The sequence below is a fragment of the Gossypium hirsutum genome, chromosome D06, assembly GCF_007990345.1.
Source record: "Gossypium hirsutum isolate 1008001.06 chromosome D06, Gossypium_hirsutum_v2.1, whole genome shotgun sequence".
NCBI classification, from domain to species: domain Eukaryota; kingdom Viridiplantae; phylum Streptophyta; class Magnoliopsida; order Malvales; family Malvaceae; genus Gossypium; species Gossypium hirsutum.
Genome location: NC_053442.1, coordinates 19,984,551 through 20,056,639, shown reverse-complemented (window position 1 = coordinate 20,056,639; position 72,089 = coordinate 19,984,551). Strand labels below are relative to the sequence as shown.

The following is a 72,089-nucleotide window of genomic DNA, read 5'->3' as shown; positions in this document are numbered from 1 at the left end:
TTGCTCAACGTACGATTTGTTTCGTGTGCAAATGCAAGTGATTCTCGAAGCCCTGGGACTTGAAGTCAGCATCTAGACTACTATTTTCGACCCAACAAAGTTTGTATATTATGGTTCGTTTTGGTCATTTCGCATGTACCTAGGGGTATTTTGGTTTAATGTCTCAAATGATTAGATTGTCAAGTTGTGATCCTATGTAAATGTTTAAAAATCATGTTGAATGTGTTTTCTAAAGTTGTAATCCTATGTAAATGTTTAATGTCTCAAATGGTTATGAAATGTTATGTGTTTTGGTTGGTTTTTGGAAATATGAATGGTATAAGCTAAATTAATTAGTTGATATTAGAAGTTGGTAATTTGATAGTACCTGAAAGTGCCAATTTTGCACAATTTGTCTTATATGATTTGGTAGGTGATTGATATGATAGTATGGAAGGTGTTTAAACATGATTTTAGGTTATCCAAACTTGAACCAAGTTGGTTCTTATGAAAATAGTGAGTTATGTCGCAACAACGAACATCTGACGTCACGATAAGAAACAAAGCAAAGTCCATGTGGTGACATCGTTGCTCAAGGTCACGAAGAGCCCTAAACAGAGAGTTGTGTCACAATGAGGAACCCTCGGCATCATGATGTCAATCCAAAAATTTAGAATCTTTACAATTTGGTCCTATTTTGACCTCAAGTTAGCAAAAGAGCTTTCGTAAGCTCGTAGAAGACCCGAAAATGATTATGTATCATTTTATACACTTGTTTTAGTTATATTTGAATGTTTAATGGTTTGTAAATAAATGTGATTTGACATAGTTGCTTCAAAAACGATTGTGAAACATTGTAACTCGAACTCAACGATTAGGTCAGGTAATGGAATGTTACAGCAACTCTAACGATAGCTTTTAACTTCCTTTTAGTATATCCCCAAAATTCCTTGGTATTTTTTTTCATTTTTATGCTATGGGAATTATGGATGCTCCGAAACTCTATTGTTTTCGGTAATAACAAACAGGTCGAAAGAGTTATTAAAAGAGCAACTAAAGGAGCAGTGGAATTTTTTTGCGTTGACTTTTCCTGTTGTTCGAAGAAGTGTTCAAAATTTTTTCCCTATTAGTTGGAAACCTCCTAATAAAGGAAATGTTAAACTTAACACTGATGGTTCCTCGCTTGGAAATCTTGGAGTTGCAGGTGCAGGTGCAGGTTCTTTGATATGAGATCATGATGGAACATGGTTGACAAGTTCATTTAAACATATACTCAAAGCTACTAGTGTCGAGGCTCAGCTCTCGGCACTTAGAGATGGTCTTATTTTAGCATTAGATCTTAGTATATATCTAATCTTTTGTTGTCTCTATCAATTGATGAATGCAAGATGCTCCTTACTACTTTGACTTCTAAAAGTCTAAAACATGTATTTTGATAAGAGAACAGATGCTCTTGCCCACTTGGGGAGTAACTTTCATTCCTCCACCCCCTCGGATGTTTTATTTGTTGATGATGTATTTTGTATTTGTAATTCACCTCCAAGTACCACCCTTCCTCTTTGGTTTGCTGATGCTAGGGGTGAAACATTGTACCAAACTATTGCTTGACTTTTGTTTACGATATTATGTTCCTTTATTGACCAAAAAAAAAATTAAATATATAAACACAACTTCAACCTATTTATAAAACTTAAAAAACTCTACAGGTAATGTATAATGATTTAAGACATGACTTCATACTTGATGTTATATTTTGTGCTCCCGTAACAACCGCACAATAACGTTTATCATCCAAGGACAGGACTCAACTTTGCTTTAGCGAGCAAGTAATTAATGAGGTCAATTGCCACCATCTTCCCTTTCCCATATTTTCCGCTACACGTGAAAACTGTATAAACTTGACTTGGAAATGAGGGCACCCATTTGTACTAAACACATTGATGACATTATTTTCTAGATTGGAATATTGAATAGTTGTGATACTGATGGCTTTCATATTCTTTTCTCCTCTTCTTACATCCATTTTCCACTCATAGCACTTAAATTTCTTATATTCTTCTCTTACTGTAGAAAATAATTTCCAAGTGGCCTAACACCTAGAAATTGGGTGAAGGACTTGTATTAGCAATAGATACACTACTTCAACAAATTGTTTCCCTTTTAAAAAAATTAATTATGAATAAAATAATTTCACAACTAAAATTATAATAATATTATGAGTCTTTACTTCTTTTTTATTATTTTTTCAACATAATTAAAGCCACATGTGACAATGTTATAATTTTGCTTATAATCGTTAATGCGTCTTTTAAAAAGAATGATAAATTCTTATATATGTTAGATTATTTGATATATTGATAAAAGAATTTTTTTATTTTTAATTTCACATAGAATAAAAAAATCATGAGTCATCAATTAATATCTAATATTTAAATTAACATATTTAAAAATTTTACGTATCAAACAAATACCTATATATTATATCAAATTGGTTATCGTTATGAGCAATGCATGTGCACAACTTACTGAAAATCTCAATATAATTACTAAAAAAGTTAATATGTGATTTCTCTTGAATTTATCTAAAAATATTTAATTGGTATTTAAATTTATATTTTATCATTCAAGTTTGTACTTTCGTACTAACATCATTAGTTTATGCTAATATGGCACTGATGGTCAATCCGATAGTGACACATGGTGCCCTCTCAATATGCCACGCGGCAAACATAAATTTAAAAATTAAAAAAATATTTAAAATCATATAAATTAATAAAAAATGTATAATTTTTTATATAAAAAATGAACTTGGACAAATGCTTGTTAGATAAATCTGAATCTGATCACTCATTTACATTTGTTTAGATTCATTCTAGATGTACTAGTAAGTTTATATTTTTTTTATTTTTTGTAAAATATCAAATTTTAGGTTATTATTTTAAAAATATATAAAAAGAATAAAATATTTTGAAATATATATATAAATTTGCAACATATAATATATAAATTAATATATATATACATAAAAGAAACTAAAAAGTACATTTACAATAATTGTCTAGATGCATTTGAATTTGGACAACTATGTATTTAGGTTATTTTTATATAAAAATCTTTTTAATTTTTAAATTTTTATATTTAAAATTTTGTTTTTTTAATTTAGAAATAATATAAATAACCTAATATTTTATAAAATAAAAACATATAAACTTTCTAAAATATATATCTAAAATGAATCTGAATAAATTAGTAACTATTTGTCTAAATTCATTCTTAATATAAAAAATATTTTGTTTATTAATTTATATATTTTTAAAGATTTTTAAAAAATTAATTTATGTTTATCAATTATAGTTAGTACAAAAGAGGCGAATCTAGGGAGTCTGGCAAGGGCCTAGCCCCCTAAAATAGAAAATTACTATTTAAGCCCTTAAAATTTTTTTAAAAATTTTAAGTTAGTAAAGATAAATTTGTATTTTAACCCCCTCTAAAATTATAAAAATTCAATTTAATCCTTTAAATTTTATAAATATATAGAAAAAATTAAAATTTCATTCGACCCCTAAAAAAATGTTCTGATTTCACCCCTAAATACAAACTAATTATATTAGTACGAAAGTACCAATCTAAATAATCGAATACAATTTCAATTTCTCAAAAAATAAACTACAAAAATCAAGTCTATTGGCAGCAAACAGATAGTATATGAATTTAAATAACATGATTATCATCATGCATACAATTACATAATTTATAAAATACAAATTCTTTGTTTAATTCAATGATGTTACTTAACATCAAATTCAGGCGGACATTAACAAAAAGAAAATTATTCAGGCCCACATTCTATTATAATTTAAATATAATTAAAATATATTATAAATTGTTGTATTTTTTATAAATTTAGAATTTAATTATTATATTTTTATTTCAAAGAATTTAATTTTTTTTAATTTTAAAATTTATGTCTAATTTTTTTATATTGAATTTATTAATGTGACATTTTAAATTTAAAAAAAATCTATAACTAAAAAAACATTTTAAGGAACTTGAATTTGACAAAATAATTTTAATTATGTTAATAAATTGTACTTAAATTTTGAAACCTAAAAAATAAAATGCTAAATTTTTCAATATAAAAGTATAAAATTAAATTTCAAATTTAGAAATAGTACAAAAATTTATTGCATATTTTGACCTATAGATAATATATATATATAAAAATTTAAATTACAACTAATGGTAGCCAATGGAAAATAAAAGAATGGGTTTTGGTAAAAGTAAGATTCAAACAAAGAAATTAACAAAATAGGAAGTTTCCCGCAAGTTGCCAAATTCTACTTTTATATATATATACACATCTTGTTGACCCAATACTTTTAACGCTTGACTCGCCCACTACTCCATAAAGCTTTTCAATGGCTGGGCCTATGCTTTCGCTTCACTCTTCTGTAGGTTTCACTTTAGTCAAGAAGCAGCGCACCAGTGCAGAGCATGATGGTTGACTGTTCCACCAACTATCTTTTTACCAAAATCCTCGTATATTTGCTACTAATTGCGAAACTGTCATTCAAACAGCGTGAAGACTCAAACATTACGCAAGAGGAGAGAAAGTAAAAACAAATCCACAGTAAATGGATTTATTTATCAAATAAAATATATATACGAAAAATCATTTGTTACACTTCCTGCAGAATTCACAAGCAAAAGCAAGGTCAAAAAGGTAAGTGTCAAAAGTAGAGTAAAAAAATTCAATTAATAAGAGTTCTTTTAGCTCCATTTGTGAGATTAAAACATTTCACAGAAGGTAAAAAAAAAACCTCGTATATTTAAGTAAGAATGGTTGTAGAGTAAAAGCAATGGCAATCGTAGATAAATTATTAAAATTAATGCGTGTAAAGACCAAACTCTTACCAGTTGCGACCAGAACTGATTCACAGTCTGAAATCTGAACCTGAAAGTCTATACTAAACAGAACCCAAAGCTTGCTTATAAGAGTGAGCCCAGGCAAGGCCATACTCACCCATGAAAGTTAAAAAAACCAGTCCTTTTCCAGAAAAAAGGAAAGCAAGTACCTGTCCAATATCCAGAAAATGTCTGTATTATGCTTATCCTTTCTCTTCCTCCTCTTCCTCTCCACGCCCTTCAAAGCCATTTCACAAGACATCAACGCTGAACGAACCCTTCTTCTCAAACTTAAACAACAGCTCGACAATCCACCCTCCATTGGATCCTGGAACTCATCATCCTCACCGTGTGATTGGCCGGAGATCAACTGCACCGCTGGTTCAGTTACTGAAGTTCATCTCCGCGACAAAAACATCACGGTAAGAGTTCCTCCAACAATATGTGGCCTTAAAAACCTCACTGTCCTTGACCTTTGGGACAATTTCATCCCTGGAGAGTTCCCAATCCTTTACAATTGTTCAAAGCTTCAAGTCTTAGACCTTTCTCAAAACTATTTTGTTGGTCCAATCCCTGATGATATTGACCGATTGTCATCTCTGGTTTACTTGGATATTAGTGGCAACAATTTTTCCGGTAATATTCCACCAAGTATTGGAAGATTACCGGAGTTGAAAGCCTTGTACATATACCGAAATCAGTTCAAGGGAACATTTCCTAAAGAAATTGGAAACTTGACCAATCTTGAGGTTTTGGATATGGCTTATAACGAGTTTGTCCCCATGAAAATACCACTAGAGTTCGGTCAGATGAGCAAGTTGAAGTACTTATGGATGAGAACAAACAATTTGATTGGTGAAATCCCTGAAAGTTTCAACAATCTTTCCAGTCTACAGCACTTGGACCTAGCTATAAACAATTTGGAGGGCCCCATTCCTAGTATGATGTTCTCCTTGAAGAATTTAACAATTCTTTATCTCTTCCACAATAAGCTGTCCGGTGGGATACCCGAAACCATCGATGCATTGAATCTGATTGAAATCGATCTTTCGGTGAATAACTTGACAGGCTCCATTCCAGAAGACTTCGGAAAGCTGCAGCATTTGGAGTTTCTAAACCTGTTTGCGAATCAGTTAACAGGAGGGATACCAACAGGCATTGGTCGACTTCCTGCCTTGGGTGATTTTCGTGTTTTCCAGAACAGATTGAGCGGAGTCTTGCCACCGGAATTCGGCCTTCACTCAAAGCTTTTAGGATTCGAGGTGTCAGAGAATCAATTCAGTGGCCAACTGCCTGAAAATTTATGTGCTGGTGGTGTCCTACAAGGAGTGGTTGCATTTACAAACAATCTCAGTGGGCAAATACCAGAGTCGCTTGGAAATTGTCCTACTTTGCGCACTGTTCAACTTCACAACAACAAGTTCTCCGGTGAGATTCCCCGACATCTGTGGATGACTTTCAATTTGTCGAGCTTGATGCTAACAAACAATTCCTTTTCGGGCAAACTACCAAGTAGAGTTACATGGAATTTGTCAAGGGTGGAAATCAGTGACAACAAGTTCTCTGGTGAAATCCCAACCGGAATTGCATCTTGGTCAAATTTGGTCGTCTTTAAAGCGAGCAACAACTTATTTTCGGACAAAATTCCAAAGGAGATAACAGCTCTTTCTCGCCTCGATACTCTGCTTCTCGACGGTAACAATTTTTCCGGTGAACTACCATCTGAAATAATCTCATGGAGATCGTTAACTACATTAGATGTCTCCAATAACAAGCTTTATGGTCAAATCCCTGTTGCGATCGGGTCTTTACCTGATCTGCTGAACTTGGATTTATCTGAAAACCAATTCTCTGGTCAAATTCCTCCTGAAATAGGCAACCTGAAGCTGACTTCACTCAACTTGTCATCCAATCAACTTGTTGGAAGGATTCCCAAGCAGTTAAATAACCTTGTATATGAAAGCAGTTTCGTGAAAAATGCTGATTTATGTGCAGATCATCCAATTCTAAAGCTTCCAGACTGCTATTCCAAACTCCATCAGCCCAAGAGACTGTCATCTAAATACCTTGCCATGATTGTAGCACTTGCCATCCTTGCTTCCACAGTTATCCTTCTATTGACCTTCTTCCTAGTTCAAGACTATAAGAGGAGAAAGCGTCAAGAGTATCTAGCAACATGGAAGTTGACCTCATTCCAGAGATTGGACTTCACAAAGAGAAACATACTGTCCAACTTGACTGATAACAATCTCATTGGAAGTGGTGGCTCTGGGAAAGTTTATCAAATTGTCATAAGCCATTCAGGCGAATCTGTTGCCGTGAAGAAAATTTGGAATAGTATAAGAGTGGGTCACAAGCTCGAGAAAGAGTTCTTAGCAGAAGTTGAAATATTGAGCAACATTCGCCATTCCAACATAGTGAAGTTATTATGTTGCATTTCCAGCGAAGATTCAAAGCTGCTGGTATACGAGTATATGGAAAACCAGAGTCTTGATAGATGGCTTCATGGGAATAAAAGAAGCTCAGTGTCAGGGACGAGTTCCGTCCACCATGCTATATTGGACTGGCCAAGAAGGTTGCAAATTGCGGTTGGAGCTGCTCAGGGGCTATGCTACATGCACCATGAGTGCCTTACACCAATCATCCATCGTGATGTGAAGTCTAGCAATATCTTGTTGGACTCTGAATTCAATGCAAAAATTGCAGATTTTGGACTTGCTAAGATGCTAACTAGGCATGCAAGTTCTCAAACAATGTCAGCAATTGCAGGGTCCTTCGGTTACCTCGCCCCAGGTAAAAGCACTTAAAATCATTACTGTTGTCCCCTTACGAATCTCAACTATCTTTTGAATCAGAAAGATTGCAGCATCCCTTTAACACAAAGTTGTTATTTGACATTGCAGAGTATGCATATACAACAAAAGTGAATGCAAAGGTTGATGTTTACAGCTTTGGAGTGGTACTGCTGGAATTGGTGACAGGAAGAAAAGCCAACAACATAGACGAGAATATGAGCTTGGTAGAATGGGCATGGCAGCACTTCTCAGAGGATAAGCCAATAGATCAAATACTTGATCCAGAGGTCAAAGAACCATCCTACATGGAGGAAATGATACTGGTATACAAAGTAGGAATCCTCTGTACACATGCATCACCTTCTACCAGGCCTTCCATGAATGAAGTTTCGAATATCCTTCGTAGCTGTTGTCTTCCTGATGGTCATGCAGCCAAAAAAGTGGGAAGTGAATTTGAAGTAGCTCCACGTCTAGGCAGAGACACTGATGCTTATTTTTCCAGTTACAAGCACAGTAAGAAGGGATCCGAGGAAGATGACAGCATGATTTATGTCGTCTGAATCTATAGATAGCAACGGTGACCCTAAAGTGGAAAACACCATTGCAATATGGACAACAATATCAACAAGATTCAGAAGAGTAAAAAAGCAAGCCTTGCTCGTTTATTTTAACACTTCTTAAGGATTAACATGGGAACGTCTGCTGAATATGCTAGGCAAGGAAAAAAAACTCCTCGGTAGTCTAGCTGCAAATAGCTTTCTGTATGTGAGAGAGATGAGTTTACCAACTAGAAAGAAAGCATCGAATTGTATTATTAGGTATCAACTGTGTACAAAGGATTAACCAAAGTTGCAAAAAATAAAATAAAATAAAAATAAATGATACAGAGCTCTGCCATTATGATATTATACAATTCCTCGATTAATAATACTTGATTCATAAATAGAGCGAAAACCGACTGCCACCACAGTACGAGTGTTTAAAATTGAGATAGCAGCCATTCAAAGCACCAGCATTCTTAGCTTCATGGCTCCTCCAATCTAAAACCACAGAGCAAAACAGGCAATCTATGCAAGCAATTAAAGGAACACTTACTGAGGCACCGGCCTTACTCCTTTGGTAACAACTCTCCACATGCATCATCTACAACACATTATGTCATTGACTTCAAACTCGACCTGCTAAAAATGATTTAAAAAAAAATAAGCGTAAAGAGATCATAATTTGCATAAACAAAACAGAATTTCCATAAGCACATGCCTGACCATTGGCTTCTGTGAAGTTACAGACCTAGCTCCATCTTGAGAACGTACAACCTTTCCAACTGGGATATTTTGCTATAAAATAAAATAAGATCAAAAGGCCAATTAGTTACCCAAAAATAGTCTATGGATATTTAAGAAATAAGAGGGAGGGTCAAGTATCTGAGCCTGTAGACAATAAACATAGTCAGGATCTTAAGCACAATCACTGGAAACATAGCCCGAATGATGGTGGTACAGGGCCTGCCACCACATATGTACCAGTTAGGAGATTTGCGGGGAAAAATTAACATTAATTAAAAGAAATTAGAGAAGACAACTAGACAATCACAATGATTACATGAAAATGCAGAAAGATTTCCTAAAAGAAGAACACAACAGAGTCATAAGATCCTCAAAGTCATCAAAAATAAAGATTTTATTCCCACACCATTAAACATCAAGTTATGACCAGTTCCTTAATTAAAAGAAATTAGGGAAGACAACTAGACAATCGCAATGATTACATGAAAATGCTCAAAGATTTCCTAAAAGAAGAACACAAGAGAGTCATAAGATCCTGAAAGTCATCTGAAATGAAGATTTTATTCCCACACCATTAAACATCAAGTTATGACCATTTCCTTACTCAAAACTTCATTTCTCAAGAACAATATACAAAAATACAGATTAAAAACACAATGACCCAACTATACAGAACAAGACAAGCAACAAAGAAGGTAACCGAAACAGAAAACAAAACAGTATGAGAAGCAGCTACTACAAAGTAGATGATTAAAAACATTAAGTAACTTAAGTCCAAAAGTAAGATTCAAAACCTTCAATTCTTCAGACAAACAATTTTGGAGAACACCACTTGCATTTGGATGTCCGTAACCAGAAGTGAATCTAAATCTGCAATGCAGACACCACCACCCTGCAAAGATCCCCGACTCTCACTATCTCCATAACTTCCAGTATTCTCGCTGCCATTCGCTACAATCTTTTAACCAAATACCTCAAACAAAGAAATTCACCACGCAATTGAGGCTCTGCACATTGGAACTTCACCCAAATACACTTTCAGCAGTTTCTACTACTGCTGTTTTATTACACAATTTGACCGCCTCTTGATCAACCCCAACACCACCTCCTTTCCAGTTTAATTTTTTCCTAGAAAATCCAGTCTCTAAATCATCCATGTAAGCTAATGCCAAATCCTCAATTTTCTCTTGATACAAGCTACTCTTGCATGTCTCCCTTGTTTCAGAATTAGGAACTTCACATGCAGTAAGGAACTCCTGCCTAAGAACAGGTTCACCCATCTGTTCAGCAGGCTCTGCATTTCTAACTACTGGCAAATTATCGACATTTAAAGAAGGCTGCCCGCGTATGGTGAGGGACCCTGGACTATCAGTTCTAGCCCGCAGAATGGTAATCTCAACATTTCTTTCTTTACTGTCTAACAGCCCACTAGACAGCCTATCAACAGAATTTCCATCAACATCCCCACATCTTCGGTGATCTGGTTTAACTGGTTGACCAATACTAATATGAGATGTTCCACCAGATCCCCTTGTACTACTTTCTAGAGAAACAGACCCCAACCTCTGGGGGCTAATAGAGGCCCGCTTCTCAGGTTTGTCCAATTTTTTGTCAACTGTTTCATTGTCATGTTTTCTCTTAATTTGTCTTTCTGCAGACCCTGACCGTGACCTTGTGACAACTTCACAAGTTTTTCCACTATGCTGGTTTGGATGCCCCGATGGTCGAGGCCGTCTATATCCATCAGGGAAAACAAAGCCAGGAAGCTGCTTCCTACGAACATGAGAAACATAAATATCCATTCCCGGTTTCTAATACAGGTAAATACTTATCTCCTGTCTGAACTCATCAACTGTTCCACGTATGTCAAATTGTTGACCTTCTTGACCAATCACTCCCACTTTCCTCTGCAAGCCCATGAAGAATGCACAATGTGCAAACTGCTTGGATGTATCTACATGCTCATTTGGGTAAGGATGACACTGCAACATTCCATTTGTGTCCCGCTCTATCTGCAGAGTGACATAGAAACCATGAGAAAAAGAAAATATTCACTGCACTGAATTCTTATCTTAAAAATCATAAAAAGGAAAATTTAGCCCAGACATCAAAGCTCGATAGAGTACTCCTCCACTGGCGAAGTTAATGTTTACCTTCAAGGTGAGCTGCCTAAGCCGTGATCCCACCCAGCCTTTCCATACCAACAAATCATCGGCATCTGCTGAAACTATGTCAACTTGTAGATAATTTTTGTATGCCTCAAAGAAAATATAAGGTTCAAACAAAGCATCCCATTGAGCTTTGTTTAGCTCAATCTCCTACATAATAACAAAAATATTAAGATGAGTCATCAATAGTTCAAGCCTCAATGCAGGCAGCAAGACCTTAATACAATATCCTTGTATAATCTCACCTCACATATCTTATTACCATATTGGAACTGCTCAATCATAACACAAAGGGTGCTTATAGAGACATTGTAACTGGAGTTCATGCAAGGGTATGCTGGAGTTATTATTGGCATATGATGAAACCGGTCACGAGGATTCTTCCAAGGATCCCAGACAGGAAATCCAAGTTCATCCTCTTCTATTGAGCACAACATAACAGGGTTCAGCCACCTCCACCGAGTATATACTCTAAAAAATCGAGAAACCAGCATACCAGGTATTGCATTGGGATAAAGCTGGCACACCGTGCGACTAGAAGAGCCCAGTTTACACCTCCTAGAAATCCTGTAACCTATAAACAAGTAAAAACAGAAAAATAAAATAAAACATGATACGGAAGCAAAAAAGCCACTGAAAAGGAAATCAATAACTACCAATCTTACATTGGAATAAATGCAACGCCTTTTGGCCCAGAACTTCAGACATCTAAGCGTCATGCGAAAGTGCTATAATTATACAATGGATTAGAAGTGTGCAAAATGAGAAAAATTAATAAAAATAAAACAAGTGGAGGTCAACACACAATACTCACCTCAACATTTGGAACAAGTTTAAGGATTTGATTAGCAACCCTGCACCCATTAAGACTTCGAACAGTTTGCTCATCAACATTAAGCAGAACAGAGCCTTGTGAGATATCAAGATCCTGTTGATTAGTTCAAAAAAGAACATAGATATCAAAATTGAGAGCAACTAAACATGCACTGCAAATGTAACATTCATATAACTAGTAACAGAACATTATGGAATTTCTATATTGGTCGGTCCCTTCAGCAAATGTAACATTCAAGAGTCAAGTCCTGACCATAAATTCAGTTAAAACACTCCAAGACCCATCCAACTGCTGGTCAAATTCATTTTGAACCCAAACTTATAAATTGTCTAAATACAGTAGAAGGCACTTTTGCTTATTGAAACCATTGAGGAAAAAACCGAGGAGGCCACTAAAAGAACTCCTATATTAGGAGGTATCTATGAGTTGCAAAAGGTCAGATATGACAATTTTGCCAATTACTTAATAAGAATAATGTGCTGTTTTAAACAAAAGAATACCAGATAGGCATACTGCCTTATACTTAAAATTGCCTATCAGTTATTATAAAACAAATAGGTTGACAACATATCAAGAAAACCAAGAAAGGTTTCTTTATCAGAGAATAGCTCATACCACCTGCAATGTGTAGATAAAACCATTCTTGGCCTTCACTTAAGCATTAAGAGATGCAATGCAGCAGTAACGTAGACACATGTAAATGGAAAAAATCATCAAATGGAATACAAACTTACATCTGGAACAACCAAAAGAGAAATACTAGCATAAAGAAGATCAATTGATATCCCTTGGAACTTAAATTTCATTACTGGGACATGAGCATCTGGAACGGGTTGAAGTTCAGTAACTTCTTCCATTTCAGCCAAAATATCACGCAAAATGATGAAGAAATCTTCCTAGCAAAGTTCAAATTAATATTAGTCAAACTCGAACTACACCCCACCAAACTTAGTTGAAGGTGCAACTCTTTTTTCTTTGTTTTTTTAAAAAAAGCAGATAAAAAACACCTCACGGTTCACATAAGATGGCCCAACACACAGGGTGTCTATGTCAGCCCCAGGTCCATGCACCTAATCAAAATATGAATTGTTGCTTAGCATATGAATATCAAAGATCGATTAAACTTGTGACACGCAAATCAAAACAATCCAAACAGAATTAACATCAATGGCAGTTGGCAGAGCAACAGACGAAGTACATGCCCACAGAGAAACCTTAATAATTCTAGAGTTTCTACAAACGCCAAGCAATGCCAGAAAGAATATGAGTTAACGAAATAGTAGACTTCATAGAGAATTAGAGTTCATACTTACCCCTAAACGGTAAGATCCAAAAGTGAAAATGACAGCATTTGCTTCTTCCACCATCTGATCTGTGTAGCCCTTTTTGACGTGTTAATTGCTTTACCCAACTTTTTACAATCTATAAGGAAAATAATTCACTTTTTTCAGAACTACACCAAAATATGAGATTCGGTCAAAACACCTAAACTTCAGAACAAAAAAAAGAGATCAAACATCTTTAACTGAACAACATGCTAAAGCCATCTGCAGTGCATTTCTCTTTCATAATTAGTTTATTTCTCGGCAAATGTTTTTTCCCTGAAAGATATACCAAAATAATTAATAGAAATGAAAGATTTATATCACCGTGCAATCACCATAACGTGCAAACCAACTAGGTGCTTAGTAATTAAATGAAAAACATGAACCAATAGTCCCAAAACAGCAACGTACAAACAACTATTTACATTTTTCTTCCTCTAATGGCAACAAGCAAACTTCAATTATTAGCTAATTACCTCGGTGATATGGCCAAGAACCTCTTCCCTTTTCGAAGATCCTTCTTTGCTCTCGTAAAGCCCAGACTCTATCAAAAACTGCAGAAATAAAGAACAACTCGTGAATTAAATATCATTAAAACTATGCAATCCTTAAACACACATACACACACGAGATTACCTTCTCCAATTCCGTATTCCGTTGAATATCAGCCTCAACAGGCCCCGCAAGGGATATTGGTTTTATGATTCCATGCTTCTTCACAGACCGTGGTTGCTGCGGCGAAGATCCGTTAGGGCTCCGAGTATCCATCGGTTTCAGAAGTTAACAAACCCAATAAACGACACCGAATAAAAAGAAAGCTTGAAGTTAACGCCCAATAAACTCAAGCAACCGCAATGGGAATCAAACAAATTTAACAAACATGAGCTAATGAAGTTTATGTTATAAACCAAAATATTTGAAAGGTTCAAAATTTTGTCTTTTTTTTTTTTTCAGATGCGATTTTAAACAAGAAAGAACAAACAGAGAAAAGACCGGAACCCTAATTCGTTGAATGGTAGGAAAACAGTTTGGGAGGTTCAACGAAGAAGGCCAAACACGGAATTTCAAGGAATACCGTAGCAGATCTAAACTCGAAATTCAATAACAGTGCACAAAGACGAAAGAAAGACCAAAGACCGAGACCGCGAAGGAAAAGCTGGAGGAAATTGAGCGTTGCGTTTGGTAGGGTTTATCCGTTTATGTTTTTGCTTCTTTTCCCACTGTACCGTAATTAGATTAAGGTTTAACTGCAAACTTGGTCCTCAAACTATCATTTTCCTCTCATTTTACCCCAAAATAAGAAACCGCTAGTCAGTTGTAACATTATTAGACTAAGGTTTAAATGAAAATTTGATCCTCAAATTATACCCCTTTTTCTCTTAGGCACCTCAAAATATATTGAGGGCAAATTTTACATTTTTGTTCTTTTAAAATATATAAATTTAAAACGGGATAATGGCAGAAATTTTCAATGTACTTTATTACATATTTCGATATACTTTTCAATTAGGGCAAAATCAGAATAATTTTTTAGAGGAAAACAAAATTTTAATTTTTATAATCTATATTTTATAATTTATAAAGAATTAAATCAAATTTTTATAATTTTAGAAAGGCTAAAGTATAATTTTATCTTTATTATTTTAAAATTTTTAAAAAATTTAAGAACTTAAATAATAATTTTACATTTTAGGGAAAGCAGCAGCCAACCCCCTTAAGATTCGTCACTGTTTTCAATTGTCCAATATAGTACTTGTATTTTTGTTCCGTTTATCATTATAATACTTTGGTTCAATGGTATTAATTTCTGACAAAAAACACGTGGCCCACTAAAGAATGTCACGTGGCATTGTTAAAAACACAAAAAAAAATAGAATAATTAGAGAAGGATTTGATAAAAATTTCCCCTTCTTTTAGGTAAAAAATATTAAAAACCATAAATATTTTTTTTCTCTTCTCCCTTCCCATTTACAACTAGAAGTGAAAAGTAGAGTTGATCATGGGTTGGGCTACTCGGCCCGGCCTGACGGCCCGCCCGAAAAATGGTAGGGTTCAGGTAAAAATATATGCTTGAAATATGAGTTTGGACAAAAAATGAGGCCCGTTTTTTCAGGTAAAACTTTTTTGACCCGAGCCCGACCCGGTCCAAATTATATATTAAATATTTATTTTTTATTTTTAATCAAATATATATTTTTTATATATTAAATATATATATTTAATATGAGCCGAGCCGGGCCGAGCTCGGACTTAGCAATTTTCTCTCGAACTGGGCTTGAATAAATTTTTTAAACCCATATTTTGGGTAGGGTCCGAGCTTAGAAACCGGGTCTATAATTTTATATGGGCCTAACCCGAACTCAACCCGACCCGACCTATGATCACTTCTAGTGAAAACCTGAGCTCCATTGTTATAAATTCTATTTTCCATGAAAACCGAACATAGTACCTTAATGATTATGTTATCTATTTCAATATTCTCGACTTCATGCATTCTAGTTTTATGGCTGATAAAGCCAACTATGCTTTGTATTGTACTCTAAATTAAGAAATTCTATGTTCCCTTTAAATGGAGAAATGAAAAGAATTACTGTGTGGCATATGTTATGTTGCATAAACGTTAGTAAAATAAAATTAATATAAAATTTTATATTAATCACAAGATCAAATAAAAAAATATACATAAAATTAGAAAACAGAAAATTAAATTAAATTGAAATAATATACTAGTAGTTGAGGCTTATATAAACAATCTCCTTAAAACAAATTTCACCGTTCATATGGCGTTGGAGAAACGGTGGTTGGCTGTCTCCTAAGATACAACAACAAAATGAGCACAGCTGCAATGATCAACGATATCTCTGAAACAGATTCCGTCTTACCTTCGTCTATCACCTAAAAACATATTAGAAAATATGCAGGAAAAGATATCTCTGAAACTTGGAAAATTTCAGTGTGTATCTTTCCTGTTAGATTATTTAATTTTTTAAATAAATTCAAGGGAAGAATATTTTTGAGCCAAAATTAAATGGTGTAGAAGGTATGAAGGAGAGACATAAAATCTTTCTCGAGGCTATGGGCCAAAATTTGTAGGTAAGGATGAACTTTTCTCTAAGTTTTGGTATGTGTATAGATCTTGATTGGCCACTTGGGAAATACTATAGCCATTTAGTTTGGAGAGAATGACTAGGCGACATCTTATATGTGAGACATGTTAGGAGAGATTCAACACTTGTCGTTGATAGATAGATTATAGGAGTTTTTATCTATATGTATATTCGCAAAGGCTTAGATTTTGACAAAGTATTGCTGTTGGTGAGGTTGTGGTCAATGTAATGATGGTGGCGAAATCTAGATAAACTTGATGTTTATAACAATCAATAAAAAAAATTAGTAATTTACTATCAAAATTTAATTTAATTTATCATATTATTATTTTGACAAATTGACTAATTTAAAGAGGTTTATTTTAATAAATAAATTTTAATTATTTAATACTTATCATAAAAATTATATATTTGCATTACTGACCAACAACGAAGAAACCAATTAAATTAGTTTACATAAATTCACTTCCAAAATTTCGATAATCTTATTTTCAAAATTTCTACTTATATAATCTTACATTGTTAATTTCAACCTTTAATCTATTAATAACTAATATTATTGTGGCAAATTATTAAGTTGATTTAATAAATACATTAAAATACAAATTTATTTAGTTTTACCTTTTATAAATTTATATATCAAACAAATAGAATATGAATTAAAAATCTCCTTTGAATACCCAAAAAAATGAATGAAAATTTTGAGTAATTCATATACTAACTAATTTTATTTTAAAAATCATTTGGTATTTTATATGTTTTAAATTGATTTTCTTTTCATCTTTATATTTGATTTATAAATAAATGTGTTGGAAAATTCTGAAAGCCATATTTTAAGGTAATTATTGGTAAATTATGTTTCTTTATTTTTGTTTATAGTGAGTCATTTTATTGTTTTTAACTACATTCACAAATACATGCTTTTTAATGATTTCTGTATCAAACAAATTGTTTAAGGGTAAACTACAAAAATAGTTATTTTTATTTTCTTATATTACATTTTAGTCACTTATGTTTGAAATGTTACGTTTTAGCCACTTACATTATTGTTTTGTTACGAAGTGGTCACTCTATCGTTAAACTCCGTTATCTCCCTAACGGTGGTCCTACGTGACAGTCCAAATTAAATTTATTTAATTAAAAACATAATATTTTCATCCCAACAACTAGAAATCCAAGTTGGCATTTAAAATCCATTTGAACTGCCACGTAGGACTGTCGTTAGGGAGGTAACGGAGTTTAATGGTAGAGTGATAACTTCGTAACAAAACAATAACGTAAGTGACTAAAACGTAACATTTCAAACATAAGTGACTAAAATGTAATCTAAAACAAACAAAAGTGACTATTTTTATAGTTTACCCTTTGTTTAACTATATATATATTATTTTTTTCTAATATTTTAATAAAACTTTATTCATTTTTATGATTTTTCTTTCATGGATGTTTTTTTATACAATTTTAGGATGGGATGAGATCACACAATTTGGGTCTATGTTAAACCAATGTCAATTTGACGTTTTGCTCAAATAACATATATTTTTAATATATGAATTTTTATACAATATATGATTTTTATTTTATTATTTTTTATTTTAATTACATAATTCTTAATTGCATCTAAGATTGATTATTTTTTTAAATTTATGTTTGATTTCATTATTAAATATCGATATTTTTAATTTTTTTAAATATTTAGTTAAATAACACTTTTGAATAAATATTACTACATTATTTTTTTAGTTATTAAAACTAATTAAATTACATAACCAAAAATGTTAATTAATATTTTAAATATTTTATTTTTAGTTAATATTCTAAATATTTATAAATATATATATTGGTATTGATTATAAAAGGATTAATATATATTTGGAGGTACCTAAACTTGGAACCTTATACCTAACTAGTACTTAAACTTGAAAATCGTAAGCCAACTTAGTACTTTTTTTAGGTACCTGATTATCTGTCGTTAAATTTTTCATCTCACCCAATCATATAGTGCCACACATATTAAAAAATAAAAAAATAATTTACTCTTTTCTCTCTTCTTTTCACGTGTAGTAGATTTCCTTTTTCTCATATTGTCTTCTTTTAACCCAAAGGAAACATATGTTTGATTGCCAACAAACATTTTGGTTTAATTTTATATTATTTGGAAACAAAACTTGATGAACTTGCAACAACTCAATGATCATGTCTGATTAAGTTTGCAATCATCTGTGTGTGTGTGTGTGTGTGTGTGTGTGTGTGTGTGTGGTGAGCCTTGAGCATCCTGGGACTCCTTTGTCTTTGGATCTGGAGAGAGCAATGAAGAAGGTTAAAAATTGAGATCATGGGGAAAATGATGAGGATGAAATGGTGCTAGATAAGACTTTATCGAAGAGAGTGTCCTATAAAGAGATGTTAATGAATAGAAGTGATTCAGAAAATGAATCTGATAGAGAGGATGATGTTTTCTTAAATAATGATGAAATCTCTATTCATGAGGATGATGTTCAAATCTATTTGGACGGGAAGTACCCTGATATTTCGTTTTTAGAATGTGTGCATGATTTAACTGATCATAGTATGAAGAAAATGTTGATTGTTCGAATTCTTGGGAAAACAATCGACTATAGGGCCCTAGATAGTAGAATCAAAGGTCTTTAGAATCTATCAGGTGATTATCATTTGGTTGACCTTGATAATAACTATTTTCTGGTGAAGTTTGCTAGCAAAAAAAAAAACTATAAGAAAGTTTTGACAGGCAATCCATGGATGATATATGGTCATTATCTGATTTTCTAGCCTTGGAATAAGGAATTCACACCGAAAGAATTGAATCAGTAAATGATTGTTGCATGGATCTGATTACTAGGTTTGCACTATAGGTATTATGGGAAAGGTCTCCTAAAGATTATAGGAGATGTTGTAGGACAAGTCATGAAGGTAGACTACAACACTACTTTAGCCAAGAGGGGTGCTTTGCAAGGATTGTGGTTTTTGTGGACTTGAACAAACTTTTGGTCACGTTTGTTGGTCTTGATGGTGTACCACAACCTATTGAATATGAGGGACTACCAACAGTGTGTTGTGATTGTGAGAGATTTGGCCATAAAGTGAAAGTTGCCCTCATAGTACAAAAAAAGGAAATAAAAAAGTCGTTGATCCTACAGTGGTTGAGAACGTTGCTGTAAACTTTAAGAACGAGGAGCAATCATTGTATGGTCCTTAGATGCATGTGAACAGTCAAAGAAGGAAAGATGTGGCAACTGGCAATGAGAGTAGAAAAAGAAAGGAAACTTGGAAAAATAAGGTAAGTGAAATTTCTTCTCGATTTGATATATTGAATGAGGTGGTGGAGGAGGATTTTGAAGAGTAGTCCAAGGAAGGGACCAATGTTTTGCCACAAAATCTGGTGGGTGGTACAAAATCTATGCAAACTTTACATGGTAATATAAAGGTTAATAAAGGTAAGAATATGGTAAGTGAGGGACCAAAATTGTCTAAGCTTGTTACTAAAGTTCAGGCTACTAATGGTGCATCGAGGAGTAGTTCTTCAACAATAATGGGCTTAAGCAGATAGTGTAAGGCCCATCACAATCATTGACCAACAAACCACATTACCTATGAAAAATCATAGAGCAACTATGGTTGTTGATAGTGACGAGGATAAGGGTGAGTTTCATATGTAGGTCCAAGCAGAAAGATTTTGAATTCTCAGATTAAAAGGCGTATTAAAGGTATGAAAGAAAATACCAAAAAATATGTTAAAATTCGGAAAAAGAAAACGGATTACAACCCCACCCTAAAACTATTGTTGGAAGATTGGGTTGATTCTATTACTAGGGAACTTGATGAACAAGTCCAACGAATCAAGTAGGGATGTGACTCTAATGCTACTGTGGTGGGTTTAGGGACGGAAGAAGTTGGAATTGAAGTTGTTAATCTAGTAGAATATTGGATCTAATGCCCTAAGTGTAGTATTTTTATCAATATACACTTATAATTTTTTCGAACAGATTGGTTAATAAAACAAATTCATTGATTACATTAATATACATTATATAGTTGTCCTCATAAGGGTTTTGCACACAAAGCAAAATGGAAGCAAATATTGCTCATTGGTTGTCAATGTTTAACAAATTACGTGGTTGGATCATAATACGAAAAGACAACTTACATTAGTAGACGAACCTAAACATGTCCTTAGTCTAATCGAAAATGAGCAAACTGATTGAAAGACTAATATACCGCCTATCAAGTCCAATTAGGGAGATGTTTTGTCTTGGGCATCGGAGCTGATGACTCCTAGAAGGTAGAGACATAGATGTGACTAACTGGATTAACAGTACATTAGACTGGACCCAAAAAGAATAAATCTTGAATCCGTTTATGGGATTATTCACTTGTGACGTTCATAGTGTGACATACCTAAATCTTGAGTACGAACTATGTATGTATGACTCGTACACTTTGATGTAAGTAAAAGCCTAAGTTCAAATAGATAAGGAACCGAAAGTTGGTATGTTGGGTGTACGACTTCTGCAGTATGTAGTGCCATTCACAATAGTGGAATTAATAGCCTGAGACATGGGTAGATGATATCCTCTCATTGGAATTACATAGTTGATAAAAAGTAAATGTAGCCACGGGTCGTTCGTCTTTGTAACGAATGACTTGATTTCTATTTGATAATAATTTACTTTTCATGAAGGAAGATGTAATGGTTACCATGAGATAAAATAGGATCATATTGGGAGAACGGAGAGCTCAGTCACGATACTATAGTGGAATGACTTCGTGACTAAATGAGTTTATAATTAATAGGCGAAAAGCTAAAACGTAATTATTAATCACTTGAGCCTCGATTAAATATGCCCAATCGATCCATCCGCTAGCTTGTTGAAACCAGAAATGCATTGCAGGATAAATCAAATGAACAGAAATGGAAAACACACCAATTGAAAGAGAAAAACACAAGTTTCCCTGAAGTTTTCAATATTGTTATTCTGGCATAAAATAGTGGTACTTTACTTTAAGAATAAATTATATTTTTTGAGAATTACAATTCCACCGATTTCTATTTAAAAGAGATTTACTTTCCCACTAAAAGTAAAGAAAATATTTATGGTTCTATGTTTGTTTCAATTTCTTCAAGCCCACACTCGAAGCAGCTCGTAGTACGGGAATAACGAATAAGATTGTTTGGTTAAAGTTGGGAACGATAAGGATTTGCCTATCTAAAAACACAAGTATGAATTCGGTCTAGGTTTATTGCTATAAATATCACAAATCGAGTTGTTTTTCAAAATTTTAATTTTTCGATGTGCAAGAAAACTATTTTCAAACCAAAATTTTCCAATACAGAAGGCAGCTCAATTTGAATTATTGTGGAAGAGACCAATGTATCTATGGTTAATCACCTATGAATTAGTGTTTCTTGCCTGATCACTTTTATGTTAAAATGCTTGTTTTAGAATTGCCAAAGGGTTGCGAGTGTCACTTTTGGCAAAAATTTGAAGCTTTTTTTTATCTATGTATCAACTAGATGTCATTATTTTGATGCAAACACAAATTAGTGGCACCAAGGCAACGATGTTATTCGTAGAACTGGTTATTTGTATTCTTTTTGTATAGAGACAAGGGGTTTCTCAGAAGGTACTTGGATGGTCTAGAAGTCAAGTATACAGAATGATATCCTTAGTTTTACTAAACAGTTCATTCATGTGTGTTGTCAAAAGTCTAGTGTGAAAGCTAAGGTTTATTTGATTGTTGTCTACGCCAGTCCTAATGGCATGAAATAGAAAAAACCATGGCCACAACTTGCTGCTTTAGGTGTTTGTCTGAAAAAAGCATGGTTATTGGGTGAGGATTTTAATGCAATTATCTCCCCATATGAGCGTGATGGAGGATCACCTAACATGAGTAAGGTTAGTAGCCTCTTTAATAATTTTATTTTTTGTATAAGGTTGCATGATTTAGGATACTTAGGTCCTGCCTATACTTGGTATTAAGGTAACCTCAAATAAAAGCTAGACTGTTGTATCTGTAATGAAAAGTGGTTGATGGAGCTTTTGGATTCTAAATTTACTCATTTGCAACAATTGAGTTTAGATGATTCTTTTAAACTCGATGATAATGGTAGTTTGAAAGGACCTCGGTCTTCCCGTTTCATCGATAAGTGGCAACAACATCTAGAATTTCTAGAGATGCTAAGATATACATGGTCACATGATAAAGACATATGCCATAACATTGAGCATTTCACTAAAGCAGCAAGGGAGTGGAACTTTACTATTTTTGGCAATATCATGTATCGTAAAAGGAGGTTGTTAGCTAGAATAAGTGGTGTTGAAAAAGCTTTAGAAAGATCTCCATCAAATTTTTTTATCGAATTTAAGAGAGACCTTATGATAGATTTGAATACAGTACTAGCTCAAGAAGAAAGCCTTTGGTACCAAAAGTCAAAAAGTAGATGGTTGTCTGAGGGTGATCGTAACACTTAGTTTTTCCACCTTAGCACTATTAAGAGAAGTAGGGCGAATAATATCACAACTTTAGCTTTGGATGATGGGACTTGGTGTGAGGATAAGCAAATTTAAAACATGTGGTTATGGTATTCTATTCTAATCTTTTTACTAAAGATACTTTTGTTAATGCTTGTTATCCTATTCAAAGGGCTTTTTATAGATTCCCAAATTAGGAATTAGATCGGTTATGTCTGCCAATTTTTAATGAGGAAGTTAAAGTTGCAGTGTTTGAAATGACGCCTTTAAAGGCTCTACACATTGATGAAGTGCATGCTTGTTTTTATAAGAAGAACTGGCATATTGTGGGAAACCGTGAATGTGAGTTTGTGAAAAGAAATATGGTTGGTGGCTTTTTTTATGGACGGGGTAACACTCCTAACCCCTCTCTGTCATCGGATTAAGGTCACGGGCACTACTAACACGTCATACATTTAATCAATCATAATTACACATATATATACTAGCCATTAACAATATAATATACAGGGGCAGGTCACAAACAATCAGATCATATCATACTAGAATATTATACAATCGAATAATGATTCATACTATGCAATGCTAAACTTGGTCTTCCACTGTCTACACTATTATCACTATTTATACATCGCTAAACTTTGTTTTCCACTGTCTACACTCTTATCACTATTTATCCCTTCTTGAATGTCAGAAATCAGATGCATACAAGACTATTCCAAATATTAGCATCAGAGTATTAGTCCATACTTTGTCTACGATTATCTTTTTAATTTTTCATTGATGATGTTATTGGAATGCACTTAATTTAGGTTTGCTGATCCACCCTAATACAGAATAAAAATTACTTTTACAACCCCTATTTCGAGTCTACGAGACCTTAAAAGTAGTTTAAAAACAGGTAGGGACTAATTTGAAACAATCTTGGAAGTTTAAGAAATAATTACAAAAATTTTGATTTTACGGGTTACACACTCGTGTGGCCAAGCCGTGTGCTTCACATGACTGAGACACACGCTCATGTGGCCAGGCTGTATAACTCTCTGACTTGGGTCACACGCCCATGTGTGTTGCCTGTGTGTGACACATGCCCATGTGTGTTGCCCGTGTGTGACACACGCCCGTGTGTCCAAGCCGTGTGCACCCAAAAGTACCTTAAAACTCAAGTTTACCGTTTCCTACTTACTTAGGCAGTAAGAAACTCAATTACCAATCATTTAACCTTTTCAAAACACGATTAGACATGCCTAAAATATACCAAATTTATCACCTAATATTCCTAACCAATGTACCCTCATTGGTGCCACATTTTATATGTTCAAATACATCAACAGCACATCAAACATTCAAGACTTTCATTCATATCACATTTACCATATTTGAATTAACTTTCAACTTCTAAAGTTACCAATATGAAGCTAAGCACATACCAAGCATTATGCTAAGCTACCAAACTTTAAACTATCGCATACCAAAATATAAACCAGGCTAACATACCAACATAGCCTCAACCACAACCATATACACATTTAATCATCATTTCACTAGCAACTAAGTTAATAACATCTTATAAACAATATCAACAAAAAACTCCCTAGGTACATGCCATTACAAAATGAAATATCAGCACACTTGAGCTCGACATTTGTGATTTGATGCTGAGTCGGTGATAAATCAAACAGTACCTAGCCTACATACGGAAAACAAAACCTTACGCTAAGTAAAACTCAGTGGTATTTCTATAATTCGAATAACATAAACTTGATATAAGTATTTAAAATGCAAAATGCAACAAGTAAGCTATGTTCATGTGTTTCAATTCAATAGTATAATTTTTGCTCATTCCTTATTCACATCTACTAAGATTTTCACATGTTCAAATATATAAATATATATCAATGGCATTTCATTTAACATTTGAACACATCATCTCATGCAATGGCATGATTCATATCTTTGATCAATACTTGAATTCATTCAAGTTTCACATCTCAATTCATCAATTCATATTTCATTTCTCATCTCATAATCATTTTTCATATTTGTCATTTCAATATTTTTTCATCTCATATTCATTTCTAATCTTTTTCATTTCAATATCAATCACATAAATTATTATTTTACTCTCATCTATTAACACGACACAGACTCGGACGGATACACGGATCCAACCAAAACACCAGTTTGGCATCCAGTGCCTCATCGGATAAATCTGAAGTAATAATTATGCCCAGCGCTATATAAATTGACACCTAGTGTCTCATTGGTTAAACCGAAGCAAATTGGCACCCAGTGCCTCATCGACTCAAGGTTGAAGTAATCCCTGAACTCTTCCTATTCTATGGCATGCCATCTATATCCGATTCAGGCCGATACAATTAATAGGGATTTATTTTACTTTTCAATACAACCAATGTCTCAATTTCATGAATGTATATCATCACATATAAGCATATATTCAATTTGATAATAATCACATTTTTCTCAATACACATATATTCATAATCAATATATTTCATAATATACAAAATCAATCCATTTCATTTCAATTATGAAATTAATTCAATCCCAAAGTGCCAAAGTACTCACCTCAAATGCTTACCATATGCAAACAATTATATATGTAATAATGTACTATTTAATTCAGATTATAGAAACACAAACTGTGAATTCTAAGCTATTCGACGTCGATTTTATCCTTCCCCTTTTTACTCGAGGATTCTGATACGACATTAGCTATGGAATAAAACAGTTAAATCACATTAATATTACACATTTCAACTTCACATTAAATTTCAATTTCTACACTATATTTTGTTTATTCTTCAATTTAGTCCCTAAACCAAGACTAATTTTAACCTTCACAATTAACTTCATATTTTTATTCTAATTTCACTCTAGACCACATTTAGCTTCCTCTTTTCCAATTCAACCCCTTAATTTAAATTTTTTTTCACAATTTAATCCATATTTTTCAAAATCAACAATTAATTCCACAATTTAGTCTTTTTCCATTTCTAACTTAAAAATATATCTATTTAATCCCAAATACTTAAACTATTCAACAATGTTAACATCTAAAATCTTGAACAATACTAAAAATTACAATATGAGTCGAGTAGCCCTAAGTACCGAGAATTCAAAAACGTAAAAATTACAAGTATAAGGACTAAATTGCACTAACCAATTTGAATTTGAATCACAAACCCCCTTAGCCGTGCGTGAATCTTCTTGCCATTTCTCTCTTTTTTTTCTTTTTTTTTCATGTATCAGAGAACAAAACATTCTCTTTCTTTTCTTTTTGATTTCATTATAACCATTACTATTATTATTATACTTAATATAAAACACACATAATATATATACATTAAAGTTTACTTAATATATACAATACACATGCAAATTCATTAAGCTTTAAACAACCACCACTCACCATCATTAATTAAGTGGCATAATTGCTAGTTTAGCCCCATTAGTTTATTTCAATTTATAAATCAACTTTTAACCCTTACACGATTTAGTCCATGCACCTTAATAACTCCTAATTTCACAAAATTCACTAATCCAAAAATTAATTGGCTACCCAACTAACTTCGTAAATATTTAATTGTTCACGAAAACAGAGTCCCGAAAATACATTTTTCGACACCCCTAACTATCGGGTCGTTACAAATGGCCTAATAGAACTTTAATTGTGCTTATACCAAGGGTCCCTGTTCCATATTTGATAAAGCAACTTCGACTAATCAATATATGTACAATCTTTTATAAGACAGTGGCGAAATTTATTATTAGCAAGTTGAAGCATTTTTTACCAAAGTGGGTACTCCCGAACCAAGCAAGTTTTGTTCCTATCATACCCCAAACTTGGTTGAATTCGTTCAACTCGAATCTAGTGAGCTACATTAGCCACTGGAGTGACTCTCCATTAACTCTCAACCTAACCTCCAACGCACCCCATAAAAACAACATATAATGTGTTAAGTTATAAGACAGCAACGGAATAAAATCATACATAGGATGTAAAACATGCGAGCTTATAAACAAACAAATATAGGGTTTACATGTCATTTAAGTTGTAACTTAAGGGTTCACATGAAAGATATAACGGGGTATTTTAGGGTACGCATACTCAAACATAAATACAAGTACATAGAAATTATTATTAAGGTTTGCACAGTAGCATAGGTTCACATACATGTTACAGTATAGGTTCGCATAAAAATGTACCAACATGAAGCATGAGTTTACACAAAAACATGGGTTCGCAAAATATTAGGGATTTGCATACTTCCAAAGTTTGCACGTAAACATGCAGATCAGGGTTTGCATATAATACAGGCTTCGCAACAAAAAGATTAATTCATATAAGGGTTCTCACACTTTTATAGGGTTCGCTAAATGGTAGGTTATCACTTCTGAGGGTTTGCATGCATATTGGGGGTCGCAACATACAGGGGTCGCAGGAAACAAAATTTTGTAGCTTAACTAACTCACATGTGGGGTTAAGACGTACTTGACAAAATTAAAAGAATGCAATATGGCACGCATGCAAGGAAAAAATAAGGAAACATCAAACTTTATTTATACCGAGGAGAAGAAATTAACAACAAGGATTTATTCTCAAGGATTCGCAGAATAAATAAAATTAAACTTAAAGAAATTGTTTCAACAATAGTAGCAACTATAATAAAACTAAGCCCACACAATTAACCCCATTGCTTTATTCCTAGGTTCACAGATATCTGTTTAGGAATTAGCCTCACCTAGGTCATCTACCTCGCCATTGCCATCCACAACCTACTTTCTTACGAAGTAAGGAAGGAGTGGGTGAGTTTATTGAGAACTTAGTGAATATCCAGAAAACATCAGAGTATTCTAAAATACAAAGTTTAAAATAGAGGGGAATTTAGTCTGAAAATCGTTTTGCGTGTTGGGTTCGCTGTGAAGGTGTGAGACCTAGTTCGTAGAACCTGCTTGTCAGAAAACAGATAAGTTTGTAAAATAGATTCAGATGTGCTTGTTGAAAATCATACTTAAAAGCTTGGCTTGTTCCTAAACTTAAAATATTAGATGTACATGTGTTTGTTCTTATTCTTATACTTGTACTGTTAATAACATTTTCACAACAACTTGTTCATAATCAATTGCACTTGTCTTTTGTTGGATAAGCGGATCTCCTTATAGCATATGATTTGTGACTTAGAGAGTCCTTAACATGTTCCACAAGTATAGGCATAAGCTAAACACTTTCCTGTACGCCAACATGCACCTGTGAATGGAGCATAGCTCGACATTCCCTTGTCTCTCCACATGTCCCAGGGCCTTAACACCCAAATCATAAAGCTTATAGGTGAGTACTCACAATCCTATGCATGCCATTATATCCAACATATATGCCCGCATAAGGAGCTAGCATAAAAGAACTTGTTCATATAGAGCACGCACAGAAGCTAGTGAAACATAGTTTATAAAACCGTACTTTAAAAACATATCTTAAAATATAGGCTTACATAGGAGCACGCATAAAACATAACTTTAAAAAAAATAACTTAAAAACACAACTTGAAAACAAAGTTTTATAGAAAATCTTACTCTTAGAACTTAGTTTAAAAAAAACCCAAAGTTCTTGGAAAACATAACAGTACACACATAGTAACGAACCCTCAACACTCTTTTAAAACCATAATTTTCAAAAAAACATAGTGGTTTACACATACGTGTGGTGATTCCAAAACACTCACCGAAAAGTTGAGAATTTTAAACGAGTTTAGGTTTGCCTTTATCTTTGCCGATAGATGGTTCAGTTGATTCGTAACATACATGAATATACAAAAATTACTAAACAAATAAAACATACACAAATATATTAGCGAACCTAGCTTTCTGGACAATCAACCCTAACAGGGCAAAGACTTACCTTGGTTTCTAAGAACTTGGTTCTGAACAGAGACTTTACAACAAAATAATCGATGAGAGGATTTTCATGGAATAAGGGTTGTATTTATAGGCATTAATTGACTTGGTAATCTTAGGACACCTAACTTGACTTAGGAAAAGAGTTACATGCACAAAAAAGTATCCTAGGCATGCAATATCTTAATTTCCTAATTTAATTCTGACTTGACTTAGACTGGTGAACCCCAGCTCGCAAAACCTACTGGCGAACCCCAACTCGCCAAACCAACTAGTGAACTCCAGCTTGCCAAACTAATTGGCAAACCCAACTTGTAATGAATTTGGTGAACCCTATTACCCTTTTTTGGCATACAATGCTTTGTCGAATCTCTGGCAAACTCCTTGCTGATATTCTTTTGGCAAACCCTTAGTTTGCCGAAACATTGGCGAACCCTCACTAGCAAGGCTAAAAATTTCAGGCCCTATCTCGAGATGATACAGTTCCAGGTCGTAGCAATATAGATAATATTATAATTGCCTAAGAAACTATCCACTCCATATGAAAGAAATTTGGGCGGTGTGGGTGGATGGCGATTAAGGTTGACCTTGAAAAAGCATACAATAAGCTTGATTGGAATTTTATTGAAGGTACTTTGGAGGATGTGGGTATTCCTTTACAACTTTAGAAAGTTATCATGAATTTATTAGCTCTTCATCTATGCAACTTTTACGGAATGAGAGTTTGACTGAAGAATTTTAGCCTTCGAGAGAAATCCCATAAGGTGACTCATTGTCTCCGTACATTTTTGTGCTTTGTATAGAGAGGTTAACTTAGTCTATTTCAAAGGAAGTGGGAAGTGGCAACTAGAAACCAATCAATCTTGTAAGACCTAGTCCACCTATTTCCCATTTATATTTTGCAAATGATCTTGTGTTGTTTGCAGAAGTTACGGTGGATCAAATGATGGTAGTGCATTAAATGATGAAATCTTTCTGCAATTTTTTCTAGCCATAGAATGAGTAATGAGAATACTACTATACACTTCTCGCAGAATGTCACTATTTGGATGAAGGATTTAATAAGTGACCACCACCAGATGAGTGAATGTTACTATAGCAAAAGGAAATAAAACTGAGCAACGATGTCCGCAAGTATATGGGTCAAATTGTAATATAGTAAAATGTTACAACGAAATACTCCAAGAAGTATTTCGAAGATCGTACCCAAAGAATTATGAATTAGAGAAATTTATTATTAAATTAATTACAGAAAATAATTACTAATCTAATTGAGTACTAAATTAGTAGTGTTGATGCAAAATTAAAATATTAATTAAACTAAATTAAATTAATTAACCTAAAATTACCTAATAAAATTTCTTATTCCTAGTGTCAACGATGTGAGCTTTAACCTGAGTTCGATTAATGGGTAGAAGATTAACATGCTTCAATGATTGTAATTAATAGAAGAACTTGGGTTTTGATGATGAATTAATTATTAACTAGATAGTATTACCTTTCAGCCTTTACTGCCTAACTAATTGACCAGTACACGCTTACCTCTCGGCTTTACTTTCTTTACTAGGATAAATCCACGATTTACTCGATAACCTCGTCTCTCGATCCGTTTACCTATATTACTTCCTAAGGTCGTGAATCCTAGGGTTTAAGTACACATGAAATTATACCTATTAATTCGTATGAGAAACCCTTGTTATTTCACTAACTAATTCCAATTCGCTCTTTAAACTACTTAATCAATTAAACAGTTCCATAACCAAAACATGCTAGATATAAATAAAGTACAATAATTTATTCAATTATTCATATAAATGCTAATTGATCAGGTTAGAAAAAATATAAATAAAAGAATAAGAGATAGCAGAAAGCTTATGAATAAGTATAAGCGCGGTTTCGAAGCAATCCCCACTTGCAATCGTCTTCACATCGGAACAGGAAAAATTTCGTCTAAGTGAACATCAAAATAAACTAAAATTGAAAAACTAAATAAAACTGTCTAAGTCTAACCCCCTCTAATGGGGTTATAAACGTGTTTATATAGGCAAATATTAAGGTTTTAAGTGCCTAAAATACCCTTGATACTTTGCGTACAAGAAATAAAATCTAATAAAATTTTCCCAAAATATGGTTTTTCATGTCAGCACTGCGTCATGATGTCGTCCAATCTGCGTTGCAACACAGGAGGTGGTGTCACGACACACCGATGTCTGTTTTGTTCCAGGATTTTGCTTTTCACTTCGATCTTCGGTGTCGCGACATCGAATGCCTATGTCATAATATGGTTTTCGTTCTTTGTGTTTTGGAGCCTAAAATAGGACCCTACACACTTCAATAACCTGTTAGTCATTTTTGAGGCCCGAGTTGGCCTAACAGATCGTCAAAACATTAGAAAATGCGTAAAAATGCCTATTTTTCTAATAATTATGTTTAAGCTACTAAATCAGAAAATAAAACAAATAAAAATAAAATGACTTGAAATCAAGCTCATTAAGTGTCGAAAATAGCCTATTTTGCCACAACGAATTGAGGTAGATCAATAAGCAGCGAATTGGGTTATAATTATGTTGCAAATCTTGGTAAACATTTGGGGGTTCCCTTTTTTCATCGACGGGTTGCGAAGGCTACCATCCAATATCTTATCAATAATATGAGGTAAAAGTTAGCTAGATGGAAAACAAGCACTCTCTCTTTGGTTGGAAGAATTTTCCTTGCAAAAATAATATTGTCAGGTATACATATTTGTAATCACTGAATTTTGTCCGGGGCAAATTTCGTGTTTTTTAAAAAAAATTACATTTTGACCTTTAACTTTTTTGAAATTACATTTCAACCTCTAAACTTTCTTAAAATTGCATTTTAACCCTTAAACTTTCTTAGAATTACATTTTAACCCTAAAATTTCCCAAAATTACACTTTAGCCCTAAAATTTTTACGATATTTGCAATTTGGTCCTTCTGGCAGTCGCCAGCGCAAGTTGCGCACCTGCAACGGCGACGGCCGACCTAGGCCCTCCCTAGCCACCTGCAACCTGCAAAAATGAAGAAAATTCAACAAAATATAAGGGGTCTTCAACCCCAAAATTAACAGCCAAAAAGGAAGCAAAAAAAAAAGAAAAACAAAATTTTAATCGAAAAAAAGCAGCCCACCGCCGGCCGTCGCACCAGCACTGCCGTACCCACTGCCACAGCACTCCCATCGCCGACACCTAGCAAAGCAAACAAGAGCCAAAACAAAAAAAAAGAAAAAGAAAAAGCAAGCAAAGAAAAAAATTCCAAGAAAAAAGAGAGAAAAAAAGCTTCAAAAAAGAAAAAGAATAGAAGGAAAGGAAGGGGAAGAGGAAACCACCGTGTGCACCACCGCCAACCGTCGCACCAGGAGGCGTCACCGGCAACACAAAGGGGGCGCTGATCGTGAAAGAAAGAAAGAAAGAAAAAGAGAAGAAAGAAAGAAAGAAAGAAGAAAGGACAAGGAAGAAGAAAGGGAAAGAAAAAAATAAAAAAAATTAATTTAGTAGGGTCAAACTGACTCGACCCGACCTGACTGACGACCGGACCTAGCAGGCCATACCACCAGCAGCCCCCAGGCCCCCCCAAAAAAGAAAAAAAACAGCAAAGCCCAAAAGAAAAAAAACAAAAGGGGTAGAAAAAAAAAGAAAAGGAGCTGGCCAGCCCACCAAATAGCAGGCCCACTTTATGCATCCCAGTGCCAGCAGTAGGCCACCAGCAGTAGGCCCATGAGTGCCCAAGCCCAGAGGTAGCAGTCCAGAAAAAAAAGAGGAAGAAAAAAAAGAAAAAAAAGAAAAAGGAAAAAACCAAGCTCGTGTTTTGGACCTTTTCGATAATTTCGCGTATTTCATTTTTAATTTAATGCACGTATTTTTATGCTATTCCGTTTTAATATTATTGGTACTTATATGCATTTTTATATTTTTAATTTAATTTAATTCAATTTTATTTTATTTTAAATAATTTCAATAAATAAGGCAACGAATCGATTTAACACTAACCCGTCGATTTCATCGCTATGTTGGGTGAATATTATCGATTTGTGTTAAATACGAGACGCCCTTCTAAAAATTGAGAAACTTAAAAGTTCTCGTGTTCCAAAAATTTCCGTGTTTTTTAGTTTTTTGTATTTATGTTTTCTTAATTTTTTTTAAAAAAATTAATAAATAAGGCAACAAATCGATTTGACACTAATTCGTTGATTTCATTGCTATGTTGAATGAATATCATCGGTTCGTGTTAAATACGATACGTCCTTTTAAAAAATCTCGTGTTTCAAAATTTTCATGTTTTCAAAAATTTTTCATGTTTCAAAAGTTTCGTGTTTCAAAAAATTCCTCTGTTTAAAAAATTTCCGTGTCTTCAAAAAATATTGTGTTTCAAAATTATCGTGTTTTAAAAAAAATTTCTCGTATTTCAATCGGATCACGATTAAGTATTAAATTGAACTCGTATTTTTGAAAATTAAGACAACGCGCGCTTAACAAGATACCAATTTTGGGTGTCGCGAGGGTGCTAATACCTTCCTCGCGCGTAACCGACTCCCGAACTCTAATTTTCTCTGGATTTCCACGTAAACCTAAAATTACCTCTTTTTTTAGAAAAGTTTAAGAATAAATTTTTCTTTTAAAAAGAGAATTTATTAGGTGTCCGATCACACCTAGAAAAAAGATCGGCGGCGACTCCTCTTTTGTACAAAATCGAGACTTTATTTTCAAATTTTCAACAATCAATTCGACTAGCGCCCGTGCATAAATTTTTAGGTCGCTACAATATTTATGTGATGCAATCAACTGTTGTTCCAAAAGGTGTTTGCTTGGAAATGGAAACAATAATCCATAATTTTGTGTGGGGAAGCACAGATGAGAAACAAAAGATTAGTCTAATCAGATGGGAAGAGGTGTGCAAAATAATTGAAAGTGGGGGACTAGGCTTCAAGATTTTAAGCAAACAAAATGATGCTTTATTGATAAATATAGGATTCAATCTTATTCGTCAGTCAAAACAACTATGGGTGCAAGTTCTTCGTACCAAGTATAAATGGGTAAGAAAGGTGCCACTTACCTTGCGTACAAGCAATGCCTTGAGATTATGGAAAGGCTTAAGCAAAATTTGGCAAGTTGTTAGAAATTGTGTGATTTGGAACGACAATATGGTGGATTTTTAGAAGGAAGAGTGGTTAAAAAATATGGTAAATTAGATATTGTATGCTTGAATCTAAATTTTTACTGCCCAATCATGATGTGTCAGTATGTAGTATGGTTAACGATAACGGAGAGTGGGTGTAACACCCTTTACCCAGTCCGGTTGCCGAACCGAGCTATAAGATGCTACAACAATTAACAAAGCATATCACATATAAATCTGAATTTAAATATTCAATTAAGTAATAAAACATTTCATAATCCAAGCATAATATGATTTATAAACAAAATCGAGTCTCAAACAAAAGCTCTGAAACCAACCTGGGAACAAATATGGACTTAATTGAAAACTTAACAAAAAATATTGAAATTTCAGCAAACAGGGGTCACGTGGCCGTGTATCTAAGCCGTGTGATAAGTTGTGACCTTGTTGAATGGAATAGCATGGTTGTGTATCTAAATCGTGTAGCCCACTATGGTCGTGTAGTCTAAATGCTTCCTAATTACCAGTGAGCACATGGTCGTGTCACCTATCCGTGTGTGACACACGGTCATGTGTCAACCTATGTGGGACAAAAATAGACCATTTGACACATAATTCAATTTTGACCAAAAATGACAACTTTCAAAACATAAATTGGCAATTGATACCTATTCAAAACAATAAAAAAACATATCATATCAACCCGTAATCATCTAACCAATATGCCTCATTGGCACTATCATAATCAAGATTTAAGAAACGTTCAAACTAATCATCCAATTCAAATATACATATAAGCTTACGTTACAACTTCTCAATTTATCAAAATAACTTTTCAAAATCCCACTTCATTAACCTCACTTTATTTCATGCCAAACTTAACCATTTAAGCATTAAACATAGCTATTATCATCTGACATACATTCCTTAAAATTTCATACAAGCATTACCTAAAATCGACCTCTTTCTTAGTACAACATAAGTATAAATCCAATCCTATATACATGCCACATAACCGAGTCTAGAACAAAGAAAAGACTATCGAATCAATGGTTGGATAGTGTGAGCTCCGAGTTGATTCAATCGACGCGTTCCGTGAAATGACCTGTACAGAGACAAAAAAAGAAAACAAGATAAGCATTATGAATGCTTAGCAAGTCCATATGAAAATCACTTAACTTACCCTAATAAATTAACAATTAAGCAGTTAAGCAGTGGAAACATAATGTAGCTAAGTACGAAAATCTTTTGGCATCCTGTTACCATCATATACATTTCCATGAAATAATCAAATTGTTAGTTTGCTCATACATCAAGCTTTTATAAAGGAATTCACATATACATGCACAACAATTCAATATAGCATAACATATGATATCCAGTCTGTACTCAACTTATATACGTATCTACTTAAGTTCTTATTCATATCACCTTCAAACCATGCTAGTTTGGCAACATAATAATTTAATCCATACCAATCCCTTGACATTATCATTATCATGTAACATATCAGATACGGAATGAAGCAGATGAACGCGGAAGCGAATCATAAAGTGTGTTCAAGTCGTGGATTTGACTTAAGGCTTTAGATGTTGGGAAAGAAACTTGAATTTTGACACAACCTGAAACGCAATCAAATCCAAGTTAGATAAAAACAATTAAAATAAATAACTAAGATAATTAAAATAGAATAATAAATCTACGATTAGAACAATAAGGAATCACTACACCAAAACAGGCTTTTAGCGGCGCTTTTTTAGGCCTTTAGCGGCGCTAAAAAACACCACTAAAACTATTTGCGGCGCTTTAATAAGCACCGAAAAAAACGCCGCTAAAAACTGCGTCGCTAACTTTAGCGGCGCTTTTAGAAAAAAACGCCGCTAAATACCAAGACCTTTAGCGGCACTTGTCCCACAAACGCCGCTAAAGACCAAGACCTTTAGTGGCGCTTTTCCCAAAAACGCCGCTAAAGACTTGGACCTTTAGCTTTAGCGATGCTTTTCGCAGAATCGCCGCTAAAGACCAATACCTTTAGCGACGCTTTTTCTAAAATCACCGCTAAAGACCAATACCTTTAGCGACGCTTTTACCCAAAACGCCGCTAAAGCTCATGACCTTTAGCGGTGCTTCTACTAAAAACACCGCTATAACATTGACTTTTAGCGACGCATTTTCACAAACGTCACTAAAAGCATAACTTTTAAAAAAATTAATGAAATAATATTTATTTCTATAATAAATATTTTATTTTATTTAATTTTTGAAATTTAAACTTTAAACTTTAAACTATATAATTTTAAGGATAAAAAATTAATTAAATTAATTTTTCTATTAAAATTTTAACTTTAAAGGTAAATATAAAAATTAATAAATTTAAATTTAGAATTAAAATATTATGTTTAAATAAATAAGCAATCTACCTCACAGCTCATCTGATCTATATTAACTCGGCCAAATATAAAAGAAACTACAAAACACGTAATAATTAACAATCATAATTAAATAAGCTAGTACACAAGGTAGCTACAAAACCCTGTTTCAATAACACCTAATTCAAGTTCCGACTAAGATAAACGACCATGGAATACAACATTAAATAACACTCTACTTGAAAAAGTGCTAAGCCTTGGCTTTTCCAGCTTGAAGAAATTGAATCCTCCACTACACCTTCAATATCTAAAGGATGCAAAACCAAATGATCAGATAAACCAACAAACTTGGTAAACAATAGAGATGTTATAAATAAAAAATATACATAGCCATTGAGGCTCAAAAAAAATATAACAAACAATTATGTGTAGCTTTAGCTGCAGGTTGAACTATACTAACAAACAATCTCAATCATAGCTCTTCCATGTGTCACAAATAGGCATTCTTTCTAATGATTGTCTAAACTATTTAATTTTTTTAAGAAGGAACATTAACAACTAATGCTAAGAAAATACGTAATTTATGCATGGAACGTGTCACAGTCAACAATTCAATTGCATGACTAACCAGGAAAATATGATTCACAAACACAAATTACAGATAATAACCGAAAATGGACTTTAGAAGTTTTAAAATTGATAACTAACACATGGGAACTTCATAATGTAAGTAATAAATATAACTCCCAAGCTGTCATAAGCCACAATCCAAGAAACATGTATCCGTACAAAACTAAGAACATATAGATAAACCATCTACAGCACAATAAATGGTTACAAGTTACAGCCAGTACGTAACATCAGTTCTGATGAAGTAAACAAATGAGAAATTTAACATTAAATAGACACCATCCATCTATGTCCTAACACAAACAAATAAGAATATCCCACCCCATGCTGGTGACTCTCACCTTCAAATAAGAATATTTCCATTTGGTAATTCTTATATTAATTTTCTTTTATGTCATTTAATATTGTTTTTATATCTTTACAAGCTGTGTCGTTATATTGTTGTTAACATTTAAAAATTGCTTCCTGTTTCATGGTTAAGAAATGAAAGCATCTAGATACCGAACCACAGAAAAATATCAGTGAAGCTAATAAATATATTAACCATGTTAGCAGGTAGTAGAAAAGTATCAAAGAAAAGTGCATTAAACAAAATACCAGACTCTTTATCTAATTATAAAATGTTTAGAGCATAAATCACTCAAAATTAGCATCATTAACCTATATTTATTTGCTGGCAAAGTAGTATGAAGGATCTAAAAGCAACATTAACCTATATTTATTTGCTGGCAAAGTAGTATCAAGGTTTTAAAGTTCAGAGACAAAAGCATAACAGACCATAAACAAATGAAAGAAATATCATTCATTTGAGTTGTACCTGTGAATTTATGGAATTCAACAAGGAAGTTTACTATAAGTTGTTATAGTAATTAGGATTAGTCATAAAATATAGTTTCATTTTGGTTCTTGGAAAAACCCCACATGAAAGAACAATGTTGTGGAGAGTGATGATCTGCGTAAGTGAGAGTTTTTATGGCAGAATCAAACAACCCTAAGTATGAAAATTGGTGCTGAACAGCAAATTAATTGAAAAGTGAGGGGGTTTAAAGAAAAATATTATTTACCTAGAGCTTGCAAATTCAAAGAGCTTGCCTCTAGGAGAGAATATGATTAAAGCAACTTCAGCATCACAAAGAACTGATAGTTTAATTCCAGTTTTCCCTCTTTTTATTTTTGCATGTTGCCATGCCTATTTCCAGTTTTCCCGCACTTAAACACTTCAATTTAGAACATTTAAACACTTCAATTTACAGATCCACCAATAATAAAGTAGCATCAGGATACAGATCCACCACATTTTAGCACCATTTGCAAAACTATCATAAGTTTATATGCTCATAGCCGAAAACATATAATAAAACATATAAAGCTAAAATATTAGAAACTGACCTTCTTTTCCTTTTCCAAAATTTCTTTTATGGGACAAGGTAGTGCTGCCTCTTTGCTTGTCGTTGACCAGTTTTACCAGCAGATTTCTACTCCATCTGTGGAAACTTAATCTTTTTTATAACATCAGTCTTCCCCTCAGAACTTGACATAAACAGTATCATTAAGCATTTCCACAATGAATTTCAAAAGATGAAAGAAAATATCTATGTACATATAAAACATGACATAAACATTTTCAAACAATGATCAGAGTCATATATGAAATCATCTGTCGATCATTAAGACATTAGGTAAACAAAGTTGACTAATGTTGTTGTCTTTTCTCTGAAGAAATTATTGGATTTAAACATGAATAACATCCAATTATATATACATAGATATTTTGCACTCTCGAAAGTCCTATTTCTTTATTTCTTGCCAAATAATTCCTTCTTCCACAAACAATAAGTAATCATTTTCATTCTTAAAGGAGAAATCTTTTCATGTACATCAAATAATTCCTTCTTCCAATTACATATACATTTATAAAGCATCTAAACTAAGTGATTATCCTGAATCATGGTACATCAACAGAGCACCAAAGTTACTCAACAGTTAACTACTAAAAATCTATTAAGAACACCAAAAAGACTTACCTGCAAAGAACATTTATAAAGCTTTTTTTCAATAAATCATGTACACATCAACTCAAGATGAAGAAAAATAGAAAATATTAGTCCAATGTTATAACTGAAAATTGCATATCCTTGTACAACTTAATGTGCTTGTTAGCATGAGAAATACACAAAAAAAAAAACAAACAAATAGGTTTGTCTATTTGTTTTGAAAAGAAATACACAAAATATTTGATATAATCTGCTCAAAAGATATTAATCATGTTACCTTTCAACCCCAAACAGCCTGAAAGGGTAAAGCAAAAAAAAAATTTAGAACTCCATTAATTCGAGCCTATGAACTAGTATGTAACTAAGTGCAAATATTGTGTATAAGGCACATGTACATAGCACATGTGCATAAAACAACTTAAACCAGGTTATTTGCAAGAAAATACTATATTTTACTTTGTTTCATTCAATGATATTTAGCATATATATTGACATTCGGATACAAATACCCATGTTACTCCAACTCTTCATTTTCTGAAGTACCTGTGTCCGACATCCATATATATATGTTTCGGACATAAGAATTGGGCGGCAATCCTCCAAATGTATAGGAAAATATAAATAAAATTGAGCATACCCGTGTTAGACATATACCCCACCCAACAATCATCATTGAGTCTGAGTAACATAAGTCTTAACCGCAATGCAAACTTAAAAGTGTTAGTTTCTTTTGCAATGCAACCAGCATTTTTCATTAATCCACATGGAGGGCTCAACAAAACTACGGAACATGCTCAAGGGTATGTCCAAGGGTATATCACATGTATGATCGAAGAAATAGTTAAGTATCATCATATATGTTTGGAAATATTACAGTGCTATCTACCTTAATTTCATAACCTCTGAGCCGTCTTATTGTCAAATCCTGAGCAGGAATCTGCAAATAGAAAAATCACTAAGATAAAATCAATCTCGCAAAAACAATGTCCTTGAATGTAGGAACTACCTAAGCAGGAGATCATATGTTTCCAACAAAGACAGAGAACCTACTTATTAAAGCCAAATAGATAATAAATAAACAAACAAATAGATTAAGCTGTAAACAAATAGACAGACACATTAACCTACTTATTAAAGCCAAATAGACAATAAACAAACAAATAGACAGAGAACCTACTTATTAAAGCCATATAAACCCCGTGTTGCGACATACATTGGTAGGCCACCCTGTCAAACAAATAGACAGTATATCGATATTCTTCATACCAAAGCATTATTGCTCCTCTAAACTCAAATTGAAACATTGTGGGGGGGAACATTAAGATCATACACACACAGACACCTACAAAAGCTAACATATATAATATAACATTTCAAAATAAGCAGGTAGAAATAATTCTATAGATGGGAAGAGATCACTCACCTGGAAACTTCCCATCATATATGCTTTCCCCACTAGTTCCTGGAAAAAGTACAGTTAAAATATCAATGTGCTTTTCAAGAGAAACTTCAACCAACAGTCACATAGATGGCAACCCTTAAAGAGATCTTATCTAAAGTAAAATCAATTAACAGCTACAAAAAATTAAAATAAAAGTCCTCTTTGCAAAGAATGCATACCATCTCTTCTTCCAAAATCACCACCCTACACAACAAACATAAGATGTTAGTCCACAAGAAAAAAGACATTTATGTGCAAAAAAAACTGGGTTGGACACAGCGAAGTTCAGTAAAATTTTGAGGATTCACAACATGGTAAATACAACCTTAAAAACTATATCACAAGAAAAGCAGTCGTGACCATCAGCCCTGTTTCCTACAGCATAAACAATTGTAATTGACTAAACAACATTCCACTTCTAAGCCATGTTCTACAAGAAACAGCTAGTGGAAAATCCCGATTAGAAGTAAGATAAAACAACAAACCTGGGCCAGGGAACCTTTCATGACTCGATGGAAAAAGGAACCCTTGTAGTGCAATGGCTTTCCAGTTTTAGGACCAATACCCTTTTCTCCTGTAGACCAAGACATATTTTAAGAAAGCAGAAAAATACAAACACGTGAATATATATGTGCATAAATGTCTGCAAGTGTGCTTATCTATACAAACAGCAGGCGGGAGCTTTTTCCCTTTATATGCGTCATTTCTTTCATTCATTCAACTGTTTCAAAATACTAGTGAAGGTTTTGCAGAACATGGAGCGTATAAAAATAGATTTTCTTATAAATAGTATATATCGAGATTAGGAAGAAGAAAATGGAAAGCATTGCAGGTAGCTATGAAACCTGAAGAAAAAGGAAAGCATTCCGAGGGACATTGAGCAAAGCAGAGTAACGGATTCTCGCCGCGGGAGTGTCTTGACATGGGAAAATGGAACGCGCGTGGATACACTGGCATTGGGTATGAATAAAAGGCTGCGTTTTTTTGTTAAACGTTTGCGGCGGTGATAGCCATTGGAGAGCAGAAGAAGAAGGGGAAGTAGAGAAAACGATGAAGAATGAGTTCAAAACATCATCGTCTGGTAGCAAGATGGAAAGCTGGGTTCCTTTGATAGGGTCAGGTGAAGAGGAAAGAGAGAAAGGGAGAGGGGAAAGGACAATAGGGATAGTAAGATTAGGGATTTCACAGGGGGAAAATTTGGGGGTAAAATGGCGCCATTTATTAAAGTAAAATGATTTTTCTAAAAACGCTAAACCTTATTTAATATATAAATTAAAAAAGCTAATTAATCTAAACCCTAAATCCTAAACCCTAACCTATAAACCTTATTTAATATAAATTAAAATACAGTAATTAATTTAAACCATAAACCTTAACCTAACACCGAATCCATAAACCTTAAATCCCTAACTCTTAATCACTAACCTCTAACCCCTAAATCACAACCTTTAAACCAAAATCCCTAATCCCTAATTTCATAATCTATAAACCTTAAAATTGTAACTTCTAAACCGGCCTTAAATCCTAAATTAATCATATACCCCAAACCATATACCCTAAATCATATATATTAAACCCTATACTATAATGATAATTAATTAAATATTGGATCTTTAATACGATCGTATCTTTTACAATTATATATTAAATTATTTAATATATAAATTAAAAATCAATCAGTCATGTACCCAAAAAATTTTAAAATTATTTTAAATAATAGTATTTTAATTTTTACATTTTTAACAAATATTTTTCTATTTTTTATTTCAAATTATTTCTACCTGTCATTATTTCAAATTTATCCATTTTTAACAAATATTCAATTAAAAATAAATTGAATTTTAATTAATATAAATAAACAAATTAAATAGTAAATAGACAGATAAAATGTTTTTGCGGCGCTTTTCACAAAACACCGCTAAAGCCCTGAGCATTAGCGGCGCTTTTTCAAAAACGCCGCTAAAGCCTTGAGCATTAGCGGCGCTTTTTCAAAAACGCCGCTAAAGCCCTGAGCATTAGCGGCGCTTTTTCAAAAACGCCGTTAAAGCCCTGAGCATTAGCGGCGCTTTTCCAAAAACGCCGCTAAAGCCCTGAGCATTAGTGGCGCTTTTCCAAAAACACCGCTAAAGCCCTGAGCATTAGCGGCGCTTCTCCAAAAAACGCCGCTAAAGCCCTGAGCATTAGTGGCGCTTTTTTAAAACGCCACTAAAGCCCTGAAAGGTCTGAAAACGATGCCGTTGGGCTTAGGTTTTTTGTGGCGTTTTTACAAAAAACGCCGCTAATGCTCATTTTTAGCGGCGGTTTCCTGATAGCGCCGCTAAAGCTCGATCTTTAGCGGCGTTTTGTGTAAAGCGCCACTAATGCTCGATTTTTAGCGGCGTTTTTTGTCCAAACGCCACTAAAAATTCCGCTAAACGCTTGTTTTGATGTAGTGAATGAAATAAATAAGATAGATGAAAAGATAGAACGTGGTATGTAGAAGTCCTAAGAAGCCCTGGAAACACGAAGAATCCACAACCCCCTTAAGCAGCCCTAATTTCCCCTCCAAGAAAGAAAAATTGGTAAGAAAAAATTTGAAAATGATCCTCACAATCTGAAAAGATTGTTAAAACTCTTCTAAAAGAAACTCAAGAGAAATTCTTGAAAAGAAAACTCAAAGAGAATTTATCAACTCAAAAGAGAAGTTGAATAATAATCAATTGTGTCATTTGTGTACAATACAAATGCCTATATATAGGATAGCTAAATAAATCTAAATAAAACTCTTAAGTATACTAGAATTCTGATTAATCTAAACAAGAAGTAGTTTTAAACTAAACTTTCTTGTTGACATAAAACTCTTAAATAACTTAAACTACTTAATAATTATTAAAAATTCAGAATAATAAAATAATAAGAGCTGATAAATACAATATTGGGCTCATATATAATAAAAATTAAGCCTAAAACCTGAACCCAATATGATTTAAACTCGAATTAAAAGCCCGAACTCGTAATTTCCATCAGAATCCCGTCTAGAAATTCTGCTCGCGCAGTCTTCACTAAAACAATCATAACTCGAGCTCCCGAGCTCAAAATTGAGTGATTCAAAGTGCGTTTCGAAGATAAGAGATAGATCTTTGAACGCCATGAGTCATCTCAACCCAGGAATGCTATGATACCATCTAAAAATTTGTCACAAGTCTACTAATTTCTCAATCTTGAAAATTGGTAGCTTTGGTGAATGAAATTTAATAAATTTCACCCCATCCGTGCATGTATCAATATCCATGTACATTCTCATGAACCATCATTTTCAACAATCATATAACATTTCACAAATTTGTCCTTCACGACCAATTCATTATTTCATAACGATTTAATTACAAGTTATAAACACACAACATGGCATAAACAAATACTAGTCCAAATAAAGACCACACAAACTTACCTTACAATTAATATACTCAAGAATTGAAACACAAATACCATACTCAACTCATGTACAACATTTAATACATCTTTGACCCTTTATACTAATTCACTTTCATAATCTGTTTATTGCTTGGAGAACTATAGTAAATATACTTTGGACACACGGGATAAGATTGCTCACATGAGCTGTAAATATCCTTGCTTGTGTGAGCTATAAATAAGGGCATTAACTTTTACTCAATGCTGCTCACACGAGCTATGGAGAATCCACGACAAATGTAGGATCTTAGCCATTGGTAAGGTATCCAACATCGGTACATAGTACTTGCTACTTTTTAAACCCTAATGACATGTCATTTGTATCCTAGATATTCACTAAGTTCACACGGGCCTTATTCCTCGTATTCAATCCATTTTCAATTTCTATGGTCGTATACTCACTTTTCGTATTTTCGATAACAATTCACATACATTTACGATGATTTATCATTATACACACATCATTCAGTCATATCACAACTTCAATCAGTCAATACTATTCATCTATTCACTATTATCATTAAAATTTCTTTTTTACAATTTAGTCCGATAGATGTCGTATTAATAAAAATTACACTTATATATATAAAAATTTAATAGGTATAAGCACACAATTCAAACATAATAATAGAATAAAGTAAGTTCCATATGAACTTACCTGGAAAACAACAACCAATGAGAAGTTGAGGACTAATTTGTAATTTCTCCTATTTCTCGATTATCACCCGATTGATCCATATCGCGATCTATAATAATTCATTTCAATTTATCAATTCTGAATATGTTTTAATAGCTTATTACCACAATATATCAATTTTATTTCATTTTACAAAAGTTCCCTAATGTTTCACATTTTATTCAGTTTAGTCCCTAAAACCGAAATAGCTATATCTTTAAATTTTTAAGCTTCATTTTTAAATTCAAATTCAATTTCATTCTTGTACAACCTCTAATGTAAAAAATTACAGAAATTTCATGTTAATTTCAAAAATATTTTATTTTAGTCTCTAAGTTCAAAACTAACAAAATTCATTTTACAATTTAGTCCATAATTAAATCTAAGCTTATAACCAAGCTATTAAACTACAATAATATCAAAAATATAAAATTTATGAAAAATAGACCTTAAATATTAACACATGCAAGGGACAAAAACTTCAACCGAATAAAAATGGTAGGTTTGAGCATTCGCTGAAGGTGAAGCAAAATAAATGAAGGTAAGTTGATTAAGAAAAACTAGCAATACCGTCCAACCATATTAAAAAGGTGGTAAAATTGCCACTTAGACCTTAAACAATTATTAATCAAGCATTTTAGCTAATAAAAATCAATAGCGATTAATTTTTATGATTTTTACGATTTAGTCCTTATATCTTAATTAATCATTAATTCGGTAAAATTACCTATCCAAAATTCAATTAATATATATAAAGACTTTTTCAATATTTAATAAAAATATTTATAGGCTCAGTTTATGAAAATGAGGTTCCAATACCTCATTTTCCAACACTATTGATTTTAGGGTCAAACTACTTGTACTTTAACTAACTGTTCAATTAGTAAAATTGTCATATGATAATTCAATATAACACTATATTTGACTCGTAAATATAAATAATAATATTTACGAATTCACTTATCGAAATTGTGATTCCAAAACCACTATTTTTGACACCATTAAAAAACGAGTTGTTACAATGGGAATTGGATGTCCTCAAATCTATGATGCCGTTGTCTTTTGTTGCACATATCAAAACAAATTGCTTATGGTGAATGATGATATTGATGATACACCTGGTTGGAGATGGAACAAATGATCCATGTTCACTTCCAAGTCAGCATATGAATTGTTGAGTGAGGAACATGGTCGGGGTAGTGATAAACAGTGCAGACGATGTGGAAGATTAGGGGGTCACAACGGGTGAGAGTATTTCTTTGGCTTGTGGCTCATGGCAACCTGTTGATAAAAGCTGAAAGATGGCGAAGACATATTACAACGGATCCCTCGTGTAGTCAATATGCATCCAGGTTAGAGGATATATGTCATATTTTGCGAAAGTGCTTGCCAGCAGCGAGTCTTTGGAGCCGAGTGGTGAAGAATGACAGATTGAACGGGTTTTTAGCCCTTAATTTAGTTGATTGGATTCATGCCAATATAACTAGGTTGGAATATTTTGCTTTGAATGATGACAATTGGGATGTGGTTTTCGGCCTGATATGATGGTATCTATGGCTACGACAAAACCAAGTTCTTTTTAATGAGTATTTCTCTGAGTGGGAAAGTACGTTATACAAGGTACGACGATTGATTCAAGAATTTTGTGTTGCTGATCATAATATAGATGGGTTGGATAACAAAGAAAAGGATATGACATGGCATCAAATTTTTTGGTAGCGTCCTAAATCAAGATGGACTAAAGTCAACATAGATGGTGCACGACAGCTTGAGAAGGGTTATGCAGCAAGTAGAGGCTCTATCCGAGATGAGAATGGTGTTTGGCCATCTGGTTTTGCACGAAATATAGAGATTTGTAGTACTATTGAGGTTGAATTACGGGGTATCTATGATGGATTGGTGCTAGTAATGAAGATGTAGGTGAGGTGGGTGATCCTGGAAACGAACAATTTAGCAACTTTGAATCTTATTCATATGAAGGGCAAGATGGATTATGATAATGTTGTGTTATGAAGCATAAAAAAAATTAGTTGCTTGTGATTGGGAAATTAAGCTCAAACAAGTGTTTCGTGAAGGGAATTGATTAGCAGATGGAATGACAACCATGATTTTTAACCTGAAACTGAGAATTTGTGTTTTCCCATAGCCATCAAGGTTTTGTAGTGTCTCGAATGATAGCAGATTAATTCTTATTGTTTTATCTACATTTACCCCCCCAAAAAAACCATTTTCTTTTATTTTTTACCATTTCTTTTATATTTTATTTTATCTTCTTTTTCTTCTTGATAATCCCAAATATAACCCTAGCTACCATTGTCATTGGTCCTCTTTGACCTAAAGAATGGCATTAGTCAACTCTTCTCCTCCCTCTTTTCTCTTCTCGATTTTGTTTTATACAAAAAAAGAAACTTTCTAATTTCTCTTCTCTAATTTTATTTTTTTCTTCTCTCTCACACTTAAACTAATTTCTCTATAACCATTGACTTAAAAGAGAATTACTAACTTTAACCTCTGATGTTAAGCTTCATTCACTCGATACTTTCAGGTCAGAATTCTCTCCTTTTATTAGTATGAGGGATGCCCATGTAACGAAGGCCATTGATGAAGAAAGATTGATTGGTGGGATTTATGGGTAAGTGAAGCATAGTTGGAGAACAAGGAAATATGGGAAAATTGAATATTTTATCAAAGAATATAATAATAAAATAATGTGAAATTTTCCAATAGAGCCAAGAATTTTGAGTATAAGAGGATGTTCATAATTGTGGGAGATGGGAGATAAGCTTTTAGTGATGAGTTTTTGGTGGTGGGATATAATTATGGAGATGGAATCATGGTTAAAAATGGGGAGAAGATGAAGCTGGTTGAAAACATGAAAGTGAAACAAAGGAAAAAGAGTAGGCTAGATGAATTTAGGGAAGGGATAATCCCAACTTTGATTCAATTCCTGAGTATAGAAATGAGTTAATTGTTTAAATATAGGTGGCATGATTTTTTAATTATAAACAATTTATTTTATTTTTTTGAAAAATGAAGTAAATTTTAAATATAGGTGGCATAATTTTTTAATTATAAACAATTTTTTTAAATGAAGTAATTTTTTAAATATAGGTGGCATAATTTTTTAATTATAAACAATTTATTAATTTTATAATCAAATTATTTAAATATATACTACATTCTACTTGGACATATGATGTAAATTGATTGGTGGGATTGATAAATACAAATAACCATTCTAAAAAAACAACACTTTTAACTTACAATTTTCAAATTTAATTACTTACTAGTAAAAAAAAAACAATTTATATCAATTAGGTATAAATTGTCTATTATAAAAATTTATGTAACTTGGAGCTGGAATAGTTATATAATTTTTTAAAAAATAATCTATATATTTTTAACTAATGTTTGAATTTAAACTTTGAATGCGTCGTCCTAGTTTTAAGTAACCCCACCATTTCGGATTTTGTCTCAGCAACCTGTCTCTATTACTACTATTCGCTAACGAGAGAAACAAAGCGTCTATATGCTCCCTCGCTCCTCTTTTCTCCTCCGTTCTCTCCTCCTTCCCCCCTCTTCCGTCATGGCCTTTGCTATTTCACGCGCCGCCGCCACTTTCTCGCTTGAACGCTCCCCAGCTACCTTCTCCATCTCCCGCCGTTCTTTCAATCTATCTCCCACGCGCCGCACGGCTCGTTTCGCTGTCCCTTCCTCGTCGAAATCTTCTCTCTTTGGCCGGAGATTCCACGCTTTGTGCCGAGAAGATGGGAGGAGGCTATCGAAGCCAATGCGAGTCGTCTCGGGTTGGAATAAGGAGTATCGTAAGATGAGAAGAAGGCCGGGGAAGAGTAAAGCGAAGCAGTTGGAGCTCAGTGTTAGCATTTGCATTGAAGAAGAGTTACCTGATGATCCAGAAATTTCGGTATAATATTTCATACCTTACAATTACCTTTGAAAAATTGCTACTATTAACTACTTTACTGTTTGATTCTCGAGAAAATAAAAGAAAAGAGTACTAATCATACGATTTTTGTGCTTTTTATTTTATTTTATTTTAGGTTTCTTTATATTACTAGTATTTACGAGTTTTATATTAGTTTCTCGAGAGAATGAAAAAGAGAGAGAGAGAGAGAGAGAGAGAGAGGCCATTCTAACTGTTCTCTTTGTTTTATTGCTGCGTACATTTTCCAGAGCATTGCGGAGTTACTTCGTCTTAATGTGCCAATGGCGATGAAGTTAGCTTTTGACCGTATAACGGATTCAAATTATAAAACAAGAGATACTTCCATTCGAGATTTAGGTGGTTTTGACAGTGTGGAGTTGTCTGTACTCCTTTGTAATGATGAGTTCATACGGAAACTAAATAAGGAATGGAGGGATGAAGACCATACTACCGATGTCCTTTCCATGTCCGAACATATTCCTGAACTTAATCTTCCTGTTGTAAGTATATCTGTTGACTGAAATGTTTTCTATAACTTGTGAGTGAAACCAATTGACACGTCCTTCTTTCTTTCTTTGCAGCTTATGTTGGGTGACATTGTTATTTCCATTGAGACTGCTGCAAGGCAAGCAGAAGAAAGAGGGCACACGCTTATTGATGAAATACGCATCCTTATGGTTGGTACAGTAATTTGAACTTCCTCCATTTATTTGATTGAGACTTGAGATTGATAGAAAACTTGGGCATATTATTTATATTAGATGTTTGTTGATAATTTAACAACCTTATATACTAACGGTATGAATGGAATTTCAAGAACTCTTTTCTTTAGAAGATAATACACAACATACACTCAAAAAGCAACCCTATAGATTGACCCTGCTGTATGTGAAAAGCCAAAATTACAAATTTGTGGGAGGTACAACTGGTATGTAGGATTGAATTTCACAAGAGGGGTGAAAAAAACTCAAAAATAATCAATCTAAAGAAATTAGCATCGATACCAAAAAACTTAATGTAGTTGAAGGGTGACTCCAACTTTTTTATCCATTTTGCAGGTTCATGGGTTGCTGCATCTGTTGGGTTTTGATCATGAAATCAGTGAAAACGCTGAGGAAGAAATGGAGGAAGAGGAGGAATTTGTTTTGAAGAGTCTTGGATGGAAGGGAAAAGGACTAATACACAGTGCATATGATGCTGAAACTAATGCAAACCTTCATATGGAAAATTCAAACGGTAATATCCTATTTTGTCTGTTTGTTAATAGTTGGACCCTTTTAAGCTTTTTTTCTTATCCTGTGAGGTTTATATTCTTTTTGTATGTGCAATTTCTGTAGTGATTTTGAAGCTAAACAATAAATAATAGTAATATATCGTTTCAAGTGAGATAATCTTACAGGTAGTTTATTAAAAGACAAGAAGAAAGAAGGTATTCTTCGATTCTACAAACCAAAGTTCAAATACATCTTCTGTGATATGGATGGTGAGATTATTCCCACTGTAATTCTGTTTCTTATTAATTCCAGTACCGTATCTAATGCTTTTGTAACTTTAACGCTAGGCACACTGCTGAACAGCAAAAGTCAAGTTTCTTTGACCAATGCAAGAGCTTTGAAAGAGGCATCATCGAGAGGCTTAAAAATTGTGATAGCCACTGGAAAAGTAAGAACAACGGGCATTTTACAATAAGTTTACCGTTGTATTTCTTCATCTAGTAAACTGGAACATACGTATGCTTGTCTTATATTTCTAACCTCAATTTTACTGTTAGCATTCTATTGATTATGAGTTGCCGGATAACTTTTTCTTTTTTTTCTCATCCATCTGGCATTTTGCTTGCTAGCAAAGATATTGGTTACCAATTCCTGACTTGTTGCTTGTCAGGCGCGTCCTGCTGCAATAACTGTTCTGCAGATGGTTGATTTAGCTGGAAAAGATGGCATCATTTCTGAGCATTCTCCTGGGGTTTTCTTACAGGTACTTCTCCTTTTTCCTTGCTGACGGCTTCTGTTTTGACTCCATAATGATATAAGAACTTCTATTAGATCAGTTTGTAAGAGTAGAGATGCCAAGCTGAAACGTTGAAGGGACCTCTTCTTAGAGAAAATTGTTGGACTTGCATGGTCCTCTCTCTTTCTGATGTTTTTCTTGCTTTGTTTTTTGTTTTACTTTTATTTCTCAATGAATTTATTTTCCTTTCATTGAGATATTAATATAATAAGTAATATCCAACAAAATATGGAATGACTTGTGAAGAATTCACCATAAAGCGTGTGTGGTAAAATTCTGCTAGCAAATTTTCAGTTAACCCAACTAGAATACAATGTAAAATTTGGTTCTGCATATTCTTTTGCTTGCAAATCTATGGCAGCTTATTTTATTACCATGATGTTGACTCAGTTGCTTTCTTTCTTCTTGGTTGCAGGGATTGCTGGTTTATGGTATAAATGGTCGAGAAATTTTTAAAAGGAATTTAGATCCAATTGTTTGCAGAGAGGTATCACTTCTTTTCTTTGAAGATCAGATAGTTCTTATTGTAACACTTTGGAGTTTCAACTTTCTTTGGTGCTATTGATTTTTTGACTCAGAATTGTGGTTTCTTTTATAGATAGAAGGAATACTTGCAAGCATTGGCCATTTTTCTGCAACTTGCATATTAATTTTTCATTGTCTTAGTAAGATGTTACTGGGTCTGCCCTATAAGGACTGGAGAGAAATCTCACATTATGAAGTTTTATGAACTGTTTTTCAGATAGTAGTTTAGTTGAGCTAAGTGTGCTAGTTACTAGTAACTGCTTTGATGATAGTTACCCAAAATTTCTGTGGAGGACCACAGTTTTTGCTGCTATTTCATTACTTTACTGATATTGCTGATTCTGCCAAGTTTATCTGGAAAATATCATATTCTTGTATTCTCTTCCGAAATCTGATTTTATTTCATTCTAATTTGAACAGTCTTTTTGCAAGTGGCTGCAATTTATTCTCATTTCGGTTTAGATAGGACTTTGTTTAATAGTATTCATTGCCAAATGTAAGGATATTCTCACTCCTCTCCTGTCCCACAATACTCCAGAGGGAGAAAAGGAAAAGGATCCATTAGCCATTATTCATCTTGTTGTCTCTAAGTATTACTCCTCCTAGGAATGACCAGAGAATTTTGGGTGGGCTTTTTCAAACATCAAGGGAATTGGGTGAATGATTTTTATCAACTCCCTTCTCAAAAGAAAAGGAATCAAAGATACTAAATGCTTAATGCCCTGATAAGGAATAGTCATGTAAGATCCTTTCAAAAAAAATCCATTGTTTTATATCTCAACTCTTCTTAAATTTTGCAGGCTGGCCATTACTCTTTGGAACATAAGGTTCCTCTGGTTGCATTTTGCCAGGATCGCTGTTTAACCTTATTTAATCACCCTCTCGTTGACACGCTACATACCGTATATCATGAACCAAAGGTACCGTATGCTGTCATATTCTTTTCCCTTGTATTAATACATTTTGTTTGTTGACCATTAAACTTTTATGTTATGTATGATACGCATAACAACTTTTACAGGCAGAGATCATGCCTTCAGTTGAGCATCTGGTGACTGCGGCTGACATACAGGTAGAGTCAGAGATTTAGTTTCTTGTTCATGCTTAAAGCATAGATAGAAAGTGATACGACTCTATCTTTTGTCTGCAAGGCTCATTGTTTTTGCTTGCAGCAGAGAAGGAAAAAGGGAGGTATGGTGATTTTTTTGTCTATTATTCATTCTGGGTGGGTCTGGTTATTAGTTCAATGACCACAATCTTCAATATTCTTTGAGAAATCCTAGCATGTGTGCCAAAATGCATTTACTTTTTAATCCTGCATAAAATCCTAAATGCAATTACAAAAGGTAGTCTCTGCCAATTAGCTTCTATGAGTCTAATATAAATGCAAGTATATGATAGTTCTGTTGACACCAAACCACTTTCTAGAAAGAATAGCATAACAGCTTAAGATTTTTTGTTCAAGTGTTATTCAATTTCACTCAGTTTCCAGTACATAATCGTACCCAGTAGATTTTGTAAATTTTGTTGAATATGGTCCTAATTTAATCACATATTCTGGATTTGCAGAAGCTGATCTTTTTCGACACTGCTGAGGGAATAGCAACTAATTTGCGTCCATACTGGTCGGAAGCAACAAAAGATCATGCTAGTGTTGTCCAAGCTGTACCAGACATGCTTGAAATCGTTCCCTTTGGGACTTCAAAGGGGAGTGGAGTAAAATTGCTACTTGATCACTTGGGTGTCAGTTCAAAGGAGGTACAGGACTCCTATCTACTTTTCTCTTTCTGTTCACGCAATTTGCTTCAACAAACAGAAACTAGCCCTCCCATGGTTGATTTTGCATACACACAGCAAATGCAGCATTCATGCTTTGATGATTCGGGCATTTTTTAGCTCAAATAGTCAAATGTAATGGCATTACCTATGTTGACCTTAATAATTCTAGGAAAATGTTAAGTTGTGCATAGTGGCACTGATTAAGGTAATATTCAAGGAAAGACTTGCATAACTATTGCATTGTTTTCTTTTGAATTGATGAAAACAATACATTATTTTCGAAAGGTCCAAATATGTCAGCAGCCGCTGTACTTTTGTCAAGTTTGAGATTCAAGTCCATGTACTTAAAAGTAAAGTCCTTTTACTTTGTCGATTTAAAAATTCTAATCCAACAGTTGACACAGCTAGCATTTTCTGTCAAAATTTGCTTACTATCAGGTATACTTGTTGAATTCATAATGATTTACTTCTCCCCTTGATATGATTGCACGAGTGTATCGATGATTAATTTTGACCAAAAGTAGTAAGGGTGTCAACAATTGGGCTAGGATTTTTAAATTGAAAAAGTAAGAATTTAACTTTCCAAGTATAGAGATCAAATCTCAAACTTCATTTATTTAAGTATAGTGGCGGACAACATATTTTGACCTTTTTAAAATAATCTTCCTAGAATAGTATATTACCTATTCGCGGTCAGCAGGTAAAGGCTAGAGACACCCGTCATCCAAGCCCATAATTCTAATCAAAATTTCCTTTTTCTTTCTATTTGGGCATAGATAATGGCCATTGGTGATGGTGAAAACGACATGGAAATGCTTGAGTTGGCATCTCTAGGAGTTGCTCTCAGCAATGGATCGGATAAAACAAAAGCTGTGGCCGATGTAATAGGTGTTAGCAATGATGAAGACGGTGTAGCTGATGCTATCTACCGGTATGCCTTCTAAAAATCCAAACCTCAAGCTTAAGACATACAACAATAGCTTAAATGGTATATTGCCTGCAATTTTAGGCACTCAAAATTTTTCCCCTTCAAATGGAACAATTAGATTGAAACTTATATAAATGGAGATGCATTTGTCATCTTTGCCAATAATTATTATTTTCTTTTCCTTATTATTTGTGCCTCTTGTTTCGCTTTGTATAAGAATTGCTATTATTTTTGGCTTCCAATTTGAAAGCATATGTGGCAACTAAATTACGTTGTGTAATATATTCTTCATTAGCGTTGGCAGTGGCAGTTATTTCAGAGGGGCTGAAATTACAGGACCATATATATCCGCATATTTGTATTATGTTTTTATATTTTTACATGTTACAATCATATGTAATTAGTTCAAAGTAGCTTTGGTTCTGCTCAATTTTAGAATTTAACTCTTGTGTTTTAATTTGGAATAATTTAAATTTTCATTTTGGAATAATTTAAATTTTCATTTTTATGTCATTAGTTAGAACAAATAGTTTACATGGTTAACTATTTTGATTAAAATATGGATGTGAATTCTTTTTCTATTTTTCTTTTTTGAGAGTTTGCAAGTACAAATTAGTCACAAACTAGAATCGAATCAAATAAAAATAGAATAAACCTTGCATATGATAACTACATATGATAGGATTAAACCCAATTTTTCTCTCTTAGTCCATCTATTTTTCTCTTTAATTTTGTAAGCTTGAGGGAAACTTTTTTTCCGATTTCCGTTGCTGGCCCTTTGGTCCTCCCTTTCTCCTTCCCTCCCTCTACCCCCTCTTTCCCGTTTCTCCTTTTTTTCTTTCCCCTGTTCGTTTTCCTCTTTGCTGTGGGTCTTGCGTTGGTGGGTCTTCCTCTCCTTCACCAGCCGGTACTCTCTGGTGGTTAGGTAACTCTTGGCTGCCACCCATCCTGCCCCTCTCCTCCACCCACCGTTTCTTTCCCCTGTTCCCTCTTCTTTCTCTTCCTCTCTTCTCTTCCCACTCTTGTTTTCCTTTTCCCGGCATAATAATGATCCCCAGAGGTTTCCTTTGGGTCCTCTATTGACAAGGTTTTCTCGAGACTTAAAGGCTCGTGTTTCCTAGATCCCTTGTGTTCCGGTTTATCGAGTCCTTTGTGGCTCATTTTCGGTTGTTTTGTTTCCTAGCAATTCCACATCTGTTGTTTTCGGGTTCGTAATTTTGTGTTCATCACCACCAGAGCAAGGACTCGGAAAGGGACCCAATGATTTAAGGTGATTTGTTCACTTTGTTTGCCTGCAACCTTTAGTCTGGCGTGTTGAAGTCTTCCGCGGTGTGGCTTGATTGCTATACTTCAAGCGGTCGAGGCTTGATGCAAGTATAGTTTGTTCTTTTTTTATATGGTTTGGTTAAACATACATACCATGCCCTTTATTGTAATTTTCCACTGAGCTTTCCTATGTTTTTGGGATATGTTGGTATTTTTTTTAATAATGTTACAATTAATGATTTTTCCTTTTGAACAAAAAGAAAAAAAACACCCAATAATAAAACTTGAATTAAATACTCAAGGAATAATCACACATACACAAAAGACAATGTAAACATTTTAATCGAAACAATTGTTCATGATAATTATTTTGAACAAATTAATAATATTATAAAAATAAAAGAATTAAATTATCTTAATTATGCTAAATTTTAAATATAATATTAAATCTCAAATGAAAAGATTATACATCATAATTTAACCTTTAAAATATTATATATTTATATATTCGATTTATTTCATCATTATATAAAACTCTCGTTTTTAGTTATTTCACTTCTAAAATTACCAGGTTTTATCGTCCAAAAAGAGGACATGTTTAAAGATACAAATTTTTATGCGAATTTATTGAGGAGTTGAGCTTTTGATGATGATTACAAGTAAATGTCAAAGCAATAAAATCACCATACTTTTAACTGCTCATGCTTTGTTACTACACTCCACCATCTTTATTCTCCACAAACATGCAATTAAACAAAGTAAACCCAACCAAAACTCCATGAAAGAACTCAACTGAGTTCCATGTTAAAGGTCATAAAAGGATTATATAATCTCATGCCTATAAACTGAAACATAAAACATCACCTAAATACATTTAAACTGCTTAATTGATGATAAAATTCCACAGAAAAAAAAAAGAAAAAAAAAGTGGATGCATGGCATACAACAGCTTTAAACTTATTGACATGTATCATACTTGTCCTGAGAACCTTCGCCACTGAATACCTTCAATTCTAGCATTCAAACAGTTTTGTCGAACTGTGCTCGAGAATTTCTCCTAGCACTTTCCAAAACAGTTTTATCTACGGTAATGAAGTAGGCCGCAATTGATGCTGTTAACCAATAAAGACAGCCCGTGTTATCGCTTGACAAAAGACGTACGATCAATTATAATAACAAGTCATTCCCATTTCTCTTCTATTTCTTCTATGTCATCAATGGACCCACCCATATAATATGATGCAATTTATATAAATCATGAATTCATAGGTTGGGACTTGTGAGAAAATCCCATGGCTATAGACTCGAGAATACCTCCACTGATGATAAGAGCTTGAGCAGTATGGTTGAGGTTTGCCTTTGCCCAAGGAATCTTACGTACTGCAATCAACTGAAAAAAGGAGCGGTCAGGGGAGCTCAAAATACCATTAGAAGGCAATCATAAAGTTAGCACGTAACTTCACTAATTGAGTGTGATATCACGAGATAATGACACCCTAAGTTTAGAATAGTTTTTTACGAAACCATTAATATTATCTACAACTTATGCAAGAAGGGATTGTATGAAACTGTGATTCCACGTCATCCTTATCCCTTTCTAATAGGAGAATGACAAATCAGATTTTTCCTCCTTATTTTCAGATTTTTCCTCTTGAAAATTTATTCAAATTCAAGAGAAAAAATCTGATTTATCATTCTCCTGTTGGAAAGAGATAAGGATGACATGGAATCACAGTTTCATACAATCAACTTATGCAGGCAATGAATTAATTGAGTTCTAATCTCAAAATGCATTGAACCTAGATGGAAAAGACATGGTAATTTTAAGCTAAAAGTCAAAGAATTAAAACTTTTCAACATCTGCTAAGTTGATACAATATCATCACACAAATGATGAACCTTGCATTACTTACCATATGGTTCAAAAGATTGCAATAACCCATGACACAAATAATAGAAACATCAACCAATGAGACAATTTTAATTCTCAGGATAATACCCTTTCTTTTAATTTTTGATGAAAAATAAAATAAAATCCTCCTAAACCTACTTATATGAATTGTAATTCGATAGGGTAGTCTTCTCTGGTTGTTACCGTTTTCTTAAAACTCATACATACAATTTTGTGCTTGTATAAATAAATTCTAAGTAAATTTAAAAATATAATTTTTATAATGAACTATATGCTAATCCGGTCCTACCTTTTACTGAATTAGATCGCTAGGGTTCGCTTGTTGGGATCGTGCGATACCGATAACTAAATCGATGGGGGAGATAGCAATTTCTAGTATCAGAGTCCTAAATTGATATTTTCATTTTCGAAGTACCAGTGAATCATGATGAGATATTTGTAATATAGTTAAAAATGATTTATTAATGTGGATCAATTAATTTTGATCCTTCCCCAAAAAAATCGATAAGAGCGAGGTTAAAGTTAACGTACGGTAGGTACGGCGCTGACAACGGCGGCGACCGCAGCCGCCTTGACACCGGCACGAATTCCTTCTGCAGGTTAAACAAAAACTAAGACATTTAAATAATTACGTCTCGACCTTTCAAATTCGATATTTTCCGGCTGCAAAAAATGAAGGAAATGAAAGATTAAAAGAAAAAAGGCCAACCTTGAGAGAATTGCTTGGCTCTCAAATTCTTCTCGTCTTCAGCAGGGGAAGGAATTATGAAGGAATTTCTTTTTCTCTGTATCCAAACATCCCTTATTTCTGATGGAATTCCCATTTTTCTACTTTGCAACTTCAAAGCACCAAAAAGACAATTTTTTTTTTCTCCTTTTTGTAAAGCATTTGATGACGGAAAAAAGTTTTAAGGAGAAGAAAGTGAAGGCGGTGATTACATGTGACCTAAAGCTAGCTTACCATTTTCAACTTTTCATCAGAGCCGTCCATCACTTAACATATCTGATAAAATTGGATTATTTTTTAGTTAAATATAAAATTAGTATCTGAACTTGTCCATTTCTCCCAGATTGGCACCTATGATTTTTTTTGTCTCAGATTGGTACCTGAATTTTTTTTTCCGTTTATTAGTTTGGTACTTGAGCCTAACGACGTTAAGATTTTGTTGATTCCCAAGACCTCTTTGACCCATGTTTCATTTTTTTGACCGGATTGTTTTAAATATTATTACTTAATAATATTAACCCATAATATTCTTCCTTTAAATTTTTTCTTCACCATCGTCTTCAACATTTTTCACTACTATCTCTTTTTTTTTTCGTTTTCTCTACCATCTCTTTCATTTTTCCCTCTTTTGTTCATCCATGTGTTTTTTCCTTTCCCTTATTCGTTTCCTGTCTCTTTCGTTCTCATTTCGTTTTCCTTTCATTTTTTTCCTTTTTTGTTCATCCATTTGTGCTCTCGTTCATTTTTCATCTCCTTCACGTCTCCACCATGTATTCTTCTACAAACAGAAAATCAACTGCGTAGAAAAGGGTTTTGTATTATCATTGTGGGTTAAGGGCTCTCGTTTGCAACGTAAATACTCTAAATAATAAAGAGAGAAAATTCTTTGGGTGTGCAAACTTCAAAGAGATAAATTAAGGTTTGTGTTTTGGTCTATCATAGTTGGGTTTGTGAGAAACAAAGGGTTTTGTGTGTACTGGCATTTTGTTGCAATTTGGGTTTAAGATTTATTCTTAAATTTTTAATATTCTGATTTTTGTTGTTGTTGTTGAATGTGAGAAATGAAAATTAAGGGTTGCGATTCTTTTCGGTGGGTTGAAGGTAACTATAACGGGACGGATTCAACTGTAGAAAAATAGGGATGCACAATTAATGAAATAATACTTCAAAATAAGATGCTATTGATAGAGAACATGAGATTAAGATTTGAGAACGATGAGCTCAATATTGAAAAAATGCAAAGAATACGATTAAAGGTAACTTGTTCGGAAGAGAAGATAACATTATAGAAGGTTAAAATGTCAAGGAACAACAAAGTAATAGTTGCTTATAAATTGTTGTTAATTGTATCATGGATGGTGTTTTGGGTTATCTTGCGTATGGAAGGGGAAATGTTGTCTATGTATTTGAGAATGAATGAATTGAATTGAACGTAAAACATTTTATGTTGTTGTAAAAGTATATGCAGATGCCAAAATCTACAACCATCCAATACAACCATCATATAAAGAATCAACATAAACTATCTAACAAAATAGAACTATCAAAATGATCCAACAAAATAAAACCATCAAATTATCCACGTATGTTAATTAACTAAACCCAACTGGGGGGTATAAACGAAAAAAATAGAGTTCATAACTTATCTACGAAATCATATTGACATCAACTATCTCCATGGCTTACGATTGTGCTTAGGTGGATCTTTAGACTTAGCTTCTTTTGTGTTCCTACTTTCCTAAGTCCTACCAGTAGTTTTCTTATTGTCACTTCCCTTCCTTTTATTGGTGCACTTGGTTGGGGCAATCACCATGATTTCCCCTATCATACTAGGCTGCAATGTATAAAATGCATAATTAAAAAACATGTCACCAAAATACAATAAGCATAACAATTCAACAATTGGTAACTTACATTCAAAATTTGCATCCCTATCCTCTCATTAGTGTATAACCCAATCCATTGCTCAACTTATTTTTCCCTGCTACGAAGTCTTGTAAGTATTTGTTGTACTGAAGAGGTTGGAATGGTGGGAGGAGTTAGTTGTGTTGAAAGAGCTGATGGTGATGATGTAGATACTTCAAATGCAACAACTTGAGAAGGAGTTAGTGGAGTAAGATCAGAAGGAGCTGCTAGAGCTGGTGGAGGTGTACTCTACAAATTTAACATGTTAGGAGTTCTCAAATTAGCCAACAATTGCATTAAAATTCTTAGTCATCAAAACTCTTACAACAGATGAAGTTTGACAGTTTATGGAGTTGTGTCCTACCATGAAACACTTACAACACTTTCTCTTCCTCCATCTTCTAGACAAGTTACTCCCACTCCTCTCTCCCTCTTTTCTCCCTCTGTTCTTTTTTGGTCTCCCAGACATTTTCCTTGGAATGGAGGGGGTTAATTGGTCTCATATTAGTTTTTAACCAAAATTTCTTCCTTGGGATAGTAGGAAATACAAAACCATACAAATTTTCAAACACATCTTTTTTAAACCCTGTATATACGAAATCAAAAAAATCAACTTTTTTCTACAAAATGGTTGCAACAGTATGTGGACATGGGATGCTAGTAAGATCCCATCTCCTACAATTACATGACCACTGAAATAAGTCAACAACTACAAAATCACCAAAGTTTGCCACTTCAAACCCTTCTTCTCCATTCCATTTAACATGACAGTATGAACTCATTTGGATACTCTTGTATAACTTATCACATATCTTAGGACAGAATTGTTCATTTCAATTTATCACATATCACATATCTCAGGTTGAAGCGTGATAAGTTTGAAAGTGTTCATTTGGCTAATGCCCCTAAAGATAAGGGTAAGCAAAGAAAATATCAGAATGAAGCTGCTAAGGGTCCAGCTCAAAAGAAACAACAGCAAGCTACAATGAGTTGTTTCTTTTGTAACAAGTTTGGACACGTGAAGAAAGATTGTACCAAATATCATGCCTGACGTGCAAAGAAAGGTATAATTCTTAATTTTGTCTGTTCTGAGATTAATTTAACTTCAGTACCTAGAAACACTTGGTGGATAGATTTTGGTGCTACTACTCACATAAGTGTTTCTATGCAGGGTTGCTTGAGTTACCGAAAGCCAAGTGATGGTGAAAGACACATCTTCGTAGGCGATGGAAAATCGGTAGAAGTGGAAGCGATTGGGAATTTTAGGTTGTTATTAGGAACTAGTTTTTATTTGGATTTAAAAGACATTTTTATTGTATCGTCATTCAAACAGAATTTAGTTTCTATTTTTTCGTTGGATAAATTTGGATATTATTGTTCATTTGGAAACAATCAATTTAGTTGAATGTTATTGGAACTGGTTATTTAAATACTTATGACAACCTTTATTTGCTAGAAATAGTTACATTCTATAATGAAACATTACATGTGGAATCACGTGGTATTAAGCACAAATTAAATAAGGAAACTTCAGCATCATTATGGCATAAGCACTTAGGTCATATCTCAAAAGTTAGAGTTGAACGCCTTGTGTCTAATAGTATTTTAGAGTCCCTTGACTTCACAGACTTTGATGTCTATGTCGATTGCATTAAAGGAAAACAGACCAAAACCAAGAGATTGGGTCCTAACAGATCTTCATACGTCTTAGAATTAATTCATACATATATTTGTGGGTCATTCCTTACGACATCCTGGAATGGTCAACAATATTTCATAACATTCATAGACGATTACTTACATTATGGGTACCTATATCTCATTCATGAGAAATCTCATTCTTTAAACATGTTTAAAGCTTATAAAGCTAAAGTTGAGAATCAACTCAACAAAAATGGTTAAAAACGTTAAATTTGATAGTAGTGGTGAGTACCACGGTAGATATGATGGTTCAAGTGAACAATGTCCAGGACCATTTGTGAAATTCCTAGAGGAATGCGGTATTGTCCCACAGTACACCATGCCAGGATCACCTAGTATGAATAGTGTAGCTGAAAGACGAAACAAGACTCTTAAGGATATGGTAAGGAGCATGATTGCTCATTCTACCTTACTTGAGTTCTTCTGGGGGGAAGCATTAAAGACAACAGCTTACATTCTGAATAGAGTACCCAATAAAGCAGTTGCAAAAGCACCTTATGAGCTTTAGACAAGTCAAAACCTAATCTAAAGCATTTTCACGTTTAGGGATGTCCAGTTGAGGCAAGGCTTTATAGGCCACATGTGTAATACAGCTACCTGTCACGGGCCACAATTCAAAGCCCGTGACCATCGCACCAAATGCATCCAATGGAGGTCTATTGCTCAGATGGGGCTCATTTGGCCTGCGAGAACTGACCCGATTCAAAGAGCTATTGGATAAGCCTGTCAGATCGAAGCCTGGTTGGCCCGATAATGAAGAGATGGCAACTTAGGCTAATATGGTAACTAATCTTAGAAGATAGAGGGAATCATATCTTGTAAAGATTAGATTAGATTTGATAAGGCATATCTTGTAAATCCCTAAAATTAAAGGATATGGTTAATCTCGTCCGTCGATGTAAATGTATCTTGACCGTCGATTTTGGGGGAGCTCAACTATAAATAGAGAGCCTTCCCCTCATTAGTACTTACTTCATTCATTGTTTCATTATTCTTTGTGAATAAGAGAAATAGAGAGCATTTACTCAAACACTTTGCGAGCGCTCTTTCTGTTGTTCTTTGTTGTTCTTCTTTTGGCATAAATCGCTTCCGCTCTTCAATTTGGTGCCTTGGAGGAGTTTTAAAAGAATCTTCACTTGAGTTAAGGCTAACTTGGGCGAGTTTGGACGAACGTATCGCCTAAGGCCGTACGGATTGCGAGACGAAAGGTCTAGCCCCGTGACAAGTGGTATCCGAGCCAAGGTTGGAACCAAGTAGTATCCGAGCTGTTGGTTCGAACCAAGTGATATCTGAGTTATTGGTTCAAAGGCACCATTGGGATGTCGAAAGAAGAGTTCGAACAAAGATGGGCGAGGAAGTCTTTGAGGGAGACATTATCGACAGTAGAGGAACGTGTGGGTAAACTCGAGGGATCCATGGAGGATGTAAAGGAGGCACTCGATGGGGTCGAGGATCGCATAACAAACTGGAAGGAGCAGTCCAGAGACTATGTGAAGATTTCTCTTGATTCCACCATGGATGAGGTAAACGAGTTGTTTAATTCACACAGTGACAAGCTGTCGGAAAGGAATGATACTCTCGAGGCCATGATGATGGCTTTGAAGGAGGAAACAATTGCCACGACGAGGGCTTTGAGCACAATAATAGAGGAGCTCGAGGGAGAGCTGGCCTTGTGTCGAGCAGCCGTGGGGAAAGGAGTGGCAAATGCAGCACTTAATAACGAGGATGTCCCGAAGCCGGATGAGTTTATGAGGACAAGGTCTGCATGCGATGTGGATAATTTCTTGTGGAGGATGAAAAACTACTTCCGTGCCAAAGGCATCATAGACGATGCGGTTAAGGTAAATAGTATTTCAATGTTTCTTATTGACATTGCGCTTTTATGGTGGCGAGGCAGGACCACAGATAAAAGGAAAGGTGAGATTGGAACATGGCAAGAGTTCCAATACAAATTGAAGGGACAGTTTTACCCAGAGTTTACCGAGGAAGAAGCTCGGACAAATTTGCAAGGGATAACGTAATGGGGCACAGTGAGGGAGTATGTTAGAGAGTTCAAAGAACTCATGCTCCAAGTTTCAGATGTGACCGATGAAGAAGCATTACTTGCTTTTCAAAAGGGATTGAAGCCGTGGGTTAGACAGGAGGTGGAACAAAGAGGTGTCCAAAAGCTGTCGAAAGCCATAACGGTAGTTGAGTCCGTGGTCAAGCTTGGTCTAGGAAAAGACAAGCTTGGGTCTTCCAAGTTCGAGGACAGTTGACCAGAGTAAATGCGACGAGTAGGATGGTTCGAATTAAGAAGCGACGTAAGCCGGGGCAAAAGTCCCGAAGGAAGGGAAAGGCTAAGGCGTCGGGACGAGACCGAGGCGAATCAAGTCAGTGCCATTCAGAAGTCGCAACGAGGGTGTTGCGAGAATAGGTGGAGGAGAATGTCACGGGCCGCAGTTCAAAGCCCATGACTATCGCACCAAATGCATCCAATGGAGGTCTATTGCTCAGATGGGGCTCATTTGACCTGCGAGAACTGGCCCGATTCAAAGAGCAATTGGATAAGCCTATCAGATTGAAGCCTGGTTGGTCCGATAATGAAGAGATGACAACTTAAGCTAATATGGTAACTAATCTTAGAAGATAAAGGGAATCATATCTTGTAAAGATTAGATTAGATTTGATAAGGCATATCTTGTAAATCCCTAAAATTAAGGGATATGGTTAATCTCGTCCGTCGATGTAAATGTATCTTGACCGTCGATTTTGGGGGAGCTCAACTATAAATAGAGAGCCTCCCCCTCATTTGTACTTACTCCATTCATTGTTTCATTATTCGTTGTGAATAAGAGAAATAGAGAGCATTTACTCAAACACTTTGCGAGCGCTCTTGTAACAGCCCGATTGTTGACCCTAATCGGAACAGTGGTTTCGGGACCACACATCCGAGTCTGAAAAATATTTAAATATTTTATTCTGTGTTTATTATGTGTGAATTTACATGTGTAAAAGTTTCGTGAATTAATTTTATTGTTTGAGTGTTTAATTTGAGAAAAGGGTTTAATCGCGTAAAATGAAAATTTAGTGGTTAAATATGAAAGTGCCTAATTGTTGTTGTCTTTATAAGTTGGAGGCCTTATGTTGTAATTTAGCCAATAGTAATTGGTAGTGGATGGCATCATGATAATATGTGATATATATATATTTATAATAAAATTTAAAATAATAATAATATAATAATATATGTTATAATAAAACAAAACATTTAAAACCCACCATTTTATGTTCATCTTTTTCACCGAAAGTAGAAAAGAAAAGAAAAAGTTTGAAAGCTTCAAATATTCGGCCATTTTGAAGCTTAATTCAAGGTTAGTTTTTGTTCGGTTTTTGATAATTTTTACGTTTTTGAGATCGTTGCTTTGAATACTTCAAAACCCATGTCTTAATTTTGTGAATTGTTGATGATTTTAAGAAATGCCATTGATGAATTCTTAAGTTTTGTGATAGTTGATGATGAAATATGAAAGATATGTGAAAGATTAACATGTTTTGTCTTTGAATTTTTGATGAATTTGAGTAATTAGGTTAAATTGTAAAAAATAAAATTTTGAAGGATTAAAATGTGAAATAAATGAAATTTGTGGGCTTGTATGGACACTAGGAATATTAGGTCCTTAAGGAGTGTAGTCAAATTTTGTGTATTTTGTGTTTTGAGCAAAATGGCTAAATTGTGAAAATGTGAAATATTAGGGGTAAAAATGTAATTTGCCCATTTATGTGTTCTTAGACTAAATTGAATGAAAATATGTTTAAATGAGATTTATTTGAATATGTTTAGATCAAGAAACCAAGAAATCAGATTTAGATCGGGGGAAATCGAAAGTAGTTGAGTAGACATCTGAGGTAAGTTATTAAGCATATATATATTCGTATCGTTTTAAATCAGCTTGGTATTTATGTAATTACGCTGAATTAAATGATATATATATACATGTAGTGATAAAATTATTGAAATAAGATGTACTGAGTTGTTGACTTTCGACACTAAGTGTGCGAGTTTAATTGTAAAGCACTAAGTGTGCGAGTTTAATTGTAAAGCACTAAGTGTGCGAGTTTGATTATTGAGCACTAAGTGTGCGAACTTATTAAATATTTTCGAATAACTATTAGCATTGAGTATTTTGTCTTATTGAGAAATCATGATTAGAAAATGAGTAAATACTTGGAATTCTTGAGTAATAACCATTATGGTTGTATATAAGGTTAAGCTTGGTAGGTATTAAACCTATGTGGTGATTTTATTTGGAATCATATATATATAAGATGATTCTTTATATTACATGATGAGGAAATGCATAATGTATTTGGCCTTGTGTTTAAATTTGAAGAAATGTTTATGGTTGTGTAATTATATTGATTTTAGTTAAATCATAGTAATAAGTGAATAATTATCTTATGATATGGTAAACTAAAGGTAATATGATTTAGTAGTATGGATTTGTTGAATATTATTTGAGATATCGGGTTAAATAGTAGTGTTTATTTGCTTATAACTTACTAAGCTAAATTAGCTTACAATGTGTTGGATAATTGTTTTGATGTATAGATTTTGGTGAACACTACGTGTTCGGGGATCGTCAGCTAAGCTCATCACACTATCGATATTTTCTTTTGGTACTTCGCTAAATCGTTTTCAAATATATGGCATATATAGCATAGTTAAAATATTGATTTTGGAACCAATGTGTATATATATTGAAAAGTCATGCAAAAAAATGGCTTATCTCTTTTGGTTTGAATTCGGTATTAATGCATATGCTTTAATGGTCTAAAATGTGGTATATGTTCATGTTATTTTTATGCTTAAATGCTGCACAATTTCTTGTATATATATGCTGCTCAATTTGTTGTATATTTGCTGCCAATTTGTTGTATATAAGCTGTCCAATTTTTGGTGTAAAAATGCTGCTCAATTTGTTGTGTAATTGCTGTCCAATTTGTTGTGTATAAGCTGTCCAATTTTGGTGCAAAAATGCTGCTCAATTTGTTGTATATTTGCTGCCAATTTGTTGTATATAAGCTGTCCAATTTTTGGTGTAAAAATGCTGCTCAATTTGTTGTATATTTGCTGCCAATTTGTTTTATATAAGCTGTCCAATTTTTGGTGTAAAAATGCTACTCAATTTGTTGTGTAATTGCTGTCCAATTTGTTGTGTATAAGCTGTCCAATTTTGGTGCAAAAATGCTGCTCAATATGTTGTATATATGCTGCCTAAATTGTTGTATATATGCTGTCCAAATTTTGGTGTGAAATTGCTGTTTAGTTTGGTATAAAAATGCTGTCCATATTGACATATAAGGGCTGTCCAAGATAGGGTAGATTACCTATGTTGTAATATGTAGTATAGTTAGTAAATTGAAATGAAATATGTGTACAAATAAATGTTTGGATATATGCTTGATTTATGATATATAATCATATATGTTTGGAAATGTTTTAAGAATTTGAATGATATTAAATTTTGATTAGGTAAATAATAATGATATGGTTAGTATATAAAATTTGATTAATGATGCAAGTTGATTTTAATTGGTTATGTGATTAAATATATATATATGGAATGAGATTTTCGTGGTTGAGTTGGTATAATTTATATAAAAAAAATTGAGTTGGATTTTTGATCGGTAATGCCTCGTAACTCAAATCCGGCAACAGACACGAGTCGGGGTGTTACAGCTCTTTCTGTTGTTCTTTGTTGTTTTTCTTTTGGCATAAATCGCTTCTGCTCTTCAATTTGGTGCCTTGGAGGAGTTCTAAAGGAATCCTCACTTGCGAGACGCTGACTTGGGCAAGTTTGGATGAACAGATCGCCTAAGGCTGCACGGATTGCGAGACGAAAGGTCTAGCCCCGTAACCCGTATTAGTCGCCGAAATAGGGTATGATGCATTACCAAATTTTACCAAATAAATTTTTTGTATTACGAGTTAAATATTATTCATTTATCGAAACATGTCATGACGTCCCTTAGATGGGCCTCTGAAGCCCAAGACATACATCAGGACCAAACCGAGATTAAATCAAAACCATAAGAAAATTTTTGCAAAATCTCAAAGTTTTTTTTTTTGAACTCAATATAACCCCTTTATAAATATCTAATCTTCCCTGCAATTTTAAACCTAGATCAATCCAACACAACCAATTCATTTCAACATATTTTCAAGATAGATTTAACGTATTCATAAGATAACTTCATCACATACCAAAACCAAAATTTGTTAGCCATACCAATGGCTAACCATACATTCATTTCAAATTAACATTTACTTTATTAGCTTATACATGCCATTGATTTCCAAAATAAAGTTTCTTTATATACCGAGATCTTGAGGTTGATAGTGTGATATGTCTCTGACCGAATTCGACCTCCGAGCTCTTAACACTACAAAATAGGGGAAAAAGAAATAGGGTAAGCACTTTGTGCTTAGTAAGCTCATGTAATAAGAATTATACTTACCTAATATTTTCAATACAATGCAATAAACATTCATACATCCATTCAATGCATTATTCCTTTAACATGCACAAACTCAACATTCAAGTTAGCTCAATAATTTCCATGTATCAATAATATATATACCATGAGTGATGAGCTCATCAATTCCATGATTTCTCTTCCCTTGTTATTTTTCCATATTTATCCCGTTGAATTCCTCAGAATTTCGATGGATTTTCAGAGGTACACTTTAGTGTACAAATCCGGGTCCGTCAATTCATATTCACATCAATAACAAACATTTCAAGCATTTAAGAATATAATTCAAGTTACACGAACTTACCTCGATACTTGTTCGTAAAAAAATCTACTAATCCCGAAATTTTTATTTTCCTCGATCTAGCTTCATATTTGAATTTTCTGGATCTAAATAAATAAATTTAATCATTAATCTACTACATTTCATGTTCATATGTAACATTCTCTATAATTCCATTATTATTTATAGTGCATTCAAAGTTGTCTCACTGAGTCATAGTCACTAAATTATTTATATCTTGAGCTACGGAACTCTAAATTAAGATCCGCTAATTTTCCCAGAAACTAGACTCACATATCTTCTTACAATAAAATTTTCATAATTTTTTGTTTATCCAATAAGTATAGTTTATTCTTTAAAGTTTCCCCTGTTTCACTGTTTGACAGTTCCGACCCCTCCTCACTAAAAATTAATCATCTCATTTTACAGAATCCAGATGATGTTCTTGTTTGTTTTTTTTAACATAGACTTATTAAGAATTTTAAACATATAAATTTAAGCCCCTAATTATTTTTCTCCAATTTTTTATGATTTTCCAAAGTTAGAACAGGGGAACCCGAATTCATTCTGATCTTGTCTCACAAAATCTATTATATCTCATTATTTACAACTCCATTGCTTACATCATTTCTTTTATAAGAAACTAGACTCAATAAGATTTAATTTCATATTTTATTCATCCTCTAATTCGATCTATAAAATTTTTGGTGATTTTTCAAAGTTAGACTACTGCTGCTGTCCAAAACTGTTTTAGTGCATGATGTTAATTACCATTTTTCCCCTAAGCTTTCAATAAATGATAATTTCATCTCTGCTCAATTAACCTCTCAATTGAACTTATTTTTATCAATTAACACTTTATTCTACCACTTTAAACTACTTTATAACATTTGGAAATCATAATTTTAGCACTAGACTTTAATTCCAAACCTTTTCACAATTAGATCCTACAAATCAATTTCTTTTGAAATTACCTAATAAAATCATCTCATAAACAAATTAAAGCTTCAATTTCATTCTATTTTATCATAAACTTACAGAATTCAACCATGGTGACTTTCAATTTTATTCATGAAATCAAAACTAATGAATTTAGTAATAGGACCTAGTTGTAAAAGTCTTAGAAACATAAAAATTACAATAAAAAGGTAAGGATTAACTCACTTGGTGCAAAAATTATGAAAAAAACAGCTTGAATAAACCCTTAGGACGTTTTTGGCTGATGAGAATGCAGAAAAATAAAGAGAATTCTAGATATTCCAATTTGGTCCCATTTTTATGTTAGTAAAATTTGTTATTTTCCCATTTTACCCTTATTTCACCAATTTTCCTGATTTTTCTCAGCTTATGCGGCCCAAAATATCTCCTTTTGGGCTTATTTAAAATTTATGTCCCTCCTCATTTAACAATTGAGCTATTTAATCCTTCTAGTAACTTTTACACCTTTTTCAATTTAGTTCTTTTCACTTAATTGACTACCCAAACATTAAAATTTTCTAACGAAATTTTAATACCATATTACTAACATTTCATAAATATTTATAATAATATTTTTGACTTGGTTTTATGAGATCGAGGTCTCGATACCTTATTTTTACCCAATTTCTTCAATAATTTCATTTTCTAACTAACCACTAAATCGGTAAAATTTTTCTATCTATATTTTCATACGATTTTCCTATAATATCAATATTCATGCAAAAATATTAAAATAAATTTATTTTTAAATCAGATTTGTGGCTACGAAACCACTGTTCCGATAACCTTGAATTTAGGCCATTACAACATGAAAAGAAATTAGAGTCCAAAATAGTGAGCAGCTACTTTATTGGTTATTTTGAGCGATCTAGGGGCTATAAGTTTTATGATCCCATAATAAGGAATATTTTTTTAGATGGGAACTGCAACATTTTTTTAGGATGTTGAGTTTGGGGGAGAAATAAGGTTAGAGACATTGCTTTTAAGGAGGAATTGGATTCTAACTCAATTACTACTATCACTTTTGACGATGTTCAAGTTTTCATACCTATCATTGATCAAAAAGTGAATCCAGAACCACAACAAGACAATGTTGAACAACTTTCCATTCAAGATGAGGTAATTGTTCCAGAAAAACAAACTCAACAACCTCAAGAACAAGTGTCATTAAGAAGGTCCACAAGAGAAAGGAGAAATGTTATTCCAAATGATTATGTTGTATTTCTCGAAGAACATGAGGATGGTAATGGAATGATGGAAGATGATCCAATCGACTTTCATCAGGTCATGAAAAGTTCTAATTCTCAAAAGTGGATTTATGCCATGAAATATGAGTATAAGTCTATGCAAGACAATAAAGTTTGGGAACTTGTCCCATTACTTGAAGGTGCAAAACCAATTGGTTGTAAATGGATATTTAAAACCAAGAGAGATGCCAATGGTAATGTGGAGAGGTATAAGGCGCGTCTTGTAGCCAAAGAATATACTCAGAAAGAAAGCATTGATTTTATTGAGACTTTTTCTCCAGTTTCATCGAAAGACTCTTTCAGGATAATCATGGCGCTTGTTGCTCATTTTGATCTTGAGTTACATTAGATGGATGTTAAGACTGTCTTTCTTAATGGCGACATTGAAGAAACAATTTATATGGTGCAACTAAAAATTTTAAGTCGAAAGACTCAAAGAATATGGTTTGCAAATTGACAACATTCATCTATGGACTCAAACAAGCTTCCCGTCAATAGTACCACAAGCTTCATTAAGTAATTGTTTCGTTCGATTTTAAGATGAATATTGTTGATGATTGTGTGTACCACAAATTCAATGGGAGTAAGTACGTATTTCTGGTTCTATATGTCGATGCTATTTTGTTTGCCGCTAATGATATAATTTTATTACACGAAACCAAAAGGTTTCTATCTAAACATTTTGAGATGAAAGATATTAGGGACACCTCTTTTGTTTTAAGAATTTAGATACATTAAGACTGATCTTGGGGTATTCTTGGACTGTCACAAAAGAGCTATATCGATAAAGTACTCAAAAGGTTTGGTGTGCAAAGTTGTAAACCAGGTGACACCCCTGCCGCTAAAGGAGAAATATTTAGTCTTACTCAATGCCCTAAAAGTAACCTTGAAATTCAGCAAATGCAAAAGATTCCCTATGCATCACCTGTTGGGAGTTTATTGTATGCTCAAGTATGTACGTGTATAAAACGCAAAAGATTAGAAATTAGTCTAAGAAACCTGAAAATTTATCTCAATTAATTCAAAGTTCAAACCTAATCCATTTTGATTTGAATATAAAATGCAAACAAATTAAAACCTTCAAATTCAAACCGGAGAAAATGGGAGCAAGGATAGGATAGCTGATGGTTTTCAAATTCAGTTGTAACCTTTGAACAGTAAAGAGGGAAAACACTGCTTCCAAACGGTGAGTTTTAGTATTAAGTAATATGGTGCGTTTTATATTAAGCTAAACGGTGAGTTATATGAAACAAATTTCTTCTATAATTAATAATTCTTAAAAATTGTTAAAGTTGCTTTTTATCTTCAATTTTTTCAGAAATTTTTTTTATTTTTACTATAATATGATATTTTAGTTTAAGACCATCTGCAGATAATTTTAATCCTAAGAATTCTATTTCTGTTTTTTCTAGCTCTACTTTCTTAGGACTTAGTATAATTCCATGTTTATGAATTCTTGAGAAATGATACTTAAATATTTTCTATGTAATTCTAATGCATCTAAAAATATTAAAATATCATCTACATAAACTACACAAAATTTTTTATATTTATATTAAATATAGAGTCCATCCATCTTTAAAAGATTTGTGGTGCATTACATAATCCAAATGGCATTACTTTCCATTGATAATGTCCATTAGGTGCATTAAAAGCTGTCAAAGGCTTGGACTCTTCTGTTAGCATGATTTGCCAGAATCCTGATTTACAGTCAAATTTACTAAAATATTTTGCCTGTTTAGCTTGATTAATTAAAACATCATTTCTTGGAATAAAATAACCATAAAAAATAATATTTTGATTTAATCTTTTATAATTATAATCATTCTACATTTTCTTCTTTTTATTTCGGCATGATTT

At 33.5% G+C, this 72,089-nt stretch overlaps 4 protein-coding genes, 2 long non-coding RNA genes and 1 pseudogene across 35 annotated transcripts; 3 read left to right on the top strand and 4 right to left on the bottom strand.

Moving 5' to 3' along the window:
- Nucleotides 1–4,236: 4,236 nt before the first annotated feature.
- On the bottom strand, nt 4,237–5,031 carry LOC121218506 (uncharacterized). The gene is made up of 2 exons (XR_005914789.1): nt 4,894–5,031; nt 4,237–4,542 (listed from the first exon to the last, which is right to left on the bottom strand). It is a non-coding gene; the product is annotated as an uncharacterized lncRNA (long non-coding RNA).
- LOC107901513 (receptor-like protein kinase HSL1) lies at nt 4,843–8,563 on the top strand. The gene is made up of 2 exons (XM_016827573.2): nt 4,843–7,677; nt 7,788–8,563. The coding sequence occupies exons 1-2, from the start codon at nt 5,073–5,075 to the stop codon at nt 8,237–8,239; spliced, it is 3,057 nt and encodes a 1,018-aa protein (XP_016683062.1). The 5' UTR covers nt 4,843–5,072; the 3' UTR covers nt 8,240–8,563.
- Nucleotides 8,468–14,483, bottom strand: LOC107901514 (nuclear poly(A) polymerase 4-like; annotated as a pseudogene).
- Nucleotides 14,484–34,783: 20,300 nt separating this feature from the next.
- On the bottom strand, nt 34,784–41,586 carry LOC107901511 (peptidyl-prolyl cis-trans isomerase CYP95). Of its 27 annotated transcripts, XR_005914788.1 has the most exons (10): nt 41,223–41,361; nt 40,863–41,111; nt 40,703–40,752; nt 40,557–40,581; nt 40,360–40,398; nt 40,114–40,163; nt 39,823–39,873; nt 39,214–39,231; nt 38,332–38,472; nt 36,361–36,619 (listed from the first exon to the last, which is right to left on the bottom strand). XR_005914788.1 is itself a non-coding variant. In XM_041095768.1 (8 exons), exons 1-5 carry the CDS (start codon nt 41,332–41,334, stop codon nt 39,830–39,832), a joined length of 309 nt encoding a protein of 102 aa, XP_040951702.1. In that variant the 5' UTR covers nt 41,335–41,586; the 3' UTR covers nt 34,784–35,565; nt 36,552–36,619; nt 38,332–38,441; nt 39,823–39,829. The 27 variants fall into 27 exon arrangements, 18 of the variants coding, with proteins under 18 accessions (XP_040951702.1, XP_040951701.1, XP_040951704.1 ...); XM_041095768.1 differs by lacking the exons at nt 39,214–39,231; nt 40,114–40,163; nt 40,703–40,752 and adding an exon at nt 34,784–35,565 and having other exon boundaries at nt 36,552–36,619; nt 38,332–38,441; nt 40,863–40,951; nt 41,223–41,586; XR_005914783.1 differs by having other exon boundaries at nt 38,332–39,873.
- Nucleotides 41,587–47,937: 6,351 nt separating this feature from the next.
- Nucleotides 47,938–53,859, top strand: LOC107901508 (endoribonuclease YBEY, chloroplastic). 4 transcript variants are annotated; one of them, XM_016827546.2, is made up of 12 exons: nt 47,938–48,431; nt 48,701–48,952; nt 49,034–49,129; nt 49,511–49,688; nt 49,852–49,935; nt 50,014–50,114; nt 50,337–50,429; nt 50,878–50,949; nt 51,788–51,907; nt 52,009–52,059; nt 52,557–52,745; nt 53,543–53,859. In XM_016827546.2, exons 1-12 carry the CDS (start codon nt 48,036–48,038, stop codon nt 53,708–53,710), a joined length of 1,800 nt encoding a protein of 599 aa, XP_016683035.1. In that variant the 5' UTR covers nt 47,938–48,035; the 3' UTR covers nt 53,711–53,859. The 4 variants fall into 4 exon arrangements, with proteins under 4 accessions (XP_016683035.1, XP_016683038.1, XP_016683037.1 ...); XM_016827549.2 differs by lacking the exon at nt 53,543–53,859 and adding an exon at nt 52,163–52,178 and having other exon boundaries at nt 47,959–48,431; nt 52,557–52,742; XM_016827548.2 differs by lacking the exon at nt 53,543–53,859 and adding an exon at nt 52,160–52,178 and having other exon boundaries at nt 47,959–48,431; nt 52,557–52,742.
- Nucleotides 53,860–55,646: 1,787 nt separating this feature from the next.
- Nucleotides 55,647–57,851, bottom strand: LOC107901510 (early nodulin-93). The gene is made up of 4 exons (XM_016827550.2): nt 57,582–57,851; nt 57,404–57,465; nt 56,275–56,350; nt 55,647–56,072 (listed from the first exon to the last, which is right to left on the bottom strand). The coding sequence occupies exons 1-4, from the start codon at nt 57,694–57,696 to the stop codon at nt 55,981–55,983; spliced, it is 345 nt and encodes a 114-aa protein (XP_016683039.1). The 5' UTR covers nt 57,697–57,851; the 3' UTR covers nt 55,647–55,980.
- A 6,593-nt stretch (nt 57,852–64,444) lies between these two features.
- LOC107900334 (uncharacterized) lies at nt 64,445–66,334 on the top strand. The gene is made up of 3 exons (XR_005914781.1): nt 64,445–64,558; nt 65,029–65,093; nt 65,797–66,334. It is a non-coding gene; the product is annotated as an uncharacterized lncRNA (long non-coding RNA).
- Nucleotides 66,335–72,089: the final 5,755 nt, after the last annotated feature.

Excerpts from the sequence above, each read along its gene's own strand:
- LOC107901513 (XM_016827573.2), top strand. The coding sequence starts at position 5,073 with ATGTCTGTATTATGCTTATCCTTTCTCTTCCTCCTCTTCCTCTCCACG. Across the intron at positions 7,678-7,787 it reads CTTCGGTTACCTCGCCCCAG|AGTATGCATATACAACAAAA; the intron begins GTAAAAGCACTT and ends TTGACATTGCAG.
- LOC107901508 (XM_016827546.2), top strand. The coding sequence starts at position 48,036 with ATGCTCCCTCGCTCCTCTTTTCTCCTCCGTTCTCTCCTCCTTCCCCCC. Across the intron at positions 49,936-50,013 it reads CATCTTCTGTGATATGGATG|GCACACTGCTGAACAGCAAA; the intron begins GTGAGATTATTC and ends CTTTAACGCTAG. Across the intron at positions 52,746-53,542 it reads TGGGTGTCAGTTCAAAGGAG|ATAATGGCCATTGGTGATGG; the intron begins GTACAGGACTCC and ends ATTTGGGCATAG.
- LOC107901510 (XM_016827550.2), bottom strand. The coding sequence starts at position 57,696 with ATGGGAATTCCATCAGAAATAAGGGATGTTTGGATACAGAGAAAAAGA. Across the intron at positions 56,351-57,403 it reads TTGTCAGCGCCGTACCTACC|TTGATTGCAGTACGTAAGAT; the intron begins GTACGTTAACTT and ends TCCTTTTTTCAG. Across the intron at positions 56,073-56,274 it reads AGCTCTTATCATCAGTGGAG|CATCAATTGCGGCCTACTTC; the intron begins GTATTCTCGAGT and ends ATTGGTTAACAG.
- LOC107901511 (XM_041095754.1), bottom strand. The coding sequence starts at position 41,334 with ATGCCAGTGTATCCACGCGCGTTCCATTTTCCCATGTCAAGACACTCC. Across the intron at positions 40,952-41,222 it reads ATGCTTTCCTTTTTCTTCAG|GAGAAAAGGGTATTGGTCCT; the intron begins GTTTCATAGCTA and ends CTTGGTCTACAG. Across the intron at positions 40,399-40,556 it reads TGATTTTGGAAGAAGAGATG|GAACTAGTGGGGAAAGCATA; the intron begins GTATGCATTCTT and ends TACTTTTTCCAG.